The 72,089-nt window shown below is 33.3% G+C and overlaps 2 protein-coding genes and 1 long non-coding RNA gene across 7 annotated transcripts; 1 reads left to right on the top strand and 2 right to left on the bottom strand.

The window, feature by feature from the left end:
• Positions 1–6,380: 6,380 nt before the first annotated feature.
• LOC115988110 (nudix hydrolase 9) lies at positions 6,381–11,772 on the bottom strand. 3 transcript variants are annotated; one of them, XM_031111767.1, is made up of 10 exons: positions 11,573–11,590; positions 11,410–11,484; positions 11,027–11,083; positions 10,782–10,836; positions 10,626–10,676; positions 8,792–8,850; positions 8,221–8,369; positions 7,676–7,819; positions 7,285–7,443; positions 6,381–6,752 (listed from the first exon to the last, which is right to left on the bottom strand). In XM_031111767.1, exons 3-10 carry the CDS (start codon positions 11,079–11,081, stop codon positions 6,657–6,659), a joined length of 768 nt encoding a protein of 255 aa, XP_030967627.1. In that variant the 5' UTR covers positions 11,082–11,083; positions 11,410–11,484; positions 11,573–11,590; the 3' UTR covers positions 6,381–6,656. The 3 variants fall into 3 exon arrangements, with proteins under 3 accessions (XP_030967627.1, XP_030967612.1, XP_030967619.1); XM_031111752.1 differs by lacking the exon at positions 10,782–10,836 and having other exon boundaries at positions 10,594–10,676; positions 11,590–11,772; XM_031111759.1 differs by lacking the exon at positions 10,782–10,836 and having other exon boundaries at positions 10,594–10,676; positions 11,573–11,746.
• A 22,402-nt stretch (positions 11,773–34,174) lies between these two features.
• Positions 34,175–36,010, bottom strand: LOC115988101 (3-ketoacyl-CoA synthase 12-like). Its single transcript, XM_031111740.1, has one exon. It carries the CDS (start codon positions 35,875–35,877, stop codon positions 34,492–34,494), a length of 1,386 nt encoding a protein of 461 aa, XP_030967600.1. The 5' UTR covers positions 35,878–36,010; the 3' UTR covers positions 34,175–34,491.
• Positions 36,011–46,030: 10,020 nt separating this feature from the next.
• LOC115950476 lies at positions 46,031–48,561 on the top strand. 3 transcript variants are annotated; one of them, XR_004083066.1, is made up of 4 exons: positions 46,031–46,251; positions 47,227–47,314; positions 47,421–47,739; positions 48,242–48,561. It is a non-coding gene; the product is annotated as an uncharacterized LOC115950476 (long non-coding RNA). The 3 variants fall into 3 exon arrangements; XR_004083082.1 differs by having other exon boundaries at positions 46,032–46,251; positions 47,457–47,739; XR_004083054.1 differs by lacking the exon at positions 47,421–47,739 and having other exon boundaries at positions 46,044–46,251.
• The last annotated feature ends 23,528 nt before the right edge of the window (positions 48,562–72,089 follow it).

Below are 72,089 nucleotides of genomic sequence, written 5' to 3'. Positions count from 1 at the left end.
AATTCAAAAGTTAGATTTTCAAAATATATAGTAATATTTATTTTATTGAGTGAGTTTGTAACCTTAAATTATAACCAATTTTGTAGCTAAACTTTGTCCTTAATTATTTCTACAAAATTTAACAATGGAGCTGGTAAATTAAAAACTGAATAAACCCTTTTTCGAATTACCAGTCATGGCAGTCAATGTGAAAATTTTTTTTTTTGGTGGAGATAGGTAGATAGTAGTGGAGGTGAAGTTTGAATCACATTCATGATGCAATATAAATGATATAAATATATAATTACCATTATGTGGTTTGGTACGGGGTAATGTTTTAGGATTCCCAAAAATGTTTAAAGATTTCCATGTTTGGTTGCAAATTACACTAGGGAATCAAATGTCAAGAGAATTTGGATGCCCCCTCAATCCCTTTTCTGTAGGAATGTGGATTCCCTTTAAAATAGGAGGATATCCAGATTCCCAAACTTAAAGGAAATTGTATTTTTTATAAATTGATAATTTTAACATTTCTTTCTTATTATTTAAGTAATTGAGATAAAATATAAAACAAATCATGAATACCTTTTCCCTCGTCTTTATTTATTCTCGCCAAAACAATATAAACAGGATAGACAACTCTGTTGATATATTCATTAACAAAGTTCTATTTAGGTTTCACATGTGAAAAAAAGAAGAAGTTTGAAGGGGACCCTCCACTATTGCCAAGTATTCACTTTTACTGTTATGTGTGTGTTGTTCAACAAATTATTAATGAATCTATTTTCATGGAAATTTCTTAATGTGTCTATTCGTATCACAGATTTTAGTTTTGTTTAGTTGCTAGAAATATAGATATGGATTGGTGGCTTCATTTGGTTTTTTATTTATTGTTTTTAGATTAATGGCTTTGATTCATACGTTATAGTACAATTTTAATAATTTGTATCTTATCTGGTACTTTTGATGTTTGTTATACAATGATAATGCGTAGATTTTTAATTTTTAACAGTCCATCATATTTGTATGCGCATTTTTGGATTTTGAAACGCATTGAAAGGTCTTAGGATTTATGCCAAAGGTGGCTTTGGTGCTCTATTTTGACCACTAGTTGCTATATTCAAATAATGGTGCAAATTCTTAGTTTGCTTTATGGATACTTTGTTCTTTACTCCCTTTGTCTCACTTTTTTTGTCCGATTTGAGAAGTCAAACTTTTTAAGGAAACATCATTTATTGTCTTGTTTTCCTTTTAAAAATATATAAGTTTCTAAAACTACTCTTAAAAAAATTTATCAAAAAATTGAATTAGTAAATTAATAGGGGTATAATAGGAATATTAGTAAATTAATGACTTTTATTTTTAGAAACAGAACAATATTTTGGAACATCTCAAAATGGAATCGAGGATAAAAAAAGTGGGACGGAGGGAGTAATTGGTATGATTTATTTTATTGTATTTGGCCTTTAATTTTGTGGCAACTTTGTCTCTTATTATTGCAGTTTATGGAGGCAGTTAGACTATAGTTTTAATGAATTTGTCATACCTTATGGTTTATATTTTGTTTTTCATTATTTATTTAGAGGAAGATTAAAAAAAAAAAACACTTGATATTGGATTTACAAATTTAAGGATAGAATGAGAAAAATAAATAATTCATTTAAAATTCTTAGAAATAAACCAAACATTATAATCTCACAGTCCTAGGAATTTTATTAGATTCCCAATTAAACCAAACATAAAAATACTTACATTCTTAAGCATCCAGATTGCAAGGAATCACATTTCCAATAATTTGAATGCCTAGGAACGATGATCATATTTAGTTTTTGCAACCGTTTTAATAGACAAAGATGAGAAGATGTGAAAACAACTAAACATACATCCAAGGCTACTCCTATTCCTATATCATCGTTCTACTTCTAGTAGGAGATGGTCTAAATATATGCTCTTAAAACTCTTCGTTGTTCTATTCTCCGATTATTACTTATTAGTGATACTCTGTTGGTTTTACAATCTTTATATTTTTGGAGAGCGTCTCTCATGTTTTGTAATTTGTTAACTGCCTTATCCATTCCATTGCTAGTTAGGCATTTGGTTGTAATTAGGAGGGAAGAATTCTCATATATTCCGAGTTCAATTTTTCTCTTCTATAGCAGATGTATCTTCTCGCCCCCTCTTCTTCTTTTGGTTAATAATATTTCTTCAATAATTATAAAAAATACTCAACATACATTTGTCCAGAGAAAAATACTCTAACAACACTATCTTTTCATCTCGTTTTCTTAATATTAGTTATTTTTCTAGCTAGCCAGTAGATTTATGGAAATATGGTTATGTATATGATATTCTTCCCTTTTATTCATCTATAATGTCATTATGTGAACATAACAAATAAGTATAATTGACACAACAGTTAACAGTGTTATAAGTTAAAACACAAATGGAACTTCCATAATACACAGTTTGGGTTGAAATAGGTCAGAATTTCAGGCTGAGATCCATGATACACTCGAGAAATGACTTAATTTAACCATATATGTTCACCTTTAACCTACTGGTGTGTCTGTGTTACAATTCATAACCCCTATAACCAAACCTTTATGAAATCTGAATTCCAGATTATGAAAATATGGAAACCAATGATGTTTTACATGAGCTATAGATTCTCCTGACAACAGAAAAGTAGGTCCTTCATACCTAAGGAAGCGTAAAAGGCTGCACTAATTGGTCATCAATCATAGTGTTACACAATTGTTTGTCTTCAAACTTTGCGTTAGATTACGTTATAATATGGTACTTTTAAGGAAAGCACTTTTTGCACCCCAGATCTTGATCATGCACTACCAATATTATTGTATATTCTGTAAAGTATACCCCCAACTCACATGGAGTGCTAAGGCTAGAGTCCAAAATGAAATCCAATCAAAGTACTTGATGGTTTTATACATGGCTAAAGAGATTTTTTTATACTTGGTTGGGAGTGAATATAGAAAAGTATCGCAAATGGGAATCATCCACCACACGTGGTGTTCCAGACAGTATAGGTCTCCTCGTTTGTCTTGCCAAAGTCACTGCACACTGTACATATATAGTGCCAGTCTATGATGTTTCTGTCATTCTCATTTATGGCAGTCTAGGCAGATATAATAATCTGTCTCCATGATAAAAATATTGCACATTTTAAATTTGCTATTTGACAGTGAAATTTGCATTGACTGGGCTTAAGTTGACCATTGACTCACCTAGTAAGGATTGCTTCCATTATCAGCATGATTTTTTCTGCAGTATGGTAGCCAAATGTCCATTTTCAAAAAATAAAAATGTAATTTGCAAGTCATTAAAATTGATGATCATTAGTGTAAGATTTTAAAATTTAAACACCTACTGCTATTCATGATGTTTTTTAAAGATATATTTGGGTTTATATTTTATGTAATGGCTTAAGAGGTCCAATTTAGTGTAACATGTAACCTATGCTAATAAGGTTAATACAGACTCACAACCATGATAATATACCACTCAACCACCACCAATAGTTTTTAATGGTAATCTTCTAAAAAGGCAGTCTATAGTGCCCAAACCGACCATTGCATTTGTATGTATCCCAATAATTTAAACGCTAGTACCAGCTATAAAAAGGTCCAAGGCTCAAGTGTGGCAAAGTTCTTTAAATATATGTATGATGGTCATATCTCACAAGGCATCAATCGGGTAGGTGCGGGGGTCTATCTCATCAATGGGCCAAGCACGATGTTTTATATGGGGGAAGGGAAAACAGTTTAGGTTGTGCCTTTTGTTTTTGGTGTTCATGGTTTAGATGATACCAGTAAAAAATATAGCCATGACTGAGCTTTCTGGATGATAGGCCATCAGTCCACTAATGACTTCCAATTAGGAGTCAATTAATGAGGTAGAGAATGATCAAATAGAGGTCACTAAACTTGGTACTCTGATATTTTTTATATATTTACCTGAAGAAGCCTTAGAATGCACAGGGAAAAAGCCAGAAAACAAAACCGAGTTATGGAAAGAAACTAGAGCAACAAATATAAGATTTGGCAAAGTAGAAAGTGGGAGACTGAGACATGATAATTGTAGCACAAGGTCTTACCTCTTTTCTTATCTTTGTCCTCCATTGATTCCACCAACTCTTTTTGAAAAAGAAAACTTTGACTTGCATCACCTAATTGAAGTCTTTCTTTACTTAACATGAGCAGGTGGAAGTATCTTTCTTCACATTACATGTAAACTAAATTTCTATAGGGTAACTACAAACAAGAAAACAAAACATTACATATGACAGATCACAGTTCAAACAGAACTTTCACTTCCAATTAAATCTCATTAAAATGTATTAAATGTTTCATCTAATGTGTTACACTTAAATCAAAGACATAGTGATTACTGCAACAAAGAGTAAGTTGATCTCTGTTTGTTGAGTGGACCGTGCAAACACTCAATAAGCCACATAAAAGTACAGTGTACATGTGATTACTTAAGACTAATCATCGTCTTTGGCTGTTCTCAAAGTCAAGCAAATATAATATCATATAGCTAAATTTTCAAACATTATCTGATGTTTCCCTTGTGACCAATACTAACCATTGCGTAGTTCTCAACAATCCTAAACTAACCCACTTGGACTAGACTATTTGGAAGCTTCTACATTAGACATCCCCCCTAGACTCGGTCAGAATTCTATGAAAGGCAGATGGTTTGTAGTGCAGGCCTTGACCACATAGAAATAAGTGGATTTCATATTCATCACGAGAGAGAGAGAGAGAGAGAAGGATGGATTCCATAATTTTATGCATAAATCTGAAGAATATCTTAAGAAAATAAATCTCCTTGCTGATTTCTCTTAAGCTTCATATTAAGTGGTGTTAAAAACCAATCCAAAAATTTCCTAAGATGCCAACTAGTTAGCTAATCAACATTCCTTTCTTCATGCTGAAATCCGTGATCCTTAACTAATATCCATTAGGTGAAATTTCAGAGTTTATATTAAAGATCTTCACAGCAAACTGCTGCTTACAAAAGCATGTTTCCTATATTTGTTATTCATTTAAAAAATGGGGGAGGTTTAATGTTGGCTATTTTTTTTTATTCTTTTTTTTCATGATTAGGTTGTGTTTCGCATAATAACAGACATACAAATTACTTAACAGACAGTTGGCATACTTCAAAGGAGACCTACATATAGAAACTATCAAAGAATCTTGCCAAGAAACTGAAATAAGTTTATAATTACACAAAATAAAATATGAATCAAGAACCATTTGAGTCTAAAAGTGATACTTTCCTCGATGAAAGCAGTAACTCTTCCCGACTCTTGATTTTCCATGATCAACTCCCAGCAACATGAAAATAGTCCCATAGTGTTTTATTTGGATTTTCACATCATCAAATTAGTCAAATTAGTGTGTTACAGAATATCAAAAGATATTTAGCAATATAATTTGTTGCAGTATTCCAGGTGTGCATGCCATAGAATCTCTAATTCAAGAGCACGCAATGCAAAACGACATTTAGGGATTAAGTCACTTTATGACCAAAAACTGCAATCAAAATGAACCACAACCAATAAGATTTAGTGCTTTAGATGGAAATCAACACATTATCATCTATGATATGGGTCCCAAGGAAAATTATTTTCGAAGCAAAATTCAAGCATTCTTTAATTTTAAGTTTTTTTTTGGCTCCAAAGGGAAGGGGAGAGGGAGATTGGAACTAGTGATGTCCACTTCACGAGGCACATTCTACAACCAGTTGTCCGGATACAACCATTACAAAGCATGTCAAACGTTTATATAAATGAAGTTTGAAATGAATATAGCACTATTATTATTTCCCAAGTTGATCACTAATGCATAACTATGCATGCAGAGATCTGCAATATATTGACTTAAAATCATAAAACAAATTTTGCTCAAATTTAAGACTATGATCTTTTCCTGAGTTTTTCATACAGAATGCAGATTAAAGGTCTTGAATAGCATTCAGTGTCCACTGTGTGAGAAGAAGAGTATCTTGATTTTTGCATTTAAATGAATGGATAGGATCCAAAATAACTGATGGACCATCCACCAATTATATCTAGCTTCAAAAGAAAGTGACCAATCATTTATACTTCATTTTTTTAATACATTGTAAGAGAGGGAGGGTGTGTTCGAACCCTGAACGTCACCATTGGAAACACCAGGAAAGGTAATTTGACCTAAAGCTCATTAGCTCATTGATACTTCATGTCCTCGAAGAAATGTTGGGAGGAGGAAGAAATAGATTCTAGATGAATTTTTGACTGCCTAGCAGACCTCCAAGGGTCTAGGAACTTGATGGTTAGCACTCTAGATTTGTGCCACTGCCATACAAACATACCCATATACATGCTTGCCTTCTTAATTACACAAGCAGAGACAATTGCACATTACATTTTCAAATTTTTAGGCTCTGCAGTCCAAGTTTGATAAAGTGGGCAGTAGCAAACCCAAGTTTTAAATATTAATCTGCATAACAATGTGTTGTTACATATGAAGTAGATCTAAGGAAAGAACATACGGTTTTGTTTTTGTATGAATAATAAAGTAAAGACTAAAGGCACAAATTTTTTGCTGAAAAGCTATTGTGACATCACAAGTGTTCAAATTTGATTGATCAGCAGTTATGAACTTTCATCAAGTATTCTTCAGAGATTCTACCATCAACTTGTAAAGAGCAAATCCACCTTGATGGCAGCCAGGCATTTTTGATGTCATATTCTCTAACTCGCTCTGGTATATAGGAAAACTGATGAGTACTTAAACCTTAGTCTAAATAAATGAATGAAATCAATCAAGCATCTACAATATCGTACAAAGCAAGAAGTTGTTATTCCAGCTCAAAGTTTTTCCCCCCCATATATACCCCTGCACAACAGTGCTCTCTCTCTCTCTCTCTCTTTTGTGAATATTAATCCATTGGTGCTAATTGATAAAACATAACACCAACCCCGCCCCCCCACCCCCCTCCCCAAAAAAAAAAATCCTCCAAAAAAGAAAAAAGAACCTTAAGTAACTACCAGCACCATGACTAATATAACAGCCTTATATAGGTACCACAGTAATGCCCCCTCCCAAGTCCCCCACAACCACTGCATTAGCACTGTGTCCCATGCTTCCATCAGTATGAATATTTTTACCACATCCCTTCAAACCTATACACCTATACAATCCATACGTCTCTCACCATAAGTTGTCACCCCAAGTTGATCTTTTAAAAATGAACCATAAGTTGTCACCCCAAGAAAATAAAATTTGAACTAACCAATGAAACTGCATAGAGTTGAGTTGACTCATAGCCATCTTGTGCACTCAAATACAATTGTTGAATTTCCTTTGACTCCAGACTGCATTTGATGGAGAAAAATGCGGTTGGTCTAACATTCAACTCCCTACGGGATATACCAAGGAAAACAGTATTGCACTGCATGAGAAACAAAAGATTAATATCAGATACTTTACATTGAAGATCAAAAATAAAACCTAGGCAGAGGGAATATTTCAACAACCTATCAAACCCCTTCATGAGCACTCATAATTAAGATCAACTACAGTGCAGAAATTAACCCTGTTAACCAAAAAGATACTTGTACTGAAATAACTATGACGTAAGCAAGAAGAAGAAATTCTCTTACAACTAAGATACTGAAACTTACAAGGGTTGACGCAGGTACTCCAATTTCTTCAACTACTTCACGGATAATGCTGTCAAACATCTCCTGAGAGACCTTTTTGTTAATAAGCTCGGAGCCTGTCAAGTCCTTGACATACTGATGGGATGTAATTCCAATTTCTTGGGGCTGTCAACCATCAGAAGATGCACCATTAAGTCTGGATTAGTCAAATATTATTTTATTTTTCTGCAAGAGGATAGAGAAGAGCATGAATTTTTTTATAACCATTAAATAATAAATTATAAAGTACTGCTTGTGACTTTTTTTTGGTATACACACACATCCTGTGGTTCTTGGACCCATGACCTCACCTCCTATCCCATTGTTGTGTGAGGAGGAAGTGCTATTTGAGCTAGAGTTCATTGGCTAAAACACTGTATGTGAATAACTGGATAACAAATTGCAAATACAGAAATGCACTGAAATCAAAACAGACAAATTGAGATTAAACATATGCTGTGGAATTAACTTTCCCCATCTACCGAAAGGAGAGAGCACTTCCAATTTTAATATTCCATATTCAATACCTCTGGATGGCCCCCTGGGAAAACATAGTGTCCAGGAAATTCCCCAACATTAGTACTTCTTTGCAACACAATTATTTTTCTGTCAGATGTCTCCACTATTGCACCATTACCCAGTGGACTTGAGGTGTGTTGACAGCGTATAGAGTCATCTACAGAAAAAGAAAATTTACAGATGCTAACAGAAATGAATTACATCAATACACACTAAAATATTAAGGCATTTCTACTAAGCCATCTGAGTTGATTTTATCTGCCAAATATTATGCATTATCATAACTCAAATAAACTTGAACCTAATGTCTAGAAGTTTCAATAGCTAAAGATAATGTGTATATCCATGTTTAGTTCTTGCATTATTTCCTTAGTAGTCTATAAGTTCAACCATTTGATTCATGCTACACATGATGACATCAGAAATGGCTTGAAGTCCCAGGGAGCTGAAGGATGCAAGATGAATAGCTACAGAAAATTTGTTGGTAATTCTGTGCAGCATGAATTCAGTAGAAGCATATGAGATAAAATGGAAGAAACTCCAGTCAGCATATAAAATTTCAAATATAAGTTAATATACCTTCTGATGGAACCAAGAACTTTTCCCACTGAGGATTCAAGTTTGTCCCCATAAAAGTCCTGGAAACACATAAATGAAAGAGAACCATTACTTTGAGATGAATGCAATGAGAAATAATATGGATCAAGAGAATTCAATCAAAATGCTGCAGAAACTTACTACTATGGAATATGGATATTGAGAATATGCAAAGGATAAACAATAGAATAGCAATTGCTCATCATTTTGAATTTTCGAGGATGATATCTCCATACCAATTATCGATTGAGTTTTCTATTTGGTGGTTAGAAGACCATTTTTTTTTTTTTTTTTTTAACTTCTTTCTGATCAAAAGATAGCATTCAAGTCTCATATAGTGCTTTGCATTATTCAATTAAAGTTAATCATATCATGGGTCATACATAAGTATCCATAAGTTGAAATACATGTTTCAAACTAGAAATTCCTATTGCCTGCCAACTTACATTTCTATTGAAACGAGACAAAGAGCTCTGATACCAAAATTGATGCAGGACACAGGGCTTTAATGTCAAACTTGATGCAGCACAAAAACAGAAAAAGTAAAATAAACCTAGGAATTAACATCTAGGGTTGCTTGGAATTTGGAAACAACACCAACTGGGAAAAGAAAATAAAACCTAGGAATTTGTACTGTGGTTACTTGGAATCAGCACCAAGCCATTAAAAAAAAAACCAACAGAAATTTTATTAATCAAGCAAAATCGTACCAATACTGAACTTAGGGCCCTTTAAATAAAGTTCTGGACCAAGTAGGAAAGGAGATACGTCTTAACCAATTATATATAACTAAGTAAAAAATTAATTCTAGAAATTAAACAAGATAAAAATATCAATCAGAAATAATAAGTCCAATCTAGTGTCTGCATATAAGGGTTCCCAAGGGCTGTAATGCACTCTATTTCATGCCAAATTAAGCAGTTGTTATTTCAAATATGCTAGAAAAAGGTCAAAAATTCTTTTGTCAGATAAATGTCATTAATAAGACCCATAGCAGCATTAAGCACAAGGATGTGTGCAAACAAATTTTTAAGTTCATATAGAAAATAAAAAATGCCCCTGCATTTTAGTAGCAGAAGGTTGCCAGGTACTCCAAACTCACTTCCTCTGATCATGAACAGTGGGATGCTCAAGAAGGGCGCCACATATTCCCTCCTTGTTTATTACTGATAATAGTTTTAAGCATCACAGCATGTATGCTAGACGACCAACTTGCTAAATGCTAAGGCAGGCTGGTCTAGTACCAACTACCAAGTCATACAAATGTGGAAACTACTAAAATAATGGCCACCGAAGGCCACCAGCAGTAATTACCAGAAGCTAAATAAAAGGAAAAAGGAAATTTAAAACTAGAGATATTACTTTAAAAGCTAACAACTGTGAAGACAATATAGAATATGAAGGGTCTTGCATCTAAATTCATTCAACAGGGAAACAAAAGTATTATTTATCACCATGTCTATTATTTATCAGGACACTTTTTTTATATTTATAAATGAGGGTATCTAGACTTCTTCAAGTGTCTAACTATTCTCTCAAGCGTATGCAATTCCCCTGACTCCCACACTCCAGGTTATTAGTTGGAGGAACCCCTTGGGGGTGGCCCCAATATGCTAGCAAGAAGTTTTGAACCCAGGATCATATGGATATCATGAGGTCTTGGGAACCACTTAGCCATTAAGGTTTTATTTTATCAGGACACTTAAGTGCATGCAGCCATGCACCTCCACACACATGGCCACCCACAGACAGAGAGAGAGAGAGAGAGAGAGAGAGAGAGAGACCTATAATCTGTCAAACCAAGGTGGAGACATACATGAGAATCCTGATTAGATCCATCACCACAAAGCAAATTGTGTCCTCCATACTGTATAATTTTTAACAAAACAAATAAACAATTAATAAGATATGCTAATTATAAGAAATCTACCAAAATAAAATACATGCACTAAAGTTCTGTTCTATAACATACCACATGCCCTCAACAGAACTGATGGCACTGGCATCAAATGCTTCTTCAATTAAAACTACACAATCAAAAATTTTTTTTTTTTCATACACAGTCCATAAAATAAAGTTCTAGATACAAGAATTTCACAGAGTTATAGCCTAGGTACTGACAACAAAATATAGTCACCATCCAATTACATAAATACTAAAAAATGAGTATGCCTAGAACTTATACCCATAAACAGAATCTAGCTATTATCCACGTACCCGGAACTTTGTTCCATTGTATAATGACTTGTTGTCCTGAACCTTCTGATCCCATATCTAAACAAAAATAAATGAATTAGTAAATAACAGTCAAAAGCTCCAGCTATAGTCTATAGAGGTGTTTTAATTTCCATGGAAATCCAATTAAGGCCATTTTAGTTTGAATAGGGTCTAACATAATAATGTAACAGAAAACAAATAGCTCATTTAAGTTCTATCAGAATCAAATGGGCGCGTATAAAATCAAATGTTAAACACAGTTACTGATTCAATTTCCCAAAATTGACTAGTTTTGCTAAATCAACAACTTTATCTAATGAAATAATGTACAAAATTTTGAACTTTACATTAGAAAAAAAAAAAAAAAAAAAATTAAGGGTCACCTCAGAAATGGAATTTTCCAATTCAATGTCCTGGTGGAGAAGCCGATCGTATGCTACATCAAATGCCACAGACACCTTTTGCACATTCACCAAAAAAAAATTATGTATAGTTATAGCATAATTACACGTATAGATGCTTTAAGAGGATGGGAATTTAGAGAACCTGTGGTGGTGAAAGACCTGAGGGGCACGAGAGAAGAAGCTTGAAAGGAAGACTAGCAGAAGCCAGTGCCTTCTCCATTGGAACGGTACGCGCACGCAAAGTGTTTGATGAAAGTTCTCACAGAAGCGAATAGGTGCAAACATATCTTTACAGACTTCATAGAAACTTCGCAAATGGGTGTAAAACTTCGTAAACGACAGTGACTTTGGGCGCGTTTTAAATTTCTATTTTATTGTCAATGTGGTTGACGTCATGTCGTTGGATGATATTGAGTTGAGTCATGTGGCATGTCATGTCCATGTTCGCATTAATGCTTTTATTATTATTATTATTATTATTTTAGGGTTTGGCTTATCTGCATTTTTTTTAAATTAGAATATCTTTTTATTTTAATGAGAAATTATCACATCATCCACTAATTAAATAAAAAGTAGAGGTTAAAACTCATTACCACTTACCATTATATATTTAAAATAAAATGACATATTTAGTTAAAAAAGTACTAGAGACAAGCTAAACCTATTATTTTATTGTTATAATTTATTTTACTTTTTTTTTTCCATTGTACAGTTCACAAAATATATTTTTAGTAACTCAAAAGTCAAAACATTACTTTATCTATTTTAAATTAATACCTCACTTTATAATCTACTCAGTTTCAAAAATTTTATTTTGTATTCAACGCATTAAAATAATAATAAAAAAACACAATAAAATAATATATTCAATATAATAAACAACCACTATAACCATCAACACATTAAAATAATATATATTTTGTATAACTTTGGAGGTACAGTAAAGTCTCTAAATTTACTGTAGCTTGGTTTCTAAATTTAATATATTTAGCACCATTGATGTAGCTTGCTTTTTTGTGTTTTGAATCTTTTGATTGCCAAAATAACTTTTAATTTATTTTAGCATCTTCAATGGCAAAATATAAGTAGAGATCAGGAAGCGCGGCACAAACCACCACCAGAGATATCCATAAATTGAATATGACGATTCATAGTTCATCTAAAGACCAGATTGTGAGCCTTGGTATGGTAGTTAGAAATCATGATGACTTGGTAATGGCTCCAAGTCATATGCGAATGGTTGAGCCCTTTGAAGAAGCTTATCCATTTCCTTTTTGCTATTGGGCATGGGATTTGGGATTTTACATATTAATTGTTGAAGGTGAGGATAAGCTATTGTTTCATTGAAGTAGCTTTCTACAAATCCAAGCTTAACAGATTTTGGCACTATTGTGGAGGATATCTGTCATTTTTGTAATTATTTTTACCATATTTCTTTTAATGTAATTAGCAAATCTTGTAATATGGCTGTCAGGGTGTTAGTGGCTGCTTCTGTTGGAATAGGGGGCACTCAAATATGGATAGAAGAGTGTCCATCTATTATCCAATGCCAATCCATTGTAAATTCTGAATTTTATTTTATTTTTTCCTGAAATAAACTACCGTTTCAATAAAAAAAAAAAAGAGTTTCAAAGCAGGGAAATGAATAGTTAACATAACTGTAAACAAAAGTTTTTTCTAGATAAAAATATATGTTTTATATAATAGAAACTAGAAAGTATATAAAAGCATATATTATTTTTTTTAATTTTTTTTTGGTATTGTCAAGAGTCTTATAGAACAATTAACGTTTTTAAGGGAAATGTCTAGAGTTCAAACTGCACTATCCCAACTATCAAATTATTAAAAATAAAAAGTTTTCTATATGATATTTTATAAAAATACTTTACCTTGATTAAACTTTAATGCTTTTTGCAACAAAATTGTTTATTGTGTAGAGTGAATTATTATATACACCATTAAAATTATTGATATATATTTTTAGTTCCATTTTTTATTATTTATTATTAAACATCAACATTTTAATCTTTTCACAATATTTTTGGATTTTGTTTTCATCTATTAAGATTTTTTTTTACAATTTCGATTATTAGGTCTTCTTTTTTAAATGGAAAAAAAGGGTTTTGCATGTGTGCTCACTGACCCTATCCACTTAAACCCAAATTCAACATGGCGTGGGGTACCCTAGGTATGTTAGGGCTATCCATGTCACAATAGGACATTTTTTTCCACTGAAGTGTATGACTCGAACCATCACATCCTTGCAAGCATCACATGATGCTAGTTCAGTACTCCATGACTCGAACCATCACATCCTTGCAAGCATCACATGATGCTAGTTCAGTACTCCTACCAACGCACCATGCCAATAGGGGTGGTTTGGATTATTAATAGGTAAAATTGAGAGAAAATTCAATTAGATTTCAAATTGAAATTCAATTAGAGTCTAATTTTGCGCAACGTGTCCTATCTAATCTAAGTTTTTTACTTTTTGTACCAAATGAGTTAATTCAATGTAAAAATTAGATTTCAATTAAAATTTAATTTTGCGCCATGTGTCTGATCTAATCTAAGTTTTTTTAATTTTTGTGCCAAATGAGTTAATTTAGTGTAGAAAATGAGGAGTCAAATATAAATAAATCATAAAAAATAATTTTTGAATGTTTTTATATTTATGAGATTTTTTTTTTTTTTGGTATAACTAAAAAGAATTCTAGTTTATAAGTCATTTGTAATATACCATGACTTCTATATCTATTTATATATATTAATAGTTAAAGTTTAGAGAAAATTCAATTAGATTTTAATTAAATTCTCAATTTTGTGTCATGTATTCCATTTAATTTTTAATTTTGTCTCAAGTAAATTATTGAGTGTAAAAATCAAAGAGTCCAAATTCAATTAGATTACAAATTGGATTTTAATTGGAGTCCAATTTTCCGCCACATGTTCATTTAAGTTTTTAATTTTTGAAGCAAGTAAATTATTGAGTACAAAAACTAAAGAGTTTAAAACTAATTAAATTCTAAATCATATATATATATATATATATATAATGAGAAATCATTACATATTTTAGAAATGTGTGATTTAAAAAAGTGTAATCTAATATCATGTATAATTTGAACATCTTCTAAAAAAAGTATAATTTGAACTGTGTAATTATAATTGTTTTTAATTGTATTCGTGCATATACACGAGATTGCACACTAGTGTTATATAATATGAAAGTATGTATATTAGATTTTAAATAAACAAAAACTAAATTATTATATGGGACAATAAATAATTTTGTTTGTTATTTTTTTAAAGCAAAGTAAGTGAATGGAAGAATATAATAAACATCATCCCCTTCTTTTACTTGTTTTTTGCTTAACAATATCGCCAACAAATGAGAAAACGATATCCTAAATAGTAGACATATTAAATACACTTACCTTTTTTAGGCTAATTTTATTGTTGTTTTTTTAAAGAATATTTTATTGTTGTTGTTGTGACCAGGGGCGGAGCCAGGAATTTTTGTTTGGGGGGGCCAAGTTGCAACACTAATATATTTATTAAGACAACTCCATGCACACACATAAATACACATGCTTTTTTTATTATATACACACTTTTTTATTTGATAAGTTATATATATACACACACCCAACAAAAAAAGAGCTTAATATTTTCAATCAAAATTATGTTTGATGGCTATCTTTCATAAAATACATTTTCACAATTTTCATAGTGAAATTCTTAAAAAGTTTCATTTTCTATAAAAATTATCAAATTTTATACTAATGTAAGTAAAATTATTCAATTGAACTAATGTAATTTTCAAACACAAGAATGATCCAAAACTTGGAGAAACAAATTAGGCTCCAAACATATTTGAAGTTATTTTGCTTTGACCCATTGTGTGGCAACTAAAGAGGCATTTCATGTGTAGTTTAGTGATAATAATTTTTTAATGAGTCAATGACTTGTTAATTGCCACATAACAGATTGAAAAAGATAAATTTAAACATGTTTGGTGCAAAACTTTTTCAAATATTTAACAGATATAAAAACACATTTTACGATAAAAAATAGAATTGTGAAAAATAAAGTTGTCTCTATAACTATTAGACCTTTTTTTTTTTTTTTTTTTTTTTTAAATCATCATTGGACTAATTCAAATACTTAGAGGGGGCCAACTCTTATTTTTGTAGACTAAATTTTGAAAACATTAAAATAATTATATATATATTAAAAAAAATTTCAAAATTTTGGGGGGGCCATGGCCCCCCCACCCTTCAACATGGCTCCGCCCATGGTTGTTGATGTTGTTAAGTGAAATTAATTAATTGAGGTCATGGCATGTTATGTTAATAAAATTTATCATGATCAGGGAACAAAAAGAAACATGCCAATGGGTTAAAAATGTGGAACATCAATGTGATCGACTTAGGTGGGTTGTCTGGTTTATTATTGTTGTTGACTTGATGTTGTTAGACGATTTCAAATCCCATGTTATGTTAAATGCAAAACATTGTTAGTATAAAATGTAGCATGCAGGAGCAGCAGAGTGTTGAAAATGATTGTGATTTAATTAAGGCACTCATAGTGATTTAAGGTACCTTTTTTTTCATTTGATTTGGTTGTTGCTGATTTGATGTTGTTAGGTGAAATCAACCCTTGGTTTATTGTTTCTCAAAAAAATAAGAAAAAAAAAAACCCTTGGTTTATTAGCTGTGAATTGTGATTTTAGGGCTTAGGGCATAATAAATCACCATCAATGCAAAATAAAACGTATGCCATGTTTTGCAAAATGTTGAAAATGATTGACGTGCATTTGTCATTTGTTTCTTTGATATTATTGTCATCGCTGTCTCTTCACCTATATGTACAGTGTACTAACATTAATATTGAATCTGACCTACAATTTCATCCAAAAAAAAAAATGTTAATTATGATAGATAAAAAATGTATTGATCCCTTTTGGCAAATTAATTAATTAATTAATTATTCAAGTGAATTAATTAGATTCAATTACATGTAATAAACATGGTAGCACAAACAAATCACTAACTAAGTTAATTGCAGCGGAAAATAAATTTGACACGAGTGATTTGTTTACAAATGGAGAAAACCATCGAGACAAAATCCTATCGAGTGAATTTAAGGTCACCACTCCCGAGAATCCACTATTATAAAAAACAAGCAGTTACAAGTAAAAGGAATTCTAGTACCTAATACCAACTTACAGTTGAACCCTTACCCCAATACTCAATTGGACTTGTGATGTAGCGACAATCTCTTCATTCAATACACGACTCCTAGTACATGACTAAACAATGATGCACAGATCCCAGTACGTGACTAGCACACCAACTTGAGGAAGATATTGGCTGCAAAGTTCTTCATTTCATCCAACAATGAAAATCAAAAAGCTTCTTGGTCACAAAACCCTTGGCGCAAAGACGCAGTAACTTCTACAGAGAATATGATAAACTAGGGCAAATTGTCTTCGGTCATAATATGCATGTATAATTATTTTGCATCAAGTTGCATCTCATGTGACAGCATTTAAAATAATCCTTATATATGTCTAGGGTTTTAAGAAAAGAAAGCCTACACAAATACTCATGGATATGCGTGAAATCAGATCTGAAAATTCTAAGTTCGTAATTCTCAATAGATACAGCTTCCGTCGAGCTTCAACATTAAACCTACATAGAAAGGATTCTGTCGAGCTTTAATGAACAACATTTCTTCACTTGTTTCTTGGTCAGACTTGCATGGTTTTAATACTAAACTTGAACACTTGTTTCTTGAAATACTAAACCCATCCTAGATCTACCAAATTATAAATAAAGTGTGTTTTGTCAAAAGATTAGCTAATTTACATCACATATGTTTCTAACAATTCCCATATATGTCCTAACAAATTATAGCCGTAGTTTATGACTAGAGGACTTGCTTGCTAAAACCATCGAATATAGCCAAACATACAGAACCAAAAGTCCATGACCTGACAAGTGAGAGACAAGTTCAAAGAATTTTTAGATTTTTCTGTTGTGTAATATTTTTAACTAGGACCCATTAGACATGTTGGAAAGTTGATACCAAATTCTAACTTGACACTACCATAGATGCATCTAGTCACTTTTATTTTTGGTGAGAGATGTTGTAATATTTCAAACTTATGGCCTTCATAATTACTCATTATCATTAGGCTAAGACATTAATTAGTTTTTAATGTAATTGGGATAAATTGCTGATTTTTTTATTTGGTTACAAAAAACTTTACCAATTAAATTAACTAGAACTCATATATATTTACTCACAAAATTATGTAAGACAAAATTCAAAGTTGCAGCAAAAAATAAATAAACATAAACATACCTTCAGCCATAGTTGTTTAAGTGTTTAAAGAAAAGGAAGACTCACTATATGATAGTGTATCTATAAAAGGTGTCTTCTAGTCTATGACCTTTACCTTACATATTTCCTTTTGTTGGAGACATGCTATATATAGAGGCTAGACTAGGGACTCTTTTAAATTAAGATTTGTTTCAAAACCCTCCTTCCATCAAGGAGTTTAAAACTTGTAACTTCAAGGTGTTTATTAACTAAAGGGGTTACACCAATTGAGAGTTACTTAGAAATTGTTATTCACCATAACGTCTTTCATAAATAAAATCCTTAAAACATGAGTTTTCATTTATCATTTAAATGTGGGCCACATAAAGTTTTCTTAAAATCTTACATTCTCCCACTTGGCCCACTTGACATTTGAATTACTTGATAAATGATATTAACTTTAACATGGCCATGATCTTACTAATGTCAACTAGTTGTGAAATGCTCCCACTCAAATAAAGAATCCAATACACGAATCATGGTGATAATGCCTTTAATTATAATGAGTATTTCCTTCCATGTATTATAATGTATGGTAATCCTTACGTGAGTACTTTATGAGTCATTAATTCTTTATGAATGGACTACCTATTAGCCATTCGGGTCCTCTTTTATACATCTCCGCGGATATATCATTCTTATATATCTCCACAAATATATCTAACTTAATACATATACTTTATGTGCACAAAATAAAATTCATATATTTTCTTCTCCAAAACTAACCAAATATGTGTCCAAAACATAGAATAATTAGAGAGAAATTAAAACCAAATGAGCTAACAAGTTCCATATGTCCAAAAGACTTTTATACTACTTTGCCTTCAAACCTTTAGTTATGGAATTAATATATATTAGCTCAATAATTTTAACTCAATGGACACTTTCAGTTTCTTAAAATTCTCTCTTAGACTGAGTTACTTTATGTCGATATGTTTATTTTGGTCTTCACAATCATTGTCCTTAGAGAAGAAAATTATAGCTGAGTTATCTTTAAAAAATCTTTAAAGGTCTTATCATAAAATCGACAACCTTAAGACCTATCCATAATGCCTATCTTATAGCTTCAAAGCATATAGGATATCATACATGACAAAATCAAATCACTACTTCCAAGTAGTGTGTCATTCATATTTAGGCGTAAAAACAATGCATTTACTCCCACTAATCTTAAGGTATATACACTGATTAACAATGTGACCAATAAAACCAAATAGCCCAACAAAGTTGGTGAATCTTTATTTACCATTAGTGGGATACCTATATGCCAAACTTTTGCAAAGTATAACTTTTATTGGGAGTCAAACCTTAATGGATCTTGTAAATTAATGTTAATAGCTTTCACAAAACCTTTAGCTTTATAGGAATAAATTCTTATGTTCTTACTCTTGAGCAATTAGATCTTTCTCACCCTCATACTTAATTTCTCATTTGACATATTTATTCAATGAGTGGGCGGTTCATCCATATGAGTACCAAAACAAAGATCCACAAACCCAAATAAAATAAACTTTAATGCTATGAAACTTAAACTTTAATTCCAAATTAACCAATGTCAATTTAGTAGTAAATTTGACCTTCCTATGGGTAGAGGCGCATCATGCATGGATTTATTATAAAACTAGTAAATATAAACCTAAGAATCAAATTTTCCATACCTATGGGCCTAGGAAAAATCTCATCTTAATGCTACATTCACCACTTTATTCCAATGAAATCATAAAAATAATAACCTCCCTATGGGGCCAAGTCATTATCTTCATGAATTAATTGCCACTTAGATGCCTTTGTACCTAATGAAGCCTTGTAAAAATTTCTTGATGTGATTATCATCATGGCTTAGGATGTTATGGCCACTCCCATATCATTTTGATATTCAGCACTTCAAATAGCATCATAAAGATCAACCAATCCTAATATTGATTATGACAGTTTGCACTCCAAAATGACATGAAATAATATTTAAATACATGATAAGTGCAAAGAAACCTAAAATGCACTTAAATAAATTACTTACTTGAATGATCCAAATCTCATATGTAAGTGTAACAATAAACTTTATGAAATAATTTCAAACTTACATGCAACACATTCATCTCCATAATTTATTGTAAAAAGTTATGGCTTCCAAAATATAAGGATCATTTGTGTTATCATGCCAAATATATTGATCCACAAAAAATAGTCTCTAAAGCAATTTACAATTGAAAATTGTACAAATTATTGAGATGTTTGTCATATGAGCCACCATATTGTCACAAATTATTTTCCAAATAATTAAGAGTTTATATCTAGGAAACAAACATAAATACTTGGATGAGCACTTGATGAATATCAAAATCAAAATCAAATTTATGAACACTTTAGGTGCCTTGGCATGTATTTTAGTCAAATTACCCACTAGTCCACATTAGCATATTGTAAAGTACTATATGGGGATAATTTAATATTAAAGAAAACAAAATCCTTGACTCGCACATGTAATGAAAAACAAATACATACAATGTAACTACCATTGAACATGTCTAGTTCTATATAGATAATAGGATTCCAAATTAATACTTCCAATCTCAAAACTCAATGGTAATTCGTTACACATATACCAATAAAGATGCAAAATAAAACTTGTTCTCTAGGATTTAGAGTACACATGTTCTATATTTGCATTTAGGACAACTTAAATTTTATCCCAAAATTAAATTAGTGCATACAAACTTTTACCATACAAATATACAACAATTGGAAATAATAGGAACATAAACATACCTCTAACTAAAATCACTAAACAACATAGTATGAAGGATGGTGTTGGGTTAAAATGAATTGACCCCTTACAATTAATTAATTAATTCCCAAGTTAATTTATTAGATCAAATTTCATGTAATAGTTTGGCAGTACAAACAAATCGCCAAATTATCTAAATACAGTGGAAAATAAATTTTACACAGGTAATTTGTTTACAAATGGAGAAAACTACCGAGACAAAACCCTACTGGGTGATTTTAAGGTCACCACTCCCAAGAATCCATTATTATCCATTACAAGTGGTTACAAGTATAAGGAATCTTACCAAATCTTTTGGCCTATCCCAAAATACCAACCTATAGTTAAACCCTTACCTCAATACCCAATTGGACTTGTATTGTAGCGGCAATCTTTCCCTTAATGCACGAATCCTAGTACGTGACTAACCAATGTGCACAGATCCCAGTACGTGACTAACTCCAGTAACTTGAAGAGGTTGTTGACTGCAAAATTCTTCAGTTCATCAATGATGAAGATCATGAAGCTCCTTGATTACAAAAATCTTGCCATAAAGACGCAATAACTTCTTCAGAGAGAATAATGAACTAGGACACTTTCTGCATGCACAACAGCCTTTTAAAATAAGTTTTATATATGTCTAGGGTTATGAGAAAAGAAACCTTATACAAATATTTTAGCTTAGGCCAAAAATCAGATCTGGAAGTTTTGATTTCGTAAGTCTCGATAGAAATAGCTTATGTCAAGCTTCAACTATAAACCTCAATAGAAGTATTTTTGTCGAGATTGTTGTCGAGATTGCTATCGAGATTTAATGAACATCTTTTTTTCACTTATTTCTTGGTCAAATCTTCATGGTTTTAACACTTGACTTGAATAACATGTTTCTTGAAGTCCTAAACCCATCCTAGATCTACCCAATTACAAGTGCATTTTATCAAAAGATTAGTCAATTACATAAAATATGTCTCTAATAGATGGATCTGATACCAAATGTAAGACAAAATTCAGAGATACAGCGGAAAATAAATAAACATAAACATACCTTCAATCATAGTTGTTTAAGTGTTTAGAGAAAAAGAAGACTCATTATATGATACTATATCTATAAAATGTGTCTTTTAGTTTATGACCTTTATCTTACATATTTCCTTTTGATAGAGATAGACTATATATAGAGGCTAGACTACGGACCCTTTTAAATTAAGATTTGTTTCATAACCCTCCTTTCATCAAGGAATTTAAAACTTGTAACTTCAAGGTGTTTATTAATCAAAGGGGTTACATCAATTGAGAGTTATTTAGAAATTGTTATTCACCGTAATATCTTTCACAAATAAAATCCTTAAGATCGACATGAGTTTTCATTTATCATTTAAATGTGAGCCACATTAACTTTTCTTAAAATCTTACAAATTAAACCACCCCCCCCCCCAAAAAAAAACAAATGCTAGACGATAATTATTTTTTTCCATCCCGTCATTGTACATTTCTACCATTCAATTAAAAAATTCAGTGTTTTTTGACAATAAAAAAAAAATCAATATTTTGAGAGTTGACCATGAAACAATTAAGTGTGATTTTTTTTTTCTCTGGAGATATTACTACAGGCATGGTTGTCAAAATCCCGATTTGGATCTCACGATTTTACGATTTCACCTGTCCAAAATGATCTGGATCTTTCAAGGATCTTTGCGATTGTTCAGGATTGGTAGGATCATACGACTTTGATGATCCCAAACAACTCTAGTTTCTTGTAATCTTCATTAACTTAACAGAAGGCTCAGTTGGACCAAAATGAAAAATAACTTCCTAATAGACCAAATTTTGCTATTCTAATGTAGAGAAATAAAGTGTCACGTTTTGAGGTTTTTGGCTTCTTTAAATGATGCTTACAAATGGATGTAGTGATGTATGGTAATTACATCAAATGGGTGCAAATAATTTTTGGTTTTTTATGAATGAATGCATAATTTATGTGATTATTTAGCATACCAATGTGTTATTTTTTGTATTTTTCTCAAATAATGTAGGATCTTACGATCCATAATCTTAACTACTTCCTACGATCCTACATAGGATCTCGATTTTGACAACCTTGACTATTGGTATATACATTGAAATGGTAGTTATATTAAAATTTCAATCAATAGTATAAAGAATACAAGAATTTGGAATATGTTTGGTAAGCACACACAAATGAATATGCGAATTTATATTTAACTATTTAGTTCAATGTAAAATGGTAGTGGAGTAAATCACATTACAGTTAAATTTCCTTATTTATAAAATTATATTTATAATATTTTTTGGATCTGGCACAGCGTCTTATTATGTTTTAAATAATAAATTTTTATAATTTTTTTTATACAAGATAAAAATTCTATTCCAGCCTAATCTAAGTGTATATATGTGTAGATCTCCCTTTTGGAGATTTGAACCCCACACTTCACAAATAGCACTTATACTTGTGGAGTGACCAAGAGTCTACGGTGGTATACATTTTTATAATTTGTATTATTGCCTTTTGTTCAAAATTAATATCTCCATAAATAAATATTATTGTAATATCTTTTTTTTTTTTTTTTTTGATATGATTGTAACATCTTTTATCAACATTAATGCATAAATTCACTTGCTTGAATATCATATGTCATATAAAACAAATTTATAAATTTCTTTTAAAACCATCGTTTAAAAGAAGAAAAAAGAAATTAAAATCAACCCTAATAATTGGAAATTATAGGATCCCATCCCATTTGTCCAATAAACAAATGGTATGGGAGAAATTCCCCAATATATTGTCTGTTGAGAATATTTCACCATTGTGCATGAGTAGTGTTGAGCTAAGCATTGGAAAGTTTTTACTGACATTTCACATGGTGCCAATTTCAAGCTCTTTGTAATATTTGTTTAGCATGTCTTCCAAAACTTGTGTGGAATCGTGACTATTATTTTCCATCATCATCAGTTGGTGATGAATGAGGTAATGTGTAGGTTAAATTTAGTAGTACATTTTAAGCTTTCTGATAGGCCAAGAATGTATTGACCCTTTATGATAAATTAACTAATTAATTAGCCAAGTTAATTAATTAATCCGATTAACATGCAATACACGTGGTAACAGAAACACATCACCAAATAAGTTAATATGCAGCGGAAGATAAAGTTGACACAGTGATTTGTTTACAAATGGGGAAAACCTCCAAGGCAAAAACCCCATTGGATGATTTTAAGGTCATCACTCCCGAGAATTCACTATTATCATAACAAGCGGTTACAAGTAAAGGAATCCTAATACCTTATATCAACCTACAGTTGAACTCTTATCCCAATACCTAATTGGACTTGTTCTGTAGTGACAATCTCTCTTTTTCAATGCACGGCTCCCAATACGTGACTAACTTATCGATGCACGGATCTAATTACGTGACTAACCACCAACTTGAGAAGGACATTGGTTGCAAAGTTATTCAATTCATCAACACGATGAAGATCATGAAGTTCCTTGGTTACAAAACCCTACGGCGTACAAATGCAGCAGCTTCTTCAAGAGAAAAATGAACTAGGGCATATGTCACCGGTCACAATATGCTTGTGAAATTTTTTTGCATTAAGTTGCATCAACTGTGACGGCCCTTAAAATAATCCTTATACATGTTTAGGGTTGTGAAAAAAGAAAGTCTAAATAAATATACTCGGATTTGTGTGAAATCAGATCTGAAAAACTGATTTTCATAAATCTCGATTGATAGGTTATCTATTGAGCAGCTGTCGAGCATCGGGCTGAAGATCCCTTTTAAACCTCGATAGATGCTATCTGTCGAGTTTTAAAATCCAACATTTCTTCACTTGTTTCTTAGACAAATTTGCATGGTTTTAACACTTTGACTTGAACTCTTGTTCCTTGAAGTATTAAACACATCCTAGATCTATCCAATTACAAGTGTGTTTTGTTAAATGATTAGCTAATTCTAAATGGCATATGTTCCTAACATGATTCACATATGTCCTAACAATCTCTCACTTTGGCAATCCGTGACAAAACCACAATAACAAAATGATAATATGAGAGAAGTCATAAATCACTTAACTTATACTCACTTGTTGAATACAATAAAATCTAACCCTAACACAAACTCTTGAAAAACTTTGCAAGAAGAGAGTTCATGACAAGAAAGACTTTGACAACCTATATTTCTGAAACACTTTAAACAAAACTCATTACGGCATCTTAGTGTGAAATATAAATATAAAAGATTGCATACAATAAATAAGAAGCATGTGCATAAAGAAAGAAAAGAAACAACACATGAAGAGATAGGTAAAGGAATGTAATAACAACCTCAATATATATCAAAAAGAATACAAGATTTGCTATTACAAAGTAAGAACAATGTATCTAAAAATTAAAGAAAGAAAAGATACAAAAAGTCCTTACTACATCCCTCTAAACAAAAACACTCCTCCTAACAAAAATATCTCCTATACTAACTTTCCCCCTAAGTACATAACTACTCTCATACCCAAAACTACTTCCCCTTTTTGTCACGAATAACAAAGGCAAAGGGTAAGTCACTGAAAAGCAATCATCTCCTCATCACCGGAAGAGCTAGCACCATTATCCTCATCAACATTATCACTACTGGAGCCATCATCACTCTCATCCTCTAAAGCCTGTGGAGATAGAGAAGAAATGCAATGAAACCACCCATGACAGCTTGTCGTCGTGTGGTACAACCAACACGAGTGTTCACTTGACACAACTCATCACTAAGAATGTCAAGGAAAGCATCTATATGCACAAGCTGTGCCATGATAGCTTGATAGTCATTCCACCCGCAGAAGAGGAAGGAGTGGAGGTGGATGGAGCGGAAGAAGCTGAAGGAGTCGCTGTCTCAGTTCGTGGCCGCTTCTGTCAAAGTTGGGCCTCACTCTATCGAACAGTTGCTACGTCTATGGCACAAATGACAGAGATATGTGGAGACTCAGGATAGGAGATAGACGTATGGCGAAGAATTCGCACGATAGTAAAAGGGAAAATGAGTTTATCATGGGTCATCGTTTCCTTATAGACATCTATAAGGGAGAGTATAAAGTGAAAGGGAAAATCTATAGTAAGTCCCTCAAGTAGGGATAAAAAAAATCGGGCACAAGGCTCAGTAATCGAATTATAATGAGACAAAGGATGTAAAACAAATGTTATCACCATATTCAGGAACCTCGGACCTTTTGCAAAGCCCGAGTAAGGGGGTGTTTTGACGGTCACCCCAAGATGAGGGTGTCTCACAGAATAGAGACATGAGTTCATCTTTAGATACAGTTCGAAGATGATCACAGCTAGGGTAGTCAAAAAACTTTACCCTTGGTACATGTAGCACCTAGGATATAAGATTCGGAGTGACTACAATACGCGTACCTCAAACACGAGTGATGAAATAAGTTACAGAGTAATCAAATCCGTGCATATTGGAGTAAAACTCTTGTATGATCACGGAGGGACAAGTGACCAGGATGCCATAAAGGGATTTTCAATCCTTACTGTAGATGACAGTGGGAAGGTCAATATCGGAAAAGTCCGATAGGACGACTTGGCGTTTCGAATGAATGCCTCGTCGAGAAAAGTTCTTCGAGAAGTCCATCCAGGCCTTCTCATCACGGAACTGAACATGAGAGGGGGTAGAATTAGAAGAAGATGCTGCCCTGGAACGAAGAGGGTTCCGGGATGGAATAGACTTATGCTTAGGTGCCATAGAGCAAACTAACCGAAAGAAAGAGAGCGAGAGAGACAAACAGAAGAGTACCAAGCACAGATCAATATCAATAAGATAGATAATAAATGGTACGTATGCATGAAAAATGCATGAGCATGTGACATGCAATAATAAAAACATCATGGGCTTAGCTCAATTCAATCCTACAAGCACACATGATTTCAACATAGTAAACACACATCTATAATGCATGAAACATTGTAAAAATGCAAATGTGATGCAATGTATGAACATTTAAGATCATTTAAACAAAACCCAACCCAAAATTTTTGCAAAAACCTTATCAATTTTGAAAAACCCCAAAATTTTCAAAAACCCCAAAAGTTAGGTAAAAAAAGATGAAATACATGATAAAATGTTAGAAGGAAGATCATACCAGAGGAAGAAATCACTCTTGAGGCCGAAGATAGAGTGGGGAAGAGGTTTAGAGTGAGCGAATGGTGTTTGGGATGGTGAAAAGTCAGAAATAATCGAAAGAGATTGAGAAAAATTGCGCTGAAGCTTTATATAGGAAATCACGATTCTCGATGGATTGAAAGGTGTCGAGAGGTGTCGAGATTTAATTTTTGACAGATGGAGCTGTCGAGGAGCTATCAAGAGGTGTCCACAGCAAAATGACCTCGATAGATCAAGAAGCTATCAAGTAGCTATCGAGCATACAGAAACTTTCTCGATGGATTGAGAAGCTGTCGAGAAGCTATCGAGACAAATTCTCAAAAGCTTTGATGGATCGAAATTGCGATAATAGCTATCGAGAAGGAAGATTAAGAAACCAAGAATGTATTGATCCCTTGTGATGATTTAACCAATTAATTAGCCAAGTTAATTAATTAATCTGATTAACATGCAATACGCATGGTAGCACAAACAAATCACCAACTAAGTTAATATGCAGCGAAAAATAAAGTTGACATGGTGATTTGTTTATGAATGGGGAAAACCTCAAAGGGAAAAACTCCACCAGATGATTTTAAGGTCACCACTCCCGAGAATCCACTATTATCACAATAAGCGGTTACAAGTAAAGGAATCCCAGTACCTTATACCAACCTACAGTTGAATCCTTACCCCAATATCCAATTGGACTTGTTCTGTAGTGACAATATCTCATTTTCAATGCATGGCTCCCAATAGTGACTAACCAATCGATACACGAATCCAAGTACGTGACTAACCACCAACTTGAAGAGGATGTTGGCTGTAAAGTTTTTCAGTTCATCAACATAATACTCCTTGGTTACAAAACCCTACGACGTATAAACACAGTAGCTTCTTCAAGAGAAAGATAAACTAGGACATATATCTCTAGTCACAATATGCTTATGAAAAACTTTTGCATTAAGTTTCATCAACTGTGATGACCCTTAAAATAATCCTTATATATGTTTAGGGTTGTGAAAAAAAAAAGCCTAAATAAATATACACGGATTTATGTGAATCAGATCTAAAAAACTGATTTTCGTAAATCTCGATAGATAGGTTATCTATTGAGCAGCTGTCGAGTATCGGGTTGAAGATCCCTTTTAAACCTCAATAGATGCTATCTGTTGAGATAGCTGTCGAGTTTTAAAATTCAGCACTTCTTAACTTGTTTCTTGGATAGATTTGCATGACTTTAACACTTTGACTTGAACTCTTGTTTTAAAGTATTAAACACATCCTATATCTATCTAATTATTAGTAAAGTACATTTTGTCAAAAGATTAACCAATTCTAAATAACATATGTTCCTAACATGATTCACATATGTCCTAACACTTTCGGCAAATTTGTCACCACAGTATGAGAAGGAAAATGATCACATGCATGTAGCATATTCCTTGTGCTAGTGCAGATGGTAGCATGATGTATATGCCATAGTTTGCAATTGTCTAGATATTTTACTTGCAGTTAATGGGATTAGCAGATATATATATATATATATATATAGATATATATATATATATATATAGATATATATATATATATATATATATCAATGTGTGTGTCTGATTTTGGTAAAAGTACATTTACATTGGTACGTCGTATAATTGACTTTTCAATATTTAAGAGTCACTGCAGATGTTGGCTTGGTATACAACAAGCTTTCTATTAATCGTAGCAATAATGTTGGATTTGTAGATTTTGATTATGCTGGTAATTTGGATTAAAGGAAACCTCTGGTAGTTTACGTCTTCATATTATCTAGTTATACCATTAGTTGGAAGGAAATGTTACAGCCGATGGTTATTTTGTTTACTATAGCGGTAAGGTTTATGGTAGGGATAGAGGCAATAAGGAAGTTATTTATTTATTTATTTTTTTTAAGAAAGAATAAGGAAGTTATTTGGTTAAAAGGTTTTTGTTGGTAATCTTGGTTTGCAGTAGCTAGGATGATATTGTTGTGTTTTATAAGTGCCATACATTTAACTAAAAATTATATGTATCGCAGAACATCATTGTAGTCATAAAATTATATGATGACTGATAAGGATAAAAATAGTACTTATTCATACAAGGCATAAAGCTGACGGTATTAGATAAGTTATCAGGCATAAGCTAAGGGGTACAGTTACAACCGTCAACTTCCTCATGTAGGAGTCAACGACTAATGTACTAGATTGAGGGAATGAGGGAAGTCTGCGAGACACACCTAAAGGCTAACGATATCAACAAATTGACGCCAGTAAGGCTGAAGGAAATAAATAAGCTGACGACCCTGATGCAAGTTTACTTGCTACCCACGATTGCATACATAAGGAAATACCTTGCCCTCCACGTTTGATGCTTCTTAGAGGATCCCTATAAGGAAAGGATCCCGTCAAATATGCCCAAGAAGACTCCTATAAGGAAAAGACTTCCGCACCAAGGAAAAGATATCAACCCTTTATTACTATAAAAGCCCTAATACTCTCACTAGCCAAGGTACGCATAATTCACCACTTTCTAGCACTCTAGAGTTGTAAGAAGTTCTAACTTGATCTTTGGAGGGTACTTGGCCGGCACCATACCAATGCTCTCTGCAAGGTCTTCTCTTTTGTGTTGTGCAGGTGCTATCTCGAGTGCGCAAGTACCTGTGGCTCATTGGTGACTTTTTCGGCATCATCAATGACTAAATTGGTTTCTTTGCACAAGTTTAAGCATTACTTATGGTCCGTTTGAATTAAAGGAAAGTGAGGGGGAGTAGAGTAAAGTAGAGTAGAGTAGAGTAAATTTAGCACAAAATTAATATATTTTTAGCCAACTCTACTCTACTCCTCTCCACTCCCCCTCCTTCTCACCTCCATCCAAACAGGCCCTCAAACTTGATTGGCGTTTACAATCAGTGATAGCCCTTAAGGGATTTGAAGGAAGCAATAAAGGAGTTTTTTTTTTGGTTGGTAGATAGGAGTTTCATTTCTATATATAGCTTGATTCAATTCAAGCTAAAGTGGAGATTTGTGGAAGTATTGGCTTGAATTATAAAGGAGGTGCACCAAGTGCACACAACGTTGCAGCGCATGGGATTATATCCCACAGATGTCGGCCACACCTTTAAGCATGTTTGATAAGCAGTGAGACATCTAGCCAACCCTAGTTTCTATATATGCATGGGCTCTTTCACTCATGTCTACTCTACTATGCTTTTATAACATGGAAAATAGAAAAGGGTATTTTCTCTTCTATATATTTTATGTGAGAGAGAGTTTTTTTTTTAATAGCTTATTTGAGGTTTGAGTTTTGTAAGAATATTTTTGTCCCACCTTTATAATCCTTTTTGTTTTCTTAATTAAACTTTCTCCTTGATAGTGTGAACATAAGCCCAAGACCAAGACCGAACCATATAATAAATCTTTACTTCCTTGTGTAATTTCTTTACTATTTGTCTATTTTTAGTTCTCATAAATCAATTATTATTGGCTACGCTCACAACAAATAGGTATCAAGGCTGTGACTATCGATCTCAACGTACTGTGTATTCATTCTTATTTTGCCAAAGTATCTTCTTGATTGAGATATTACTAAACTTGAGGCTAATCAACTCTACTCGAGATGAATCTGGTAATTAAACACATCCGCTACATGTGTGGGATTTTTTCTATGGGGCTAAAGAATTTTTTTTATTAAAAGTAAAAATAAATAAATAAATAAATAAATAAAATACGGACTATACTTGGTGTTAGAACACATGCATCCCTCTGACGCTGTTGTTTTTCTGTCTACTAAGGTTAGAACTTAGAAGTTAGAAGGGTTTTCCATGCCAAGATATTCGGCGAATAAAGCAGGTGAGGAGGACATCCAAATCAAGCTGAAGTTGAAACCACAAGTTGGCCAATGAGGCTAGCTTTACTGGAACATTTATGGTGCTGTCTGATGGTTTTTGTAATACACAATTAAATACGCAACTGATCATATAAGTTTTTTCTTTCCCTTTTTTCACAGATCAAAGCTATTTAATTAAAAAAAAAAAATAGAAGAACTGAAGAAGACAGATCACAGAGCCTTTTTCTTCAGTGGTCCTTCTTGTTAGGGGGACCCTGGACATAAAGGTTGCAAAAGTAATGGCTATTTGTTTTCAAATAAGATTTTCATTTGGCAACAAATTCAATTCGAAAATGACCCTTCCCTGTGTCCTTTTTATCCTTTTATCTGTCTATACATTACTCTCTACTCTATACTCCTTTTCTGTTATGGACTTTTGTCAGGACTCATAATTAGCTGCACTTTGTTTTTTTTTTTTTTTTGGGTTGTTGTTGATAATTCCTTAATTGTGGGGGAAGATTTGAACGATGGACATCTCTATTGAAAATGTTAAGAAGTACCAACCAATTGATTAGTTACAAGGTGCTATTAATCTTGTTCAATATGAAGTTAAGCTGCTCTTTAATTGCTATAAGTATTTTTGTTGTATAAGCTACAATTATATACACAAAATTAGGTGATCAAGTGTTTTGATGACATATCCTTCCCCCCCCCCCCCCCCCAATGTTTACGTTTGTGCATATACACTTAAACTGTTAAACCTCTACATTTATAGCTTGTTTAGATGGAGGGGGAATAAAATAGAGGAGAGATAGTAAGTTAAATTACCTTATTTGAATGTTTTTTAAGGGAGGAAGGGTTCTAACTACTTCTAATCCCTCATTTTTAATTCCCCTAAATTGGAGAGATTTGAAGAGAGAGTAGGGTATAGAAATGCTTGACCAAATGAGTTACCAAATTTACCTCTACCATATTAACAAAATTACAAACTTTGAAAAGGCTCATTATTTCCCTCCCCCTTACTTAATTTTAAAAACATTCAAATAAGGTAGAGGATAACCATTCCCCTCTACTCTCCTCTCCAGTACTCTCTTCTATTCTCCCCTTCTTCCAAACTTCCAAACATAGCATTAGGGTCTGTTTGGATTGAGGGGGAGAGAGGAAGAGTAGAGTAGAATAAAGTAAAATTGACCAAAAATTAGCCTATTTTCAACCATCTTTACTCTACTCTAATCTACTCTACTCTACTCTACTCCTCCCTCAATCAAAAAAGGCCATTAGAAGTTGTGATTGATACTTAAATTGTTAAACCTCTACATTTAGAAGTTGTGATTGATAGAAGAAAAAGTTTTAACAATACTAGACTTATGTTTCTACCAAAAAATTTATTCAATACTTCATATATAATGTTCCTCCTCACAAAAATGGTGAATTCTAATATGAATTTAATTTGTGATACTCGCAGTTATGGAAAATGAATGAGTAATATTACTTTCAATATATTAAATAAGAGTTTGGCTTACTTTTAGTATTTTTTTAACTGGAATCTCCTTTTATTTTAATGAGAAACTACCACATCACCCACTAATTAAATAAAATGTGGAGATTAAAACCCAATACCACTTGCTATTTTGTATTTAAAACAAAAGGACACATTCAGTTAAAAAAGTACTAAAGGTAAGCTAAACTCATTAAATAAACACTCTTTTCACATTAATCACAACTTAACACCTCAATAAGTTATGAAAATATTGTGAATAACAGTGTCTATCTAACATATTCATACACTTAAATACTTTGTTGGGCAAGTGAACCTCCTTTTCATGACCTTAATATTTTCCAAATTTACAATAGAAATCCCCAAAAGATAGATGAATAATGAAATGTGACATATGAATTCTGGTTTAATAGATTAAAATGATATCAAACCGAAAGGTTAGGAGGGGTCGTTGCCTTCATTATAACATTGAGGACTGAGGACATTAATGTTTTTGTTTTTTTTTTGTTGCAATAAATATTTTTAAAACCAGAATTTTTTTGGGGGTAAAAAAAGAGAATGCGGTTTTTTTGAGAGGGTCTCTTCAATTGAAGCCCAAAAAGAAAAGTTACACACATTCTTGAAGACATATGACATATCCTTGAATTTCGACAGGGGGGTCAGCTTAAAAAGCTTTTACTGCCAGTAACCATTGCAACAACAACGGCTAATAATTGTTTAAGCTGTGTCAAATTAAATGGTAGTGTTGGTTGTGTTGAAGTTGAAGCGGTGATTTTGCAAATTCCTCTTTGTTTGGTCAGAATTTTTAGGGCAAAATGCCAGTTGCATCTGAATTCTGAACTGTCCAAGGGAGTAATGGAGCCCATGGTCTTGTTGGCCCAGAGGTTATTGTAGGGTATGGCTTTAAACCCAATTTATGGTATATATTTATTATGAAATTAAGTTGGTTTCATGGGATGGACCCTCCTGCTCTGACTCAACACTATTATTATGATTTATAATCGCTATTAAGGTTTTTTCTTTTTGGTACATTTACTTTTTATTTTGGGATGCCAATTATAATCAAGCATTTGTGAAACATAATATGTAAGTTAAGGACGTGTGAGTACGACTAATTAATAAGTTGTCTGGAATTTTAGAAATTTTTTATTATTTTAGGATGCCAATCATAATCAAGCATTTGTGAAGCACAATATGTTAAAGGACGTGTGAGTGTGCCTAATTAATAAGTTGTCTGGGATGTTAGTAAAATTTATTTTATTTTGTGTTTTTGAAGTAGACTTGGGACTAATACAGTAAGAGTAATGATACAGTTATAAATTATTTTACAATAATTTTACAAAATGTTGATGTGATCAGCTTTTTATTAGTTTTTATCTAGAACTACCATTAACATCATTTTTTATATACCAATAATCAGTCACCACATCAACAGTTTGTAAAACTTTTTATAAAAAAATTTGTATCTCTAACATTATTCATATTGTAATGCCTATCAACAATATCCACTCATTTCTTTTATTTGTTTAGTGAAAAAATGTTATTTTGGGTGTTTTTCTTTAAAGATATGATAAAAATATTTTTTTTTAATGATATGATAGAATTTGAATTTATAATGTTTGTTTCATGATAATTACTTTTAATTATTAAATTAAAATTTTTTTATTCAAATCTAAATTCTTTAATTTAATCAACTTTGAGACACTTTATTAGTGGAATTCATTAGGGAAAAAAAGAGAGGTAATTTATGATGGAACATGATTGAAGTCTCATAATCTAACCACTGATTCATGAGCCATGATTATAATAGACATTGGACAGGTCAGAATTTTAATTGTCACATGCATTTTAAAATTTTCATCTATATGTGCAAGTGCCAACAATGCAAAGTTAAAAGGCCAATAAAGTTTCCCCGAGTCCTGTGTATGCAATTAATTCTCCAAACAACTTTAGATATTTACAATCAAACTTGAAACCGCGTGGTGGGACTGTGGGAGAGATAAATGTGATAGCAATAGACTTGTACATACATGCAATCTGTTGTATGAAAAAAAAAATAGTAATACATATCCATGAGACCATAAGACAAGTTGTAAATAATCAAAAACTAATATGAAGAATTCAAATCCTGTATTTCACAAGAAGTGCAAGCTGCTTGTATCTAATTCTTTCAAACCCAAATAAAGCAGTACTGTTATCAATCTTGAACGTGAAAAAAAGAAAAAAGAAAAGAAAAAACAGAACAGCTTATTGCGTGGTTATGAAATCCGCCAAAGGATTTCAACAATAATAAGAACCTTCTTATAGTTTTAACCAAAAGAACCTCCCTTATAATATAGTGTACAGAAAAATGATTGAAAATACTGTATGAAAGACACTTTTGAGGGGCACAGTTAAAAATGTTTTAACCTGTTTTACTCTGGGATTTTGAAGGTGCTTGGATCCTCTTGGTTGATCCAACCATACTTCTCCATGAAAGGGTTGGCCAAAGAGACTGGTGGGTACCCTTCAATGCAGTCCTTCCACACATTTGCATCACCTAAATCCTTCATCACCTCCCACACACAGCTGTTGCATTTAAAGCCAGCACCAAAGCTTATCATCAATACTCTATCACCCCTTTTGAGCCTTTTCTTTGCTTCCATGTACCCCAACACATACCAAAGGCTACTGGCTGATGTGTTGCCAAAACGGTGCAGTGTCATCCTTGCTGGTTCTAGATCATATTCACTAAGCTCCAAGCTCAATCCAATGCCATCTATGACAGCCTTTCCACCAGTGTGGAGACAAAAATGATCAACACCTGTCTTAAAGTTGATTACAGGTTTTGTTGCCCCACCAACTTTACTAGAGGTTTGACTCATTTTTCGGACAAGGGACACAATCAAAAACCTAAGCAATTCACTCAATGGTAAAATCTTAGGTGACATCTCTCTTAGATTATCAACAAAAGCCCTTGTTGCAGATTTAGGGAGATTCTTGCTTAGGTGAAAACCTAACCTCCCTTGCTCATCTTCTTTTTGTATGCAACAACCATATGACTCATCTCTAGCCCCATGGTGAGTCCTAACTAGACAATTTAATTTCAACATGGCTTTGTGTTTCAAGGCCCTTTTGTTAGTCAAAAGGATTGCACACCCACCAGACCGAAACAAACAATTTGCAAGGATCATTGATCTATCATTACCTGAATACCAATTTGGACTCAAAGACTCAGAAGTGACAACAAGAGCATACAAGTTCTTGTTGGACTTAAAGATGTTTCTGACTATGTCAACTGAGATAAGGCTAGCACTACAACCCATCCCACTGAGATTATAAACTTTGATGTCATCTCTCATTTTGTAATGGTTGATAATCCTAGCTGCTAAAGAAGGAACTGAAGAGAGCATGGACACGTTAACCACAAGCACATCAATTTCTGAGGGAGAAATGGATTTCCTGGCTAAGAGCTTTCCAATACAGTCGTAAAAAAACTCTTCCATCTCTGCAATCCCATCAAGAATTGTGGGATTGTCTTCCCTGCCATCAAATATGATTCTTGGTGCATAGGTTTGCTCACCAATGCCTGAGCTCACAATGGCTTTTAGGAGAAACTTGTACTCAAGTAGACCAAGATTCTTGGTCCTCTTGATGAGTTCCCCACAGAACTCAGTGTCTAGCATTCTGTCATCGGTGGGCTTATACAATTGGTAGTCTAGAATGTAACATTCTTGGTCTCTTCTGGCATCAACCCCCTTCCATATCACGAACAAGAAATAGAAGATAGGGAGAGCATAGAGTAAAATGAGAAGCTCCATGAGAATGAATGAGAGAGAGAGAAAAGAGAGAATAGAGAAAGAAGAGAGAGAGAGAGAGAGAGAGAGAGAGAGAGAGAGAGATGGAACTATGAGAGGGTTTGTAACTTTGTTACTTGTAAGGCTTTGATATATGAGAATTCAAATGGGCAACACTTATAAGAACAATATGTGTGACTCAATGTGAGTTGGACATGTGAAATTGCTTAAGACCCATTTCCATCACTCAACTCCCAACGAACTGATTTGCGTGCATATTTGGTATCAATCTTTATTACAAATAAAACACCGATCACACATTAGGCATGGCATGTGAAACTGTGAAAGCAAAGAAAGACTTTCCATTCCTAATTATTGGATTAATTAACTTCATTTAGTTTGTTTATCATTTTTGGTTTGGTTCAGCTAATTCTTCTCACTTCACTTCAATAATTTGAATTTAATAGTATTTCCAAATGGAAAGCAATTATAGTTCACGGTTAGTAGCTTACCCAATGCTGTTTCCTACATTTAAGAGAGATAAGGTGGTAGATATAGAAGAATTACAATTTATTAATATGGTTAAACAATGATGGTATATAATGTGCCAATGCGGTCAACAAATGACCCATGGTGCACTATGCTATGTTACCCGTAGATAGTTATTGGATGACAATAATGCATTGCATTATTATTATTATTATTTTTTTGAAGAACAATAATGCAATGTGTTGTTATTATGAATATTTAAACTAATGAAAAGATCTTATCATGTCACATATATCACACACCTCTATCTTGCATACTTCATGTGTGCATATATATATATATATATATATATAGATTATCAATGATTTATGTTAAATGTTAGATTGGATTGACTTGTTTATTTAAAGGTATAATTATATCTAATTTTTTTTAAAAAGTAAATAAATTGTTAAGTTCCACCCAAAATTAAAGGCATTTATTATTATTATTATTATTATTTAATAGTTATAATAGAAGAGGAGGGATTCAAACCCGCAATGCTTTTGTTGAAAACACCAAGAAATACTAGTTGAATTATAAGGCTTATGAAAAATGCAATACTTCATATCACTTAGTTTGTAAAAAATGGATAATTAATTTGGTAAAGCTTTAAGTAAATAGAGCATTTACATATACTACTATTTTGATAAGTTCATAAAATCCCAATGAAAGAAAGAAGATGCAATTTCTTTCTTTCACAGAGTTGTGCACCCTTAAATCTTAATAACACTTGTAAGAAAAATTAAGTTGGCAAACTCTAAAATCTCAAAACTTTTGAGTACATAACCATAATGTTGCTTTGGTACTGGTTGTCAAGTCTCTCACATGCATACTGCAGTCAATGAATGTCTAAGGCTTAGTAGGCATCTTCCAGCGTAACAATTAGTTGCTAATAAGCTTGGACCATGCCTGTGGGTCAAGCGCCAATCAAAGAGTTTGGGTTGGAATTTTGCCAGCAATATTTTTCAAGTTGGCTACTAGCCACGCGTTTATGGGCCTATGGCTTGACTTTTTTTATCTATTATTGTGAATTGTTTATTAATTAAGCGTTTAAGAGGATTTGGCTTTTCTTTCAATTCAAATCCGTCAGGCTTCGATCCAAATCAAACTTGTCAAGCTTGAAAGACTTGGTGAAATTTGTGGAAGGTCATTAATTATTCTCTATATTCAACGTACGGGGATAGCTTCACAAGCCTACATGAAGTAAACATATGGCCCAGGCAGCCCATTGCCTTACTGCAAGTAGGAGTTTTCTAATTCTGTTTGTGGCTACTACTTAATTTTCTGGTAATCTATGATTGCATGACTTGTCCCTAGGGCGGCTCCGCGTAGAGTTTAGGATGGTCACAAGATCACTCTGGTCTGGAAAAAAAATTATTATGTATAAACTTAAAAAATTTATGAATTTTTTATCTTAAAAAAAGCTTTGTGACCACTCTAAATTTTTTTTAAGCCCTACAAAATTAAACTCTGGATAAACTTTGGCAATGAACTTGGTTGTAGATTAAGGCTACAACTCCATTTAATATTTTTTTATTGGATATGAATTTTGTCAGATCTACTATTTAATTACATTTTCTTCTTATATCCTCTATACTTACAAAATTTCAAGAAGATCAAAGATTAATAACTATGTCATCAATCAAATGTTTAAATTTTGAGTTTTTGTAGTCTAAAATTATATATATAAAATAAGTTTATGAATTGAATAGTAAATAACATCTGATTAGCATGAAATTTGACATGTGTTCCTTGAACATAGAGAACATGCAATTCAAACGGCTATATTTTCAAAATATGTAGCAATATTAATTTGTTTAATTTGTAGCCAAACTTTGGTTACTTTAATAATATATTAGGTCCTTACAAACAAAAAGAAAAAGTCCAAAACAAATTTTATTTAACTATAATTTTGAAAGAAATGTAGCTTATAAAGTTGATAATGAGACTATCATGTAACAATTTCAAAATAAAAAAATTCATAAAAGAAAATTGTAAGACTTTATGTGTTTGTGTGTGTGTGTTTTTTTTCCGTTAATATATGAAGTTCTATTTTTATTAAATTTTGTATAATTTAAGTTTTTTATCGACAACTCTCAAAAAATTTCCTAGAGCCATTGTCCCATCAGGTCAGGAGGGATAATATTACTGTATATATTTGTGACTGTGTTTGGCTTTGGAAATTAATAAAAAAAAATTCTTATAAAAAAATTGTAAAACAAATAATCCATGAAGCAACAAAGCAATTCTTCACTAATGCAAAAACGAAATAATGCTTAACACAGTAAAGAAGAAGTTCACGTAGCAAGGGAGGAACAAACCAGCTTATGCGGATGCTCGGTATGCGCAGCAGATGTTTGGATATAAAGAAATTTCATAGTTTTTGAAATCTTAGTTTCTATGGATTTAATTCAAGCTTAGAATTTAAATCTATCTTATTTTCCATTATATAAAACTTATCATAGAGGGTCTTAAATATCATAATATGTTAGCTTCAAGAATACGAGGGCGGCTATTAGTCGCTAAACATGCATTGTGATCTCTAAAAAGATATCAACTACACGTCTACATAAACCTTTTATTAGCTAATAGAGACATGCAGGATACTTCATGTGCCAAAAAGGTAAAGTGGATCTATCACATTGACCTTCAAATTTGGCTATTAATGAGTTGTCTACAAGTTCCATTTGGAATTTTTTTTTCCATCTTGGCACTGTCACGATCGGTGTAATAGTTAGCAAGCTCTTGCTAACTATACAAGACTTCACCAAATCCAAGTGTTTGATGTATATCTTACGGCATTTTTCTAATGCCAACCGTATTTGACTCGGGGTAGCGATGTAACGTCTATCTATCGTTCTAATTTCATGACACATTAATGATTATGTAGGTTAGGTCTTAGGTGCGTAAATTTAATTAGCCAAGTTAAGAAACAAGTCACTGCAATCCCTTTCAAGCTTTAAAAAATATAGAAGCAAATTTTGGGTTCATTTATGGCAAAATCCATGATTTGAAACTGAAAGGCAAACAAATGGAGGAGAGAAAAAAAAAGTAGAGATTTTAAGGACAATTATTGTTTTACATTGCATTATTCATGTAAAATTTACATTATGTACTAAACAAATGCAGACAATATTGTACAAAAATGTTAAAAGTATACAATATTTTATACATTTATTTTTAGTCTATAGTGTAAATCTTACTTGAATAGAACAATGCAAACTAATAATTTTCAAAAACTAAAAGCACCATGATTCCCTTTTATTTGCTAAATTTAATTGTTGTGATTTTCTAAGTAGTGTAAAGCTAAAAACGTGGTACAATGTCAAACACAGGTCTTTTGGTTGAGTCAGCTTTATTTCATGAATAGTTTTAGCCAGGGAAGCCTTTTTCAACTAGTAAAGCTTCTGGTCGTTGAATAAAGAATCAAGAGTTTGATCCCTATTGCCATCAAAAACCATTTAGTGTCATTGTGCGATGATAAAGAGTAATCATCAAGAGCGGATATTAAAACTCTATTGAAAAAAGGATAAATACTTCAAACTTTTAATACTTCCCAACTTGCTAGGTAAAGTTTGCTCGAAGGTTTATGCCAAACGTTATTCAAGATTATCCAAAGCTTGTGATTGAACGTCTCACTTTCATAGCACATGGTGGACATAACTAGATGTTTCAAGCTAATTAGTTTTGGAATTTTTTTTTTTTTTTTTGGGTCCCCAATACTTAATTTTGAATTAGATTGTTTGTTAAAGGGTCACTATCTACTTTTTTCGTGATAAGAATGATTGCTTCTAGCATTATATGTCTAGGAGAATAGTATTATCATAATATTTAACGTACGGAAAGTAGAACATTGATTATGCGTTCCCATTATTTGCACAAATGGAAAACTATGGCTCATTACTCCCCCTTTTTTTCTTGGCTCAAAATAGATGAGTTCAATTATCTAGCCACAAAAAATAAAAAAAATAAATAAATAAAAAAAGAAAAAGAAAAAGAAAAGAAGAAGATGAGTTCAAGTGTATGATGTATCCAGACAAAAAGGGGTCGGAATGAAGAATAGCCGATGGCAAATCAAATCATAATAAAACATCTACCATGTAAAGGCATTACCTACCATGGCGGCATCACCACCAGTGTTGTAGCTTGAAACATTGAGATTCCTAAAACACTACTAATTTATTTTTTGGTCGCTAAAAATCTGTTGGCAATTCATGTGCCATTTCAATCGGCATAATTTTTCATCTACGTTTGCGGCTAAATGCCTAAATCCCCTTTTTATAGCAATAATATTGGGTGTGCTAAAACATCCAACATGTTATTTTAGATTTTCACTACAAAAAAAAAAAAATTGTTATTTGTGATGAAACCTTTTTGATGACTACAAAAAGCTGTCGTAAAAACTAGCTTTTTCGATGGCAAATCTCTTCTATCGACAATTACTCATCAACTATTAACACATTTGTGACGGCAAAATGAGTTTGTCGAAAATGCCTATTATTTTTGTCGAAAATGTGATTTTTTTTTGGAGAGAAGTGTTCCCACCTTACTTTTTACGACAGCATAAAAATGTTCGTCGCTAGTAACGTATTAATTATGACGATTGAAGAAAAACCTTCGAAACAATTAACACTTGAAACAGCTTTGGTACGTCAAAAATACAAAACATATATTTTTTATGGTGTTAGTATTTGCGACAAACAATCTTCCATCGTAAATATAAAAGAGGGTATCATTTACGACAACAAAAAAAACACCATCGGCACTATTAACACTTGTGACAGCTTTTGTGCATCGAAAATACAAAATATATATTTTTTATGGTGTTATTATTTGCGACAAATATTATTCCATCGTAAATAAAAAAAAAAGTGTATCAGCGACAGACATGAAGCCATTGAAAATGGTAAAATATTTTGGAGGGAAAATTCCCACCTTACTTTTCACATTTGTGACGACATTTATCCATCGCAATTAATATTTATATTTTTTCTAATTGAGTTTGTATTTACGACAAACATGCTGATCGTCATAAATAATTAATTTACTTTAAAAGAAAAAATGTATTAGTAATGGAATTGGATCCCTCCCAATAAATAATATTTGCAATGGACCTACTCCATCGACATTGGTAATTTTTTTAGAAGTTTATGGGCATTTTGGTAATTTCCTAGCTTTGATGGCGTATTTTAGCAATTTTGAATGGTCGGATTATGTCAACGAGGTTAGTCAAAGTTTCCAAGTGGGTGAGTACAACAATATGTGTCCATCATGAAACCACATGGAGATCCAAAATCTGACCGTTGGATTGGTAGAATGTGGTGAAATATTTATATTTGTAAATTACAGTGATAATCAGACAGTCAGATTGTGAGAATAGAGTAGCCAAATCTTGCGAAATTTTGTCAAAGTCAATTAAACTTGGTCAATCTTGGTCAAAATTCAAAGTTGGTTCTAAGACCACTGGATTTGACCATTATATTGAAAGAGTGGGGTAAGTTATTGGTTTTGGCGAATTTGAGCTTAATTAAATGGTCGGATTGTGTGAACAGAGTTAACCAAAGTTTCTTAGTGGGTGGGTATAATGACACATGACCATCATGCAACAAACTGAGATCCAAAATTTGACTATTGGATTGGCAGAGTGCGGTTAAATATTTGTGTTTGTAAAGTACAATGATAATTGTTAAAGTACAAATTTTCGGGCCTTAATTTCATTAGCCCACTCACAAAAATGCCCACATAAGCCCGTAAACTATTTTGAGCCCACATAAATATTTCTCACCTATTACTCAATTATGCTCCATGTTATAAGGCTCTTACAAATATTTCCCACATTATTACCCAACTTGGGCTCACACAAATATTCCCTATATAAGCCCCATAAATTATCTTGGGCCCTCTCACACATATTACCCACATATTATCCAACTTGGGTTTTCACAAAAATACCCATCATATTACTACCAAAATTGGGCCACAAAATTATACTATCTCTACAAAAAAAAGCCCAAAAACATTTACCTTGTGGAAAAATCCAAATAGGCCCAACAAAACCCTATTAAAAGCTCGTTGCTACACGGCACATTTAAAAGCCCGTTGCTACACGGCACCTCTAAAACTCGTTGCTATACGACACCTTTAAAAACCTGTTACTACATAACACCTCTAAAGCCCGTTGCTACACGGCACCTATTAAAAGGCCGTTGTTACACGACACCTCTAAAGCCCGTTGCTACACCGTACCTCTAAAGCTCATTGCTACACGGCACCTAAAGCCTGTTGCTATACGGCATTTCTTAAAGCCCATTGCTACACGACAATGTTTTTACAAAATCTTACAAAGCCCAAAAGCTAATTTGACACCTATTTTACAAAGTCCAAGTACTAGTTTGGCACCTATTTTACAAAGTCCAAATACTAATTTGACACCTATTTTATAAAGCCCAAATATTATTTTGGCACTACCTTACAAAGCCCAAATCTATTTTGGCAATTATCTATGAAAGCCCAAAATACTATTTTGGCAAAAACAATTACATTATGCTTAAAGCCCAAAACTATTTCTCGGCAAAATATATACTAAAGTCCCTAACTCATGGGAAAAATAAATTACTCATCTCTCAAAAATATTTCTTTTACAAAATTTATGGGAACTATGCTTATTTTTCCATAATCAACTAACTACAAAAGCCCATGTATATTACCCATGGCAAAACCATTCATTTTTGTAGGGATGACTAAGCCCAAGGAAGCTCAAAGCCTAGCTGAGCCAACCCAGCTCATATACAAATCCTAGCAGCTGAAGCTCACATGAACTGTTCAGTCAAACTTCAGCACAACTTGATAGCTGGAGCCCATCACCATCAGTTTCAGCTTGTCCAATCAGATCAGAAGAGGGACACGTGTCTAGCAGGGATTAAACCCTTCCTTGCCAATCTGAATTCCATCATTTCTCATGTGACATAAAGCTGAGGTGACATGACAAAAAGATAGGAAGCTGTAGCCAACTATATCTCCTTCCTTCTCCAACCCATTTGGTCAAGGGCCAAGGGCAGCCATAACTAGACCATGAAAGCTTCTGGAACAACTTGAAATCAGTTCATTATCATGCCAAAAATGTGTACTTTTTGGTTCATGGACCAAGCACATGAACCCAAATGGGGAAACTTAGGAAAATGTGGTTTGGAGGGCACTAAAGGGATCCCAGTAGAGTTCCCAGCATAAGGCTTCAAGATTGACACCTAGCTTGGGGTGATACAATCTGCCCTAGGGAGCTCTAATTCTAGCAGTAGCAAAACCAAGATTATTAGCCTAATACATGCTTTAATCCCATCAGCTAAGGCCAATCAGCATTTAATGCTAGGCTAGAGTCCCCTATTTTTATTACCCAAAACAGCAAGAACATTCAAAAAGCTGAGCTTACCACTCTTGGAAAAAATCCTAGGAACGATTTTCTAAGGATTTTCTGAAGATTGAGAAAGATTTAGAAAAGATTATTAGCTAATTACCCCCTTCAAACTCAACTATAAATGGAAATCTCTACTAATCCTTTAGAGGGACCAATACACATTAAGAGATACACTGATAGAAAGAGTTCTTCCTTAACTTCTCTATCTAAACTCTCTTTAAGCTCTGGCAAGGTTCTGAGTTCTTAGTTTCTAGCTTCTAGCCCACAAACACTCCTCATACCTTTAGTCATAAACACTTATCTGTCCCCAACAGAAAGTCCAAGTAGCTTTACCATACACTCTCACTCATTATTCATACTACTTATAAATGACTCTCTCTACTCACTACATATACTATATCCATGAGCATGCCCTGACACCACAATGATCTTGCTACACTAGTTGGAATCTCTCTCTCTCCCTTCATCTCACACTGAGTTTTCCTCATTATTTGTTATAATGGAGCCCATAATATTCATTTACTCATTTACTATTGAAGGTTATGATGTAACTATCACTATAAATTTTTTTTCCTCATATTGTTGTGTTAGAAGACTCTTCTCTAGAGCCAATGGATAATGAGTTTGAAAATGTGGATACTTAATCTGTGAAATAGCTAACAGTTAAAGGTTTATTCTGTTTTGTCTTACTTTACCACTGGGACATTTTACCGCTAGGCTACTTTTTTGCAAAAACATTTTATTTCTGGGCTATTTCTTATAGTATGCTTTTTAATCATGCTAACGTGTCTGCTATAGGAATTGTTTATAAGTCATTCTTGTTAGTCTCAACCTAAGCCTAAGGTATAAAATAAAGTGAATTCTTCGGATCTTTACCGATAGCCTTTGGGCCATGTCTTGTGTCTTGAGCCCATCATTGAGTTTCGGTTTAGGCCTCTAACCCAACACAAATCTTATTTGTCGGAAGGAAAAACTTTTTTGCCCCCGACAACAATCACACTGTCAAATTGTGAAAATAGAGTAGTCAAATCTTGCGAAACTTTGTCAAAGTCAATCAAACTTGGTCAATCTTTGGTCAAACTTCAAAGTTGGTTCCAAGACCATTTAACTTGATCAAATTTGGTTGATCAGTGAGGTTTTAAGTGGGTTTTGGGTATTGGTCAATGTTTTAAGGTTTTCTCAATTTTCATGCTTTATCAGTTTCAAGTTTTAAAATGGCAAAACAAAATAGTCAAAAGTCACATGCAAATCCATTAAGGTCATTTTGTAGGTTTTGGGTTGTATTTTGTAGGTCATTTTCTCGATTCTTACTAATGTTTATATATTGTATAACTCTCTTGGAAGAGTATTGAATATTTTTAGTGATTGAAGTGTCATGATAGGTGGATACAACAACATGTGTCCATCTTATGAAAAAAAAAAAAAAAATCAGATTTAAAATTTGACCATTTGATTGAAAGAGTGGGATAAAAGATTGGTTTTGATGAATTTTGAGCTCAATCTAACAGTTGGATTGGGAGAATGTGACCAACCAAAAATTCCTAGCATTTTGGTACAATGACACATGTCCATAATGCTCTAGACTCAAATCCAAAATTCGACCGTTGGATTGGAAGAATGTTGTGAGCTATTGGTGTTGGTGAAATATGACAGCAATCAGACAGTTGAATTGCATGAAATGAGTAGTCAAAATTTGTAAAACTCGGTCAAACATGATCAACCATCGAAGGTGGTCTGTGACCACTCGATAGGATAACATTAGGTTGAGTATGGAGATTTTGAGTGGGTTTTAGGTATTCTTTTGTGTTTTAGGGTTTTCTAGACTTTCATGCTTTTTTATAAAATCTTCTTTACCAAAATTCAATAATGATTAGTACATACATTACTGAAAAATATTAAATAACAATACAAAGTTTATCAAGCACCAAAATACTTGTAACAACAAGTTTCTCCACAACCCATTAAAAAACTAAAAACTAAGAAAAATTTGTACTAAATATTTTAAAATTTGTATTTTTTTTAAGTTATGGAGGAAGAGTTCAATTTTTCCTAATTCTAGTGGTCTTTCAAAAAAAAAAAAAAGGATTTATTGTGACAAAGCACAATTGTTGTCATAATAGCTGAGTTTGAGCTAGCTTTACACAGTTGTTATAATGGATATCTTATTATAACAAAATTGTTTGCCACAAAAGATATAATATTTGTTACAATAACTCATTAGTTGAAAAAAAAAAAAAAAATTAATAATAACAATAAAGAGAAACAAAAGCGCCGATTGTCATTCTAGCCTCTAGGTCTCTAACTCACTATCATGTTTGCTCTCATTTGATTCTAAGAAAGAAAGGGTTTTGTTTAGCAAAAAACAGAAAAAGAAAGAAAGGGTTTTCTGTCATTCTTTATTTCTCATAGACCTTCTAGCAATCCACCACTGACCATCTCCTCTACTCGCCGCCAGCAAGGTACTCTCTCTCTCTCTCTCTCTCGTTTTGTGATTTTTTTTAGTCAAAAGGGGTTACAGAGTGAAGCAAATGACTATTCACGGCTGTCCTATTCCTATTATTTGTGCTTGTAAATTTTAAGGTATTTGTAGTTGTGTCCATGGCTGTCCTATTCCTATTATTTTCGAAAAAGAAAAAAGAGTTAAACTGAAAACTAGACGAGCAGTGATGTGGGGCCAGTAGAAGGGCAAAACTAGAGGCAAAAGAAATAAAGAACTATTGATGTGGGGCCACCTTAATATGATTTAATCGACATTATCCTATTGAATTTTACATGAATGTTTTTTTTTTTCCTCCTTTGATAGGGTCTATAATTCTTTACATTGGGACTCTTACTTTCATTGGAGAAACCAATAGACTATAATGTTTTCTAGGTATCACAACAACAATAACAACAATAACAACAACAATAATAATAATAATAATAATAATAATAATAATAATAATTATTATTATTATTATTATTATATATAAAAGTATCATATCCTCTAGATTGTTTGATTTGATAGCATATGTAGTATGAAAATAATTGTTATTATTATTATTTTTTATATTATCAATGAGAATAAATTATTTTAATCTTTATATTGATCTTTTTAATATGGTCCTTAATTTTAGTTTTATTTTTGTTGACTAAATAATTACAACTTATAAAAGTGGTGGCTTTCTTTTTAACTATATTACAAATGAATGACAAAGAAAGGTAAGAAGCGAGCTATAGAACAAGCAAGAGATAAGGATGATAATGTTAGTCAATCACAAGTTTCACCTTCATCATTCGAGTCTCCAACTAATGAAGCACTTGTTTCTTCTAATAGTGTGATTAATGGGGGTAGCAAATGTAATACTTAATATTTCCCTAAAATTTATCTACTAATATACCAATGGTATGCCTAAAGCTTATTTATTTATTTTTACTTATTCCATTGTTGGCAGGATCTATTGTACAGAAGAAAAGAGGTTAAGGAAAGGCTAAGGGTGTTTATCCATGCCATAGCTACAAGTGTGAGATACATGACAGAAGGTCTTTTTCCCCTATTTTTTGGTTATTTTAATCATTTATTTTTTAGTGCTTATATTTCACTTATATTTTATATTTTACATGTTATGTGTTTCTTTCATTTTATTAGATTCTTAAGTCCGAAAATATTCTTTGAAATGACTAGACCTCCTACTCGTGGTCGTGTGCTTGGCATGGGTGCTGATGTCAAGCCTAGAGATGCATATGGCCCAAGTTCATCTAGCCAGTGTAGTAAGTGATGTCAAGGGGATTGCTTAAAAGAAAAGGAGGATTTTGAGCTTCGTTTGAAAGAAATAGAGGATTAAAGGTCTATTGAGAAAATGGAATTTGAGGGAATAATTAGTCAATTGAAAGAGGAAATGCCTCTTATTATAGCAAATGTTTTGAAATCGATGGGCCTTAATTCTATGCAAGAACTTACTACACAGGTGTATATATATATTTTAGTATAATCAACATTAAAATTTTTTGCTATTTTCTTGAGGTTGTCGAAATAAGTTGTAAAGTTGCTCATCATAGATTTCAATTATTTGGATCGCTAAATTTAGATTAAAAATATGTTATTGAAATTAGTATCTCTTTACCTATCCATGCAAGGTACATGATTTGTAGTGTTTGTTATGAAAATGTTATTAATGTTACTAATTAATGTAATTATTGGTGGCAAATTTATTCTTTGGAGTTCTCATTCACAAGAGAACTACAAGGTTCTTGTTAGTAGTAAGGATTTTTTTTTAATTGATGATACTATTGTCAATAGTAAGGATTATGTATTCTTTGATGTTGATAATACTATTGTCATTCATCGTGGGGATTGTTGTTAATGTTAAATTAGTACGTTTTAGTTATATCTTTATTATGTATTGTAAATATAATTTACATAGTAATAATTTTTTTGTATACTTATTTAGTTTAATCAAAATATTGCAGATCAATGCTAGAGGTGGTGATCAAAATGTGGACGAAAATAGAGAAGATGACTCTGAGGAGGAAACTCTCAAAAGAAGGACAATGACTCATATAATGATTAGTCTTCTAATATTTATGTTTTCAAGTTTAGTGAAAGATATTATAGCTTTCATGTACTAATGAAATCTGATGCTATTTTGTAGATGTTTTAATATTTTTGTTTTTATTGCATTATGCACTACAATAATGGATTTGTGCTAGTTATTTGAATGGAGAAACTTTTGGGAGATTTATGTTTCCTTGCAATTAAAGTATTGGAAATAATCTCTCTTTTATTACCAACAGAGTTATTTTGTTGTAAATAATGTATTAGTGACATGGTAAATAGTTTTCAATAATGGTCAAAGTTCATTGAAAAAAGTAAATGGTCACATTGATAATGTATTGTTGATGACAAACCAAGTATTTTACGACGGTTTTAAGTCGCTGGAAAACTACATTAATGATGACTATGGTTCATCACAAAAGCTATTTTCGACAACAAACCAAGTAATCATGATAGCTTTTATTCATCCAAAAAAAGTATTAACAACGGCCTTAGTTTGTTGCAAAAATTATTTGGTCGTCCGACTTCCTCGTATGAAGTTGTATTGTTGATGACAAACGAAGTAACTACAACGGCATTTGTTCATCGAAACTATGCATTAACAACGGCCTTAGGTCGTTGCAAAATGTATTTGGTCATCCAGCTTCCTTGTATGAAGTTGAATCTACAACGAAAATTATCTAGTACTTACAACGGAGTTGTGCTGTCGAACATGAGTGTTAGCGATGGCCTCGTTGGTAATATAGTATTACTAACAAGGCTTTTTCTGACGGCCTTTTGCCCTTGGCAAGACTAATTTGCGATGGCTTTTTGTGTTGTTGCGACAAACTCTGGCCGTCGCAAACATAAATCTTTTTTGTTGTGGTTTAGCACACAAAAAACCACAACACAAGCTCAGTGTGCTACTTTTGTTTGTGGATAGATGGATCGACGGTGGTGGGTCGATGGCAGTAATGGTGGGTTTTTGTGATCATGGGTTTGCTGTAGGATTTAGAAATGAGTGGTATTGGACTTGAATTAGTGCTCACTACAAAAAACACGGGCTATAGTCGCATTTACAAAAAATGCATCTATAGCTGACCTATAGCCATGTTTTTTTGGATAGAGCCTATAGTTGCGTTTAAAAAACGTAGATCTAGTTGAATAAATTTTATTTTATTTTTTTAAAGGAGGACCTATAGCCGCGTTTAAAAAACGGGGCTATAGGTCCAACCGAAAAAAAAAAAATGTATATATAATTTTTATTTTAAAGGAGAACCTATAGTCGCATTTTTAAAAATGTGGCTATAAGTCCATCCAAATATTATTTTTTTAAAGGACCTATAGCCACATTTAAAAAACGCGGCTATAGATTACCTATAGCTACGTTTTTAAAAATGCGGCTATAAGTCCTCCTTTAAAAAAAAATATTATTTTTAAATATGGACCTATAGCTGCGTTTTTAAAACTCAACTATAGGTCCATATATATATAATTCAAAATTTCAAAAAAAAAAAAACAAAGAAAAGAAAAAGTTAGTATTTTTAATACAATTATAAAACTTTTTTTTATCAATTCCCTTAAACTTCTTCTCAAAAAAAAAAAAAAATCCCTTAATGCAATGCAAAAGTCTAGGCAGTGAATTTTGACTAGCACACTGCCCAGGCCAATTACAATTTCCAATTCATTTGGTAATAAAAGTATTAGATTTAATTTCCCTTAAACTATTAAATTCAATTCATTTGGTAACAAAAGTCAAAGCATGCTAGCTGTAAAGTAACAAGTATCAGTAAATATCAGTTTGAAAGGTTTTTAAAACATGCTAGCTGTAAGGTCAATTTCTTGGGCATGCTAAATACCATTGTAAGCGACTAAATTTCTAGTTTGAAATAAATCAAACAAGTAAAATAGTTTCACAAATGCGAATTTATATTGATGATTGTGTGATACAATTCTCTGGAATTACAAAAGAGTGATCCTCTGATTCGATTTCCTTGCAAAACTTATTGATTAGATTTATGGTAATGTGGATTTGACTTGAACACAAAATATCCTTCAATTTGGTTGAGGGATGGATCGATGATTACTGAAACGGAATTACAATGAATCTCTGGCTATGAGCTTGTTTAGAAATCCTTTGTTCTTCGCGTTCTTCGTGTTCTTCGTGCGTTCTTTGTCTTCGAAGGTTTGTGATGGAAGTTCTTCGGAGCTTTAGAGGCTTGAATCCGTTGAGCTTCAATGATTTGTGATTTGTTAATGTTTTCGGACACTTTTGGTTTGATTCCCGTGAACTTTAGGATCTAGGCAGATGATCTGGATGATTCTGCTTCGAATGTTCTTCGATTTTGGGGTTGAAGTTCTTGAAGGCTTTTGAGGCTTGATCTTCGCAGAGCTTTTTCACTTCTGAATTCTGGTCCTCCTAAATGTCTCAAGAAGGCTTCTATTTATAGGAGTTTTGGGGTAGGTGAGCGACACGTGGCTGAACTTGATTGGTGACACATGTCACAGCCTGATTGGTTCGCTTGTGTCATTGCTTACACGTGCTGGACTGCTTGAGTCATCGCTTATACGTGCGAGGTTGCTTGAGTCATCGCTTACACGTGCGCTGATGCGTGATTGGTTCTTGCATGACACTTGGCAAATTTCTATTGGCTTCTAAATAGTGATAGCAAAACCTAGCAACAATACATGGTGCTCTGTAATTGGCTGTATTTTGTGGACTTGATAATGTGACGTGTCAGCTTGTGATAGGTCAGGAATTTTCCCTTTCTACAAATGCCCCCTCGAGACTCGTTCACGCACACAGTCTCGGAGTGTGGTGTGGGAATGAGTTTCAAAAAAATGGATTTTTGGTACTTGACTCTTTAAGTGAAGTAGTTGAAGGTAGTGGAGCTGTTGAAGGTGGTGGAGCTGTTCAAGGTGGTGGAGCTTTCAGAAGGATGAGATAATTTCCGAAGAGTAGACCCACCCATATGAAAGGCTTTGATGAGACCGGAAAAGGGTCTGCAAGTATTTGAACGTACTTGCGTGATGAAGCCTTCTTAGCAGAGGTTAAGTTGAAGTACTTTCAAAAGAGTATTTTGGATCATTGGCGGCGATCACAAGATGTTGAAGATGGGGAAGATGAGAGAATGGTGGCTGGATACAGCATGCAGGGTCATGGAGCTAGCCTCGTGTTCTTAAGAACTTCTGGTGAAGTTATTTCAGAAGATCATGCTTTGGATTACAACGAGGACAGGTGGGAAAGTGGTTGAATGCGCCTGCGTAATTGTATCACTTAAGTTAAATTGAGGTAATTTCAGAAGCTTATGTATTCTGGGTATGTTGGTGGTGGCAATGAAGAAGATGGAGATGAAGCAAAGCAAATGAGCAAAACTTATACCACCATGGTGCTGGTCCTGTATGCTAGGACCCTTCTGGTGTAGATGCTTATGGGAAGTACACCTTTGAATATGGGACTGACTGTATGCTGAATGAGGTCCGGCAGCAAGTAATTGAATGTGCCTATGTAGTGGGACCATGCCGACGGACGTTATGTTGTAGTAATTTTAGAAGAGTACCTTCTGAAATTCTTCAAGCTGATTTTAAGTTGGAGTAATTTCAGAAAATGAGTTTTGAGGTACCAGCAACGATGACCTTTGGGTTCCATAGTAGTGGGGACATGGAACAAGGCTTTGGTGACCATTTACCGACACCAAAGGCTGAATTCTGATGAGCTGGCGCCTTGGAGGTTGTTTTAAGTGTTGATGGAAAACAATTTGTAGGATACCCCAACACTTTTTTACCCTCTTCACCTACTGCCACTTGTTGGAAAAGCACAGAAAAATGAAAGATGGAGCCAACTTGTGATTCTGGTCTGGAAACCAAACAAGTTGCTGTTTGTTCCGAACCTGTACCTTTGCTGTAAGACCAAACAACTTGAAAAGGACTATGGAGTTCCCAAAGCAGTTAGGAAGCTCCTTGAGCTAGGGTACGAGAGATTCAGTTGGCCTTAGATCTCCTGATTAGGTAGATCTGAGACTACAAGGAACAATGATACAGGCTATGTTATGAGAAATTTTATGGGCAAATGTAGTCGTTAAGTGGAGAAACAAAGTTTGTTTGGATCTCAAAACTACAATGATGTTGTAAAGAAGGTTTCGACCGAACCATGAGAGGGTTGATCTCAAACCGATTATGAAGCAATATCAGTTGCTAGGTGTTGAGAATGATGAGGTCATAGTGAGAAATGGCCATCAAAAGGAGGATTTGAAAATCTGAAAGAAGCAACTCTTCATTTCATGATTCAGTGTATTTTTTTTTCTTTTTTCGGATGATTTTTTGATGAACCCGGCCCTCCTATTTATAGTAGAGAGATGAAGAATGATAGGTAGGTAGTTAAGAATGGTAGTTGAGAATTTTTGGTAAGAATAGTAGGTGGGAACGGTAGGTGGAAATGGTAGGTGGGAATGGTAGGCACCGAACAAGAATAGCAGGTTGAACTAATGACCCAGTGTAATTTCAAGACACACTTGTGAGAGTTTATTTTTACTTTGAAAAGGAAGTCTTGATGAAGTCTGGAGAATAATCCTGAAGGTATCCCAATTAAATGGATGAATCTCAAATTTTGATCTTGAGGGCCTAAGTTTTGAACACTTGGAATTGAGTTATTTTTACAATTTCCGAGTCTCAAATGATGGAACGGACTCCAAAATCGGAATGTACTCGAAAAATTGAGCAAGATGGGTCCATCTCAAAAATTTTGACATTTGGTCAACATTTGCACAAAAGTCAACTTTTTTTTTTTTTGGAAATTGGACGTTTGCACAATTTTCGAGCCTCGAATGAAGAAATGGGTCTCAAAATTGGAATGTACTCGAAAAATTGAGTGGGACAGGTCCGTTTTGAAATTTTTGACTTTTTGGTCATGGTCAAAGGTCTGCTTGGTTAAGATATTTTCTCTCAATCTTTTTTTTTTTTTTTTTTTTTTTTTTTTTTTTCAGGCGGTTCGGATCCGGGTCAAACCGGGTCGGTCCGGGTTGAGCCTGGACAAACGGGTCAGCAGTGGATGACGTCATCCATGGCATCACAGTGCTGGAACGTGTGGCACGTGTGGAGGATGACGTCATCCATGACGTCATAGGTCACGTGCGGCACGTGCGAGCTCTGGCAGTCCTAATCGGCGCGTGGGACTGAAGGCCGCGCCGCCGAATCTTTTGGTGGCGCGTGGCGGCGCGTGCTTGGGCTTTTTGGGCCTGAAATTTTTGGGTTTTGTTGATCTAAGGCCGTACAAGACCATGGTGCAATTAGTTTTCTAAAATCATAGGCAGATTTTCACAGATTTGAAGGATTAGGCTGCAGGTCGTCGCGAGTCTGTGGCGGCGCATGGAGGCGGATGCGGCCGTTTCTGGGCTTGAATTTTTTGGGTTTTGTAGATCGTGAGCCGATGGATCTAGTGGTGGTTTCTGTTTTCTGAATTGGTGTCCCGATTTGCACAGATTTGAAGGATTAAACCGTGGGTCATCGCGAGTTTGTGGCGGTGCGTGGCGGTGCGTGGTGGCTCCGTTACTGCAGATCTTTCTGAGTTTTATGCATCAAAGTCCTTAGAAGATTTCTGTGGGTTGATTTTTTTGTGAAATCTTGTCAGAAATTTTAGAAATCCGGAATGGGAAACCGCATTGTTGGACTTGTTATCATTTCAAACTTTTTAGTCCACTCTACGCTGGCTGCTCTGTCAGGAGGGTGACTGCGTTTAGACTTGAGAGTCAAAAGGTCGATAGTGAGCCTCCATTTTTTTGTTTCTCTGCATTAAATGCCATCTTTTATTTTCAAAATTTGGTGCAGATATCCTGGACTTTGAGTGCATTTGAGCTTGCAAAATCCGACTTTGAGCTCCAATTGTTTAGTGGCAGCATTTGATGACTTGCGTACTTTTCTTTTTCCTTTTTTTGTCTTGTCTCTCAGAAGTTTTCTATATAAAGCCACCGGGGTATGCATTAAGTTGTACAAGCAACATCTCTTGTGGGTAGCATAATATTCTAAGTGTAGAGAAATTATGCCTTCTTTCTTTTTTTCCATTTTTTTTCTTTTTTTAATATATATTTACATTTTTTTTATGACCTGCTTTATTGGTACTGATTTTTTTTTTTAAATTTATTTACAGGCTAGATATCAGAAATGAAGCTCTCTCTTTGATTTTTTTTTTTTTTTTAGACGTGCCATGAGATTTTCTTCTGTTAAGCTTTTTGTTGTTGCTTGTTTTTGTTATGTAGCATGCTTTCCTTGGCAATTAAGCTGCACCAACACTTGTCTTTTCAACGCAGCCATTTCAAGGGTATTTGCAACGTAGCCGCATTAAGAGTTTTTACCACGAAGCCGTGCCAGCATCTGTCCTTGTATTGAAGCTGTGCCAACATTCAACTTTGTCATGAAGCAACGTCAACACTTTATTCGTGCCAACATTCATCTTTGTCATAAAGCTACCTCGACATTTTATTTGCATTGAGGCCACATCTACACTTCATCCATGTCGAAACCGTGATAATATTCATCTTTGCCATGAAACCATGTCAACACTTCATTTATACCGAGGCCATGCCAACATTGCATCTTTTCCATTGAAGTTACGTCAACACTTCATTCGCCGAAGTCGTGATAACATTCATGAAGCCACATCGAAACTTCATTTGCATAGAAGTCATGCCAATATTCATAAAGCCATGTCAACACTCCACATTGCCATTGAAGCTATGTCAACACTTTATTTGCCGAAGCTGTGCCAACGTTCATATAAAGCAATTTTCAGAGGCAACATCGCTCAAACATCAAGGGTGCATAACATTTGAAGACGCCAGAGCATGCTACCAAGATTTTGAAGATGTTGAAACATGCCACCAAGAATTTTGATATTGCACGAACATGCTCGTAAAAGAGAGATGATGCCACACCGACTTCAGATATATAATTTATCATCATTCCGGAGGAAATTGACGTCATCCAGATTTCAGAGACATGATGTGAAATGACACCACTCAGAAGGGAGATGATGTGGTTCTAATTTCAGAGTTATGAAATGGCATAACCTAGAAGAGAGACGATGTAGCCTAGACTTGGAAGGTACAAGGAGATGCCCTCAAGAGATAAATGATGCAAAGTATACCTCAGAGATGTGGGAGGATGACCACAAAAAGTGAGCAATGCTATGAAGACTTCATTTCTTGCAAAAGAGGTTGGAGATTTTATTTTATTCCACAACCAAGCATCAACCTATGTTTATCATCATTTCAAAGAAAGTTAAGCAACATCAACTCCTTACAGTCTTCATTTTCTACTATGTCGATCTTTGATCATCCTATTGAGCAATGCCTTGCCAACTGAAGGGACCTTAAAAGTGCATTGATGACTGTTGGAAAACTCCTCAAGTTAGACTGGCCATCCTTCTTCTTTTCCTATGACTGAACTTAGTGACAAGTACTAAGCTGCCTACGTACCCCGGAGAGGGATCAAGTCATCACGTAGTTCAACAGATTTTATTTTATTTTATTTTTTGATGATTTCCTTTTTTTTTTGATGATCTTTTTTGATAATATTTTTTCTTTTTTTTTTTATGATTTTTTTTGTTTTTTTTTAAATAATAATTTTTTTTAGTGCGTGACTGAACTCAGCAAAAGATACTAAGTTGCCTACGTACCCTTGAGAGGGATCAAGTCATCACGTAGTTCAAAAGATTTTTGTTTTTGTTTTTGTTTTTTTTTTTTATTTTTTTGTTTGTTTGTTTTTCTTATGTGTTTTTTTTGCAAAAAGGGGGCGCAGTGTGTAATAGTGGGTATCACCACTGATCGAACCCGAGATGGCCTCAAGGGTGACACGGGCGTCCAACCGCTACGCCACACTCGCAATTGTTGACATGGAGTGGAATTAATTTCTCTTTATTGATACACTTTCAAGCCTAGAAGCATTTGAGGAACTTCCCATTGATGGGGCCGATCCTTGCATCATCATTATTGATCAACTTGTGAGCTTGGTTAGTGTTTGCTTCCTGCTTGAGAGTTGGAAGTACATCATAAGCAACGGTCATATGACCCGAGACCTTGGCTTCAAGGGTGACATAGGCGTCCAACCACTACACCACACTCACAAATGGTGCCATAAAGGGGGATTAATTTTTTTTTATTTGTACGCTTTCAAAGGTAATGGGAAGACATCATGTACCCTTACAGCGTTATAGTGGGTAGTTTAAGCTCTTACCGAGGAGCAATCCTCGATTTTCAAGCATAGAAGCGTTTGAGGAACTTCCCATTAATGGGGCCGATCCTTATGCCATCATCGTCAATCAATTTGTAAGCTTCATTGGTGTTTGCCCCCTGCTTGAGAGTTGGAAGTACATCACAAGCAACGGTCACATGGTTTGACCCAACAATTTCATCGAAGTTTAGATCAATCTTGTTTTCTTTGGCAAGCTTCATGATTTGTTCTTTGAAGACGAAGCATTTTTGTATTGGGTGGCCAATGATGCGATGATATTTGCAGTAGTTAGGGTCATCAACTTTCCCCATGTCTTTTGGTCGCCTGCATTCTGGCAATTCAATCAGCTTCAACTACAATAGTTGTTCTAAGATGTTTGGCACATCTTCATCGGGGAACGGATATACTTTTTGCTCACGTTCCTTAAAAGTCAGGCGACGCACTTCGTTCTTTTGCCATCCTTCAAGTTGTTTTTCATTTGCATTTGCTCCTGTTCTTGGAACCTTAACTTCAGCAGTGTTAACAATCATTGGGTTTTTGAGGCTGACTTTTGTATTCCTATCATTCCTCCTTACTTCCTTTATGCTTTCCTCAAGTATGGGAGGATTTGTACTTCCGCGGCTAGCAATGCTCAACTCCATGTCATGGGCACGAGTTGCTAACTCTTCAAATGTTTGGGGCTTTATCCCTTGAAGAATGTAAAGTAGTCCCCCAATGCATGCCTTGGATGCACATCTCTACAGCAGATAGTTCAGAAAGTCTATCCTTGCAATCTAGACTCAAAGAACGCCACCGATTGATATAATCAATGACAGGCTCATTTTCCCATTGCTTGGTATTAGTAAGCTCCATCATGCTCACCGTGCGACGTGTGCTATAGAATCGGTCAAGAAACTCTCTTTCGAGTTGCTCCCAACTGTCAATTGACTCAGGTTCTAAGTCTGTATACCAATCAAAGGCATTTCCCTTGAGTGAACGGACAAATTGCTTTACAAGGAGGCTTCCTTGAGTCCCTGCGTTCTCACAAGTTTCTACAAAGTGAGCAATGTGTTGTTTAGGATTTCCTTTGCCATCAAACTGCAAGAACTTGGGGGGTTGATACCCATTTGGCATTCTCATGTTGTCGATGCGCTTTGTGTAGGGTTTTGAATATGTGAGAGAACTTGTAGAAGAACCTCCATATTGTGCTCGGATGGTATTTGTTATCATGTCTTGTAATTGTTGGACTGACAACGAAGCAACCGAAGTAGATTGTTCTCATCGGGGAGTGTTTTCAATTTCTCTCCCTTCGTCATCCTTTGCAAATGTGAATTTATGACCATGGCTTGATTCACCAAGATCTTGCATTTCGAGTTTGTTCATCAAAGTTGCAATTTAGAGGTCCTTATCTTCAATTGCTTTTGTAAGAAGGACAACCCTTTGTTCCATTTCGGCCATCTTTTCTTCCATGGTAGAGGTGTTAGTCATCATGACTGACACAACTTCCCAAGATGATGGAGAAGAAAGTGATTTGATGTGAGCACGTGGAATCTCATCTTTTAGGTTCTCTTTGATGGGAGAGAAATCGTGCGACCAACTTCTTGTGTAGGAAGAAGGGGATTTGCCCCCATACTTGAGGTGTTCCAAGGTGGAGACGTCCTTGTTGATGACCTTGTTTCTTGTAAGAGGGTCTAAGGAGATGATTGTCTGGACCTTGGCTTCCTTGGTTGTTTGATATTGAAGTTGATTGTTTGCTTTGGGTTGGCTACAATTGATTACACCAATGCAGTTGTTGGTGGTAGCCGTACCAAGTTTAGTTGAAGCAGCTATTGTTGAAGCTTGAATGTTCTTGTTAGAAGCCATTGAAGTAGGCAGCAAGATGATGTTGATTTCTTTCTTTGAAGGAGAATGAGATGAGAGGCAGAGATGTCCCACCGGGCGTGCCAGAATTTGTAAGCGACTAAATTTCTAGTTTGAAATAAATCAAACAAGTAAAATAGTTTCACAAATGCGAATTTATATTGATGATTGTGTGATACAATTCTCTGGAATTACAAAAGAGTGATCCTCTGATTCAATTTCCTTGCAAAACTTATTGATTAGATTTATGGTAATGTGGATTTGACTTGAACACAAAATATCCTTCAATTTGGTTGAGGGATGGATCGAAGATTACTGAAACAGAATTACAATGAATCTCTGGCTATGAGCTTATTTAGAAATCCTTTGTTCTTCGCGTTCTTCGTGTTCTTCATGCGTTCTTCGTCTTCGAAGGTTTGTGGTGGAAGTTCTTCGGAGCTTTAGAGGCTTGAATCCGTTGAGCTTCAATGATTTGTGATTTGTTGATGTTTTCGGACACTTTTGGCTTGATTCCCGTGAACTTTAGGATCTAGGCAGATGATCTGGATGATTCTGCTTCGAATGTTCTTCGATTTTGGGGTTGAAGTTCTTGAAGGCTTTTGAGGCTTGATCTTCGCAGAGCTTTTTCACTTCTGAATTCTGGTCCTCCTAAATGTCTCAGGAAGGCTTCTATTTATAGGAGTTTTGGGGTAGGTGAGCGACACGTGGCTGAACTTGATTGGTGACACATGTCACAGCCTGATTGGTTCGCTTGTGTCATCGCTTACACGTGCTGGACTGCTTGAGTCATCGCTTACACGTGCGAGGCTGCTTGAGTCATCGCTTACACGTGCGAGGCTGCTTGAGTCATTGCTTACACGTGCACTGATGCGTGATTGGTTCTTGCATGACACTTGGCAAATTTCTATTGGCTTCTGAATAGTGATAGCAAAACCTAGCAGCAATACATGGTGCTCTGTAATTGGCTGTATTTTGTGGACTTGATAATGTGACGTGTCAGCTTGTGATAGGTCAGGAATTTTCCCTTTCTACAATCATTTGAGAGGTTTGAAAAATAGACACACTGAGAGAGAGAGAGAGAGAGAGAGAGAGAGAGAGAGAGAGTAGCAGCAGCCAAAATCAGTCCACGACACCGACTTGAGGTCAAGAATGTAGAGATCGTCGCCGATGGAAGGTGAGAGTGAGAGAGAAACACTTTTTTGCATCCCTTTCTTTTTCCATTTTCTTTTGCTTTTTTTTCTTTGACCCATGGCCGAAAATTATTTTCTTTTGTTTGGTTGTGTTTTGATTAATTTTAGGTTTGAGCATATGGACTCTTTTTGGTCGTGTTTCTAATATGGGGATTTTTTTTATGTTTGTTTGGGATTTGGTATTGGGGGTTTGAAAGGTGCGATTTTTAGCTTGGATCTATGTTTGATTTCAAAGTGGGTTTGGATGTGGGTTTTAGGTAGACTGTGTGTTCAATTTGGGTTGGTTTCGTTGAAGGAGATATTTTGTTTGTGTTCTTGTATTTTGGAGCATATTGTGTTTGATTTTGAATTTTTTGGGTTTGTGTTTGATTTGAATTTTCTGGGTGTGTTTGTATTGTGAGTATGTTGTGTTTGATTTTGAATTTTTTGGGTTGTTTGATTTTGGATTTTTTGGGTTTTTGTTTGATTTTGAATTTTTTGGGTTTGTGTTTGATTTTGATTTAGCTGGGGGGGGGGGGGGGAACCCAGAAATTAAAAAAAAAAAAAAAAAACCTATAGGCGTGTTTCAAAAACGTAGTTGTAGGAGGCTTTAGCCGCGTTTTTAAAATGCAGCCAAAACTATATCTATAGCCACAGTTTTAAAACGCAGCCCAAACATGGTCTATAACTGGGTTTTTAAAAATGCAGCTATAGGTCTTAGTCTATAGCCGCGTTTAAAAAAACGTGGCTATAAACTCGCAAGAGCTATTGTCACACAATATAAACACGGCTATACCTATAGTTGCGTTTTTAGGGTCTATAGCTGCATTTTAGAAATGCGGCTATAGCCTTCGTTTCTTGTAGTGGCTTGACTGGTATTTTTTGGTTAGGGGTGATAGTTAGGGCCAGCTCAACCAATTTTAAGGCCTAAGGCGAAAACTTTAAGTAAGAATTTTTATTTTATTTTTTATAATTAAAAAATATTTATTTAATTAAGACTATTTTCATTATTATCTTCTAAATATTTTTAATGGATTTTTTGTTCATTTGGTATTTTTCACCCAAATTTTTTGTGTGTCTTGTTTAATATTAATAACAAATTTATATATAGATTCATTTTGAGATTCATTTTTTTTTCTAGTTTTCTCTTCGTCTTTTTTTTCTTCATAAAGTTTTTCATATCTAGATGGATATTTTCTAGTAGAAATTTATATTTTTTTAAACATATTTATAAATAATTGAAACACAATTTATAATAAAAAATTACAATTTAACTAAAATTAAATTTAAGGTATAGAACAATAGACCTAATTTATCAAAAGTAAGATTGCAACTTTACTGATGATGTGGTCACTTTATACTCTAAACTTGTGCATATAACTGAATAAATTAGTACTAATACAAAAAAAAAAAAAAGAGAAAGATTATTCTTAAAGGATAACTAATGAAAATATACTAAAACAATACAAATTAAATAAATTACTTGAAATATTAAAAAAAAAAAAATCAGTACCAATGGAAATGGGAAAAATCAACTAACTAAAATATATAAAAATAAAATAAAATAAAGTCACAAATGAGTTGAGGCGATATCACATCATCCCACATGGTAATATCTAGAGTGAGAGTTTATAGTATAGACTCTTTATCTGTTGTTTAAAAAAAAAAAAGTACAGACTAGTTTTGTCTGTTTTGAATTATAGTGGGTCTTTTTAATATACAATGCATTCTATTAGGTAATAAAAGGGGCCTTAAATTTATTTTAATCTAGTTAAAAGGGTAAATAAGTCTTAATGAAAATATAATATAATATTAGAGAGGATCTTCTTTTATTTAGGGGCCTTAGGTTATTGTCTTAGTTGCCTATATGCTGGAGCCAGCCTTGGTGGCAACGTTTTGGTGGATATGGCAGTGGCTGGGGCTTTTTTCTTTTTTTTTTTTTTTTTTTTTTGGTGGTTGGTTGATTTTGGATAGTGATTGTGGTGGGTTTCAATATGGTCATAAGTTGTGGGTGTGATGTTGGCTTATTTATTTATATTTTTTTACGGTAAAAGTTATTTTAGGTTATTATAATGTGTTTTTACTGTTGTATATTAGAATAGAAGATAAGATGTATGGTGAATTGTGAGATGTTGTATTAATGTTGCAAAAATAGTACTTTGGTGTGCTAAAATAGCATTTTTTTAGCACACTGAATGCTAATGCTAAATGTGATGATTTTCTACATATTTGGGTTCTAGTACGATTTGGGGTGGAAGCCACTCACCTTCTAGGATTAACCTTTTTAACTTAAATAATGCCATTCTCACCCAACCAAAAAAAAAAACTTAAATAATGCTTTACAAACTTACTTGTTTTTTATAAGAAATTTTCAAAATTTTAGAAGTGGTCGACTATAAATAGTTGAGAAAAAATGTTGGATACATGAATGTCAGACTAACAGTGGTGTCCATCACTTATACTCAATCATTAATTATGAAGTTTGTTGTAAAATCAATCATGTTAGCGATAATATTATTTCAACTTTAAGGTAACTCATTCGTTTATGTGCTCACTCATAGATTGTGAGTCCTATAAATGTGTGAAACCCACAATCTTTGAGCGGAAATTTGCATGGAACAGGCTTATAAGATATCTATTACTTTATGTATGTCTCCATATATATATAAATATATATATATATATATATCTAATATCCTAGTTGTATGGAGCATACCATGCTTGTGAGAGGCGTGCTTCATGCCATCTCCTATATAAGTGGATGGCTTAATAGGTTGGATGGAGTAGGCCCTCACAATGTGAGGGACGTAAGAGATAATTGTCGTATATGGGGGAGAGGGTGTGGTGGAGCAATTGAAGCCAAGGTTATACAGAAAATGCGCAAGTGATTATTGTTGTACTCTATGGTAGAGTACGAAGTGCCTTCAACAACGGATGCAAGCAAGTCTCCTGTACCTATATAATTTAACAAAACACTGTAGAGTACCATCCGTAGTTCATGTTGCATATATGTACTATGTAGTCAACAAAACATGAAAATTTTCCTTCGTAATACTTATAGAAATAAGTGCAATTTAAAAAAGATTTTACTAATATGTGTCCTAAGGGCATACAATAATTTTTATTTTTGGAAAAAATTTTCTCGAGAATTAAAAAATATTGACAGCTTTTTTAATTCCCGAAAAAATGATTTTAAAGAGCACGCATTATCTGCACCCTTTTAAAAAACAGCATTTTTGCATGTGTTTTATAACTAAAAATGCAATTTCAGGTACACATGCGTAGTAAGTTTTAGCCTCAAAAAAAAAAAAAAAAAAAAAAAAAAAACAGATGGTATCTTTTGGACAAAAATTCATCAGTACTGTAGTTGAGTGCAGCAGCTGCAAACCATGAAGGTGAAGAATCCGTGAAATAGGGTAGTTGTAACAGTTGTCATCACGTTGGCTTGATGATTGTTGGTGTGAGTTTGGAGTTTATGATTTTGCCAAAGTATCATGCTCATGAGCTGAAAAACTGATTTTGTGAAATGAAAGGTTTATCTATATTTTCTTTAAATGAGACGTCCTTGTCTTCTTGCCTTTAATGCTCAACAACCCTAGCACATATTAATGGCCTCTTTTTTTTTTTTTTTTAATGAACTATACTTGCCTAGAGTTTAATTAGCGGCCTCTAATCTACAGATTCTACACTAGGATAGAATCAGTTATTTTCTTTTTAAGGGTGCCTTAAATAAGATCCAAAGTGGGGATAAGCAAAAACTAGTCAAGGCTAGATCTCGACCTCTGTGGTCCTATCTTAACGTCACCGGCGTCGAATTGGCCTTCCACATCCGTGATCTGAGTACTTCAAACGCAAACAACTATGGTCATTGGAGAGAAAGGAACTAAAAGTCTAAAAGTGTTCCCCCAAGGCCCCAACCTAGTGCTCTGACAGAAAATTGTTGAATTTCATGTCATAGAATCCACTAATCGAAGCAGCAGTTTTATATATTAGATCAAATTCAAGCTACATTTAATATAACTCTATATAATATTTTATATCATTGCATAACTTTTCACTAAAATAGAATTTTGATAAATCAAGCTTTTGATTACATTATCTTTCGATTATTTATATATGAGAAATGCTAACGAGTACCCTTAGAGCACTGGTTAAAAATTCAGTTAAAAAAAGTTTTGACATCAATTTTATGGGAAATGAAAAAAGTTGTCAAAATATTAATTTTTTTTTCTTTTTCCATAAAAACTTTCTTTAATTAGATTCTTAACCAGTGCCTTAAGGGCACTCGTTAGCATGACCCTTTATATATTTACAAAATATTAAGATGTTCAAATATCAATAACTATCTCATCATTAAATATTTAAGACTCAAGTTATTAATTTCAATGTTGACATTATAGATTATACACAAAACATGAATTAAAATATCAAATAATAAATAACATCTAATTAACACATAATATAGTGTGCATATTAAGAACAATAATATGTCATTTAACAACAAGATTATCAAATCATTAATTCAATATAAAATTTATGAAAAAAATGTAATGTTGCAAAAAGTTAACCATGTGAAACTGGATCCTAGTTTTTTATTAGTTAGATTCAAGCTACATTTGGTGTAACTTTTACACCATTTAATAATTTTCCATTGGATCTGTATTTTAACAAACCCACTGTAGGGTTTCATTCTCTCCTTATTCCCTCCACATTATCTATAATGTTTAAATTTCAAGTTATTTGTAATTTAAAATTATATACAAATCATGAGTTTATGGATTGAATAGTAAATAATATCATATTAGAAGAATATATAATTCAATGGAGGAATTTTAGAAATTTAATCTGATAAGAACTTATTAAGTAGTGTAACATTAAGAAATGGTAACAAGTTTAAAAAATTTTCCCCTTATAAATAGTTTATAAAACTCAGTCATGGAACTTTGCTGTTAATGTAAAGTAATGTTTCATGTGTTTGGATTAGTATCTAAAGCTATTAGTTGAATGTTGGATACAAGGAAACAATTGAAACTATCAAAAGTCTTATAACTTAATTGGTTGACACCTTTGGGCGTTACATTCAAGATCCAAATTCTCCCTCTCTCATTATAACTATTGAATTAAAAAAAAAAATAATAATAATTTAGATTGCATACCTGATGATGTTGACTATGATCAAAGTGTCTTCGTTGAGCAAGAATTTGGGATAATAATTATTCATTCTCAAGAATTGTGAAAATTTAATTTTTCGTTTTACAAATTTTTAGAATTGCAAATTTACAATTCCCTTGAAACGAGACCTATTATTTAGGTAGGAAATGTTAATTCTCACATATCTTGTATACATGATAATTGCTAATGTCATACTACTTAAATTCAAGTATTCTTATTTTATTTCTAAAAACTGATTATATACATAGAGTAAATTTTAGAATAAAATATTTATTTTCACCCAAATAAGATGTTTATTAGTATTCAAGGGTTTTTTTTTTTTTTCAATGGTCCAATTATTAATTTTTAGATTACTAAAATAATAATACTATAGGATAATTTTAAACAAAATTTATATTTAAAAACATTTTTTTATCTAACATGAGGTGAATATATTTTTATGTCAATTGTTAACCCTCAAAAATTTTAGCACTTACTGAGTTTAAACTCTTTTAGAATTTATAATTCTATATATCACAAAAACTGTTCACAATCCAACTTGGTACCCTTATATGAAGGCTAATGTATTCCAAATATTAGCTATATTCCTCTTACATGTCATCCTTCTATCTTCGAAAAGATGGAAAAAAAAAAATCAAAAATTAAAAAATAAATGAAAAAGGAAGAACGTCAGATCCTAGGCTAGGAGTAGGGCCCATCTGGTTTTTTTTTTTTTTTTGGGGGGGGGGGGGGGGGGGGGGGGCGAATAGGACCCATCTTTTATGCTCATGCAAAATCAACCATGTACATCTTTTGGCATTAAGAACCTCCTAACATTTGTCATTACAAACACGCTTGTATCCACTCCACAAATGTGAAGATCATCAATTTCTCATTGATTTCTTATTCCGAGATTAAATTTTGTAAAGATAGTGGGTAAAGCCTCTATTTTACCTCTCTAATTCTAACATGTCACATCATTTTATCACATATTTAAGAATAAACACTACACCCAATCAATTCTAATATGTATATATAAATCCAACCAAATTGAGAGTTTATTGAGATGTTATTAGGTGTGATAGAATGTATTAAATTTTAAATAAAATGCTGATGTGAAAATATTTTATTAGATAATGTAAAACAAGGGTTTTACGCCCTATTCTTACCAAATTCGGACTTATTGTTAATTTATATACTTTATAGTCCAGTTTTAACAACTTGTTTCTAGTTTTCAAAATTTTGTATAAGTTTTAGTTCACCCCAAATCTCCCACATTCTGCCCCCAAAAATAAATAAATGAAGTCACTGAAATCTTCCTAATGAATTACAAGTTGAGTTTTAACTTAAAATCAGAAATCCCATGGCACTAGACCTCTAGAACATTATCCATATTTTGGGCCATTGGGCTATATAATAGAAGGTAAGCCCTTCCTATACTACAAACCCCTTCCCACCTGCATATTATGGGTCCACTCTCTTTTATTACTTTTTTTTTTTTTTAGGAAAAGGGGTCCAGTCTCTTTAAGACCTCTAGCTCCCTAGGACATGTGCAAAGTCCAAACAGACAAGACCAAATAGGACCCTTTGGGTTGAGCAACTTCCAAGCTATTTTAGGAGTTTCAAGGTCCAGCCTACATTTGAAACCTAGGTCACATATTTAATATTCGATGTGCATCAAGGCTTGGACCTTGATTGTACTACAATGACATTCCACCATCAAGGCTTGGACCTTAACGAATGAGCCCCACTATTTGTTATTGGACTGGGATTCTTCCCAGTCCATTAGTCGGATGACAGCTCAGTTGGGTATGTTAGACTCTTATGTGCCTTTTATTTTAATTTATTTTATTATTTTTATTAAGAGTTGGGTAAATAGGTAAAACTGAGATACATTGTTAGATTAATCTTATTTAATTACAGTAGAAAAAGACCGAGTTTTTATTGGAATGTTATGTATATCTTGTAAAGTCATCTATTTATATTAGAAGCAAGTAGGTAACAATTCATGTTAGGGGTATGTCAAAGTAAGGGTATTCGAAGCATAGCTCAACTCTAACTTAAGATCAACAAAATATATTTTTTAATTATTATTTCTCTTAATCATTCTACATTTAAATTTTAAATACATGAGATAATATTAATAATCCAATTGACAAGATGATGATTAAAAAATTTTAGTCATAGCCAACTAAAAAAATATCTTGCTAGCTATTGACAACTAAAATGTTTTATATCAACTAGAAAGGACACCCAAATACATGAGTTTTTTTTCATAACATTCAAAATCTCAAACTAAAAAATTATTCTAAAGTTATTAACAACTAAAAATTTATATATCAAGAGAAACAAATTAAATACCCAAAATATGTGTCTTTCACACAACTTCCAAAAGAACAAATTAATGAGAACTAAGCAGAAGTCATATCCAATCATTTTTATCATCATCATTTGAAAGACTTTTCAAAAACTTAAAGTCTTATGCACCTTCATATATTAACTTCTCAACTATTTTGAATATTTCAAGTCACATGAGTCTAGGCACTTTTGAAACCATTGCATGTATCTTTTCATCGGAAGGTTGTGGTTGCTCTTGATTTTTCTTTACTGTGAAGTACTCTTTTACAGATGAACAATACTCTTTAAGAGAGGAACCAATTTCTACAACTTCAATGAGTGGATCTTTCCTACTCCTTTTTCTTTGGTGAGGCTCCACCGCAAAACTTGTTGATACAGAATGCTGACATGGTTGTTGTTTAATGGGATAATTCACCTCATTTTCTCCTTCCTCGGTCATAACTTCAACTGCTTCGTTCATATGTTCTACACCAATACCAGTAGCTCTAACCCTCCCACACAAGATCTCAACGTCCTCCCAATTGTCAATAACTTTGTTTTTATAAGGGCATGCTTTAGAAATTTTCTAAAGAAGTAAAAAAAAAAAAAAAAGACATTAGCAGATTATTTTGGATAGTCTAAGCAAATCAGTGTAGTGAATGAAGCAATATAAAATGAAGCTGTCTAAGCAAATAATCTTGTCATGTTTGATTATAATTCTCAAGTCCCATTCAGTTTTCAAAGCTTGTCATATAGACAGGAAAAATCAAAGCAACTTGAAAAGATTACAAAGCATTCTCATATTGCTGTGATCAGTGGCGGAGCCAAGGTTTTAGTTTAGGGGGGGCAAGATTGAAAGACTAGATTGAAAGTAAAATTAATCTAAATATTACTAATCAATATAAATAAAAAAATAGATAAACAATTATATACTAATGTAATTGTCATACAAGATCAAATATAATATAAACTTTAATTTATAATTGCATACCTAGTTTAATTTACTCAATTGGAAGATTTGCAAAATATACCTTGATACAGTTTGTTTAAAATTTGATTTGAAAATCATTATTTTGATTAGGTTTCATCATAATCTCAATTGCTTACAAGTACACATTTTATATAATTAAAATAAATAAAATCACTTCATAGTTAATAACAATCAAATTAAGAGATTAATTTAAAGACATAGAAGTTAAACATGTGATTTGATTCCTCAAAATAAATCAATGTAAAAGTGTTAAGGATATAAAAATATACCTGCAAAGTTGTACTTTCTTGGCCTTGAATACTCTTAAAAAGTTATGTAAAATTCAATATTTCTTTCTCTATTCTTTTAAGTGGTAAGAACTAAGAAGTTAAAATTTTGGTCTATGGCAAAAATAAAGTGTTTGAAACTGTGAAAAAGTTAAGATAGAAGAGAAAACAATTAGGAGGCTAGGGTTTTAGTTTGATATAAAAGGTCTTAAATATTATTTTTTATTATTATGATGATGTGGATACCCTAATTCAAAGGAAATAATTGTGTGACAAAGGCACCAGGGGGAAAAAAAATTGCAGTTGCTTAAGAACATGCGGCAGGAAAAAAAAAAAAAAAAAGGAATATGGTTTTTAAGTGGGACCCCAAAAAAATAGTTTTGTTTAAAAAGACAAATAAACATATGACACGTTTGTGTTATTTCTTATGGAACCTATACATGGAAAAAGACAAAATAGTGTTATTTGTCTCTGAGTATGGAACATTTGAGTTCAAAATGGCAGGTATTGTAAATTGCAATACTATATAGGAATTTTTTTGGGGAGGTCAGGGGGGGCAACTGCCTCCCCTCGACCCCCCCTGCCTCCGCCCCTGGCTGTGATAGTGAATGCAATGAGAGAGAGAGAGAGAGAGAGAGAGAGGACACGCCATTAATTGCACTAGTGTAGTTAGTAACTCCATAATCATTCAATTTAATCTTGACATCCAAAATCCCGCCCTTTTAATCACAAACATGGAAATCACTCCAACAACCAACAACAAATCCATAAACGAAACTTCCTCTCTAAGAAAAAATGAAAAAAGAAAATTAGAAGAAAGAATTGAGCTGAAGGGGCAAAGCACCACCATCAACTATTTATAATTTAATTTTTTATTCTCTATTTTTATGGATGAAGGGGGAACAGAAATGGATGGATAAACTAGAAAAGAAGTTGCTCCTACTCACTGTACTTCTAACTGGCATGCCTTGCCAATGGAAACTGTTTCTGCATAATATTCCAACTACCTCAAGTAAAACAAGCTACAAGACCCACCTTTACAAAACCAAATAAACAGTGCCTAAAAATATATAGTAACTAAATTCCACCAATACATTTACTATCCATTACAAAAGGGTACACTAATTGTCTAATTGATCAACCATATAATGAAACGTTCCATAAACAACTTTTATTATTTCTAATTTTTTAGAAAACAAAAGAGAACAAACTAAATCTTTGATAAAATCTGTGATGAACATATTAAAGAGAAAAAAGTCATAAGGGATCATACCTTAATGTAAGCATCCCACACATGGTGATTATCCGCTGTGACAACAACCTTTTTCTTTGCTTCATCCCAAACAATTCCACTTTGAATTTTTTATATCAGTAATTATAGCAAAATGTAGCTTCCACGCCTTTAGTCTATTCTTAACATTGTCCTTTGTCAAATTGAGAATCAATTGAGCATTTATATACTCCACAACAGCTTGGTATGGCACCTCTTTCCAGTACCCATCCTCCTTATTTCCCTGAGCTAATTGATCATATAAAATACTTGCTAATGCTTTGTCCATTTCCATATATCATTGAATATATTGTCTTGAATGTGATTGTGATTGAGATTGAGATTGTGATCCAGATAGGGATAGTGGTTGCTTATCTTTTCTTCCCATTTCTATTATGTTTTCAAATCTGGTATTTGGTATTTGGAGTTTTGGACCTTGGTATCAAATCTGTCAACATCCTAAAAAATGTTAGATTAGTAACAAGAAGGGAAAAAAACACAGTATTCCCATTTCTATTTAATGCATATACTTCAGTTTGAAATCTCATAGAAATAGTTATTGCCAAGAAGAGTTTAGGAAACTAACACAGTATCAAGAAGTCCCATCCAATAGAGTACACTTCCAATCTCCTTTATCCCACGAAGAACTTCCGCTTTGAGCTCTATTTTTTTTACTCCAATTAAGATGTCCTTTCATAAGCCTCATACAACCTGTGCATGAGCAATAAATTCACAAACTAGGAAAGGTTAATTGAGACAGCAAACAGAATTTTCATTTATGGGGTTGTGGTATTAATGGGATGGCTAAATAGAAACAAAATTCATTTCCATTCCAAAGTGCCCAACTCGCAACTACTTAAGGAGTGTTTTTTGAAGACTTTAGAGTTTCATTTTCTTTCCTTCCCAAAAACTTCTTCATTGCCTTAAGCAACATTTTTGAATTATGGGATGTGATTAAGGAAATTAGTTCTAAGATGTCGGAGAAATTTAATGGAAGTTTTTGGTCAAATGAATAAGGTATTAAGAAATGCATAATGTACATTATAGTATTTTGAGGGAACATTGCCTACAACTTGTATCTTTATGTCATGAATGTAAGCAATTGAGAAATGTAAACACACCTCTAGTCACCTTTTTTTTTTTTAATCTTAGGGAAATATAAGATCAAGATGTAGGCTTCCCCATTCTCACTTGTGTCTGGGAGATGTAGGCAATAGGATTTGCTATGGGGAGAAAGTTTACCTGTATTTCAGGAAACTATTCCTTAATCCAGTGATAAGTTGCTTGTGTGTACCTTATTATAAGGACAGGTTTCAGTGCCACAATTGACAAGCTTACAAATCCTTCACTGGCTGCAAAAATTCCTGCACTACCATTTCAATTTCCTTCTCTTCTCTAATGAAAGTTCAAGTGTAGGATTATGGGATTGGTGTCATCTAATCTAATGTACCTTGCCTCCTCACCTACCACTGCATGATGCTTTTACGAAAGCACCATCTCAGTTGAACAGCCTCACTGAAAAAATTCAATAAATAGCCGACAAGAACCATTTACACACACACAATGAGTCTTGAAAAAATCGAACCAAAAGCTTTTATCTCACAAGAAACAAAGGCAATTCTATTTTAGTTAAACCATGATTCTGTCCTCAATTTAAATGATCCCAAGCTTTTTGGTTCTCAAATAATTAAAGAAAAATTCTTAGTTGAACAGCCTCACTGAAAATACGGACAACTAATCCAAAAGAAACAAGGGCAATTCTATTCAGAAATAATTATAACAAGAACCAAGGTACTAATCACGTCATGATTCTGTCCTCGGTGAAAATTTTTTTAAGCTGATCACTGATTTATTTGGATAACATAAAATATATTGCAGTATAGTCATATAACAATTCACATGCTCTGTTTATGTATATCTACAGTTCATAGAAGCATCAAACACATAATTTGCATTACAAACCCACAAACCAAAATAGAAATAGAAAATAAAGACAAATCCAAAACAAATCATTGAAAATACTATGAAACAAAACCCACACACAAATTAAAGGAAACCCAAACAAATCCACACAAAAAAAAAAAAAAAAAAAAAAAAAAAAAACTCATAGAAAACCTCATAGCCTTTATGTTTCAGATTTTGTAGAAAGAGAGAAAGAAGAAAAGTTTGGGTGAGGAAGAGAGACAATGCTAGTTTTTTTTTTTTTTTTTGAGAATCCCGTGCTAGTTTAAAATACACACATTTTATCCCACCACTTAAATTACTCTTATCTTATAAAGTCATAACTATTTTTGTTACAATTTTAACATAGTCCAATGTAAATTTGTGAATGATTATTTATCACTTTCATATAAACTCATTATATTTTCTCTACCATTCACAATCCGTCAAATCAGAATTCAGTCCCCAAAAACAATTGTGGTTTTAAAAAAAAATTGTGGTTTTAGGTTGCTGTAAAATGGTGAAAGAATTAAAAATATATATTATAAATGCACTGGCAATAATGAGAAACAAGAAATGCCAAGTTTCATAAAAATA

Source organism: Quercus lobata, chromosome 1 (genome assembly GCF_001633185.2).
Source record: "Quercus lobata isolate SW786 chromosome 1, ValleyOak3.0 Primary Assembly, whole genome shotgun sequence".
Classification (NCBI taxonomy): Eukaryota; Viridiplantae; Streptophyta; class Magnoliopsida; order Fagales; family Fagaceae; genus Quercus; species Quercus lobata.
Note: the sequence above shows the minus strand (reverse complement) of the source record. Positions and strands in the feature narration are given on the sequence as shown.

Coding starts and splice junctions, on each gene's coding strand:
- LOC115988101 (XM_031111740.1), bottom strand. CDS start 35,877: ATGGAGCTTCTCATTTTACTCTATGCTCTCCCTATCTTCTATTTCTTG.
- LOC115988110 (XM_031111752.1), bottom strand. CDS start 11,715: ATGTTTGCACCTATTCGCTTCTGTGAGAACTTTCATCAAACACTTTGC. Junction 10,677..11,026: donor ACAATGGAACAAAGTTCCGG/GTACGTGGATAA, acceptor AAAATTATACAG/TATGGAGGACACAATTTGCT. Junction 7,444..7,675: donor GAGTACCTGCGTCAACCCTT/GTAAGTTTCAGT, acceptor TTTCTCATGCAG/TGCAATACTGTTTTCCTTGG.